The 72089-nt window shown below is 40.6% G+C and overlaps 1 protein-coding gene across 6 annotated transcripts; it reads right to left on the reverse strand.

Moving 5' to 3' along the window:
• Window positions 1–27557: 27557 nt before the first annotated feature.
• LOC147461384 (cytochrome P450 716B1-like) lies at window positions 27558–52704 on the reverse strand. 6 transcript variants are annotated; one of them, XR_015187586.1, is made up of 5 exons: window positions 51572–52703; window positions 50988–51175; window positions 48098–48305; window positions 28784–28927; window positions 28447–28698 (listed from the first exon to the last, which is right to left on the reverse strand). XR_015187586.1 is itself a non-coding variant. In XM_086508952.1 (4 exons), the coding sequence occupies exons 1-3, from the start codon at window positions 52620–52622 to the stop codon at window positions 48132–48134; spliced, it is 1413 nt and encodes a 470-aa protein (XP_086365078.1). In that variant the 5' UTR covers window positions 52623–52703; the 3' UTR covers window positions 27558–27855; window positions 48098–48131. The 6 variants fall into 6 exon arrangements, 5 of the variants coding, with proteins under 5 accessions (XP_086365078.1, XP_086365077.1, XP_086365080.1 ...); XM_086508952.1 differs by lacking the exons at window positions 28447–28698; window positions 28784–28927 and adding an exon at window positions 27558–27855; XM_086508951.1 differs by lacking the exon at window positions 28784–28927.
• Window positions 52705–72089: the final 19385 nt, after the last annotated feature.

Below are 72089 nucleotides of genomic sequence, written 5' to 3' on the forward strand. Positions count from 1 at the left end.
ATAGTCTTTTTCACAGGTATAAATGAGCTTTTTTACTGAACCTGTCTACTATCATCCATCTTTCTGTATTTCCATGGATAGACTTAGGCAATCCAAAGATAAAATCCATATATGCTCTCCCATGGTGAATTAGGGATTGGAAAAGGTCAAAGCAATCCAGGTTGGTTCCCTCTATCAAACTTCATCTTTTGGCATACCACACATTTAGAAACATACTACTGTATGTTTGCTTTCATGGTAGGCCAATAAAAATATGTTTGAGTCCCTATTAGGGTAGATTAAATCCCTCTATGCCCTACATAAGGAGGAGCAGGAGATTCATACATTACTTTCTCATGTAGTGAGCTAGTAACGCATAGTCTATTGCCATAGACAAGATAACCATCTTGTAAAGTAAATGGTTCCTCTTTCTTCCCTAATGCAAGGGCTGAAATCACATCTTTAAAATTGGGATCAATAGCATACTCATCTATCATAGAACATAGATTATTGTGAGTTGCTATGGAAACCGCATTCACTCTTGGCCGTCTTGAGAGTGCATCAGCTACTTGATTATGCTTGCCAACAACGTGAGCAATATGAAAATGAAATTGCAAAAGAAAATTTGCCCACCTCATTTGTTTTTTGGAGAGCTTGGTCTGCATCATGAAGTACTTAAGACTTTGGTGATCCATTCATAGAATGAAAGGAGTCCCCAATAAATAGTGCTTCCATGAGTCTAAGGCATGTAGAATTGCGAGGAGTTCCTTTTCATATATGCCTAGAGCTTTCTCAATAGTGTCAAGCCTTCCACTTTCATAGGCTATGGCGTGCCCTTCTTGGAGAAAAACAACAATCACCACAAGCATCACATTGGACCTTAAATGGCTTGAAGAGATCCGGTAGTGTAAGCAGAGGTTGAGAGAATAAGCTTTTCCTTAAGCTTTTTGAAATCATTGTTCTCCTTGGCAGACCATGTATACCTAACATTTTTCTTTGTTAGGTCATGTAATGGTCCTACAATTTGTGAGAACTTTTCTATGAAGCGTCTGTATTATGCACACATACCTATAAAGTTTCTTAGTTCATGAAGATTCCTTGGTTTAGGCCATACTTTTATTACCTCTAATTTTGATGGATCCATTTGGATGCCATCTTGAGAGATACTGTAACCTAAATACTGAATCTCTTGTAAGAAAAATTCACATTTCTTTTGATTAACATAAAGTTTATTCTCTCTTAGAACTTGAAATATTACTTGGGGGTGTTGCTTATGTTCGTCTAATGAATTAGAGTAGATGATGATATTATCAAAGAACACTCCAGTAAAGGTTCGGTGAGGCTTGAATAGCTTCTCCATCAAGCGGTTGAATGTGGCTGGTGCATTGGTCAAGCCAAAAGGCATGACAATATATTTGTAAAGACCAAAACGTAGTGCAAAATGCGATCTTTACAATGCCTTGATCAACTATCCTTATTTGATGATAGCCACATCTTAGGTCAATCCTACTCAAGTAGGTGGACCCTTGTAGCTTATCAAATAGGTCTTCTACCCGTGGAACGGGAAACCTATTCTTGATAGTGATCCTATTTAGTACTCTATAGTCGACACACATACGATATGTGCCGTCTTTCTTTTGCACTAATAGCACAGGTGAGAAAAATGGAGATGAGCTAGGCCTAACCATGCCCTCTCAATAACTAACTCATGCACTTTCCACATAATATCCTCTTGTTGAGCTTGAGAAACTCTATAAGGAGGTTTATTAGGCGGTGAACATCCTGGAAGAAGTTCAATCGCATGGTCATCATTGCCTCATTTAGGAGGTAGCTCACAAGGGATGTCGTCAATAAAGACACCTTGAAACCCCTTGAGAAAATTGGATATCTATAATTCCTTGTGAGTGTGTATATTTTAATTTGCTAAAACATTAGGTTCATTTTGAGGATCTTTAACAAAAATCATGTACACGAAAATAGAGAGTTTTATTGGCATATTGAAAGCTTGCGTATGTACAATGGGTATGGTGTTACCCATTTGCTTAGCATCTATGTATATATCTTTTTCCCTGAACCTAAAGTAGATTTTCCTTCAGGGAATTTAACATTGGCAGCCATGCGATCAAACCATGGTGCCCCTAGGATTACATCATCACGCTTGAGAGGAGAGATAAAGAAGTCCTCTTTGTCCACATAGCTTTGGACATGGAGCCTCAATTTCCCAATTAAGGGAGTGACTGAAGCTTCATGCCTCCTTGAAAGCACCATGAGCAGGTAGGACATCTCCCATCTCATAGGCTTGGATTCCTAGCTTGGTGGCCAACTCTGTGGATATGAAATTGTGAGTAGAACCAGGGTGAAAGAGAATAAAAGAATCATCTTCTCTTACCTTTCCCCAAGCATGGCATAGAGGAGATCCTTTGTGGTGAGCTTCCTCTTCTTGGATTTCAACGAAGGTAGCTCTAGGAGGCTCATGGAGGGTGTTCTTTTGGGGACAAGAGTGGTACACATGCCCTTGCTCACCACATTTGAAACAACGATTATCCTTGCAATAAGGCTCAAGCTCTTCAAGAGAGAGTTTGTTTTTGCCTTTGTAAACTCCCTTCTCCTTAGCTTTGTTGTTATTGGAATTACCCTTAGGAGAGTTTTGGACATCGTGCTTCCCCTTAGGTTCATTAGAACCCTTGTTTTCAGTTCTTCTCTTTGTCCACATAGCTTTGAACATGGAGCCTCAATTTCCCGATTAAGGGAGTAACTGAAGCTTCTTACCCCTTGAAAGCACCGTCTGCGACAGGTAGGAAATCTTCGATCTCGTAAGCTTGTATGCCTAGCTTGGTGGCCAACTCTGTGGATATGAAATTGTGAGTAGAACCAGGGTCAAAGAGAATAAAAGCATCATGTTCGCTTACCTTTCCCCAAGCATGGCATAGAGGAGATCCTTTGTGGTGAGTTTCCTCCTCTTGGATTTCGACCAAGGTAGCTCTAAGAGGTTCATGGTGGGTGTTCTTTTGGGGACAAGCATGGTACACATGCCCTTGCTTGCTGCACTTGCTCTTCAGGAGAGAGTTTGTTTTTGCCTTTGTAAACTCCCTTCTCCTTAGCTTTGTTGGAATTGCCCTTATGAGACTTTTGGACATTGTCCTTCCCCTTAGGCTCATTGGAACCCTTGTTTTCCGTGGGCTTAGAATTTCTTTTAGCCCCTGTTTGGAAATTGGTTTGAGAAGCCACCATAGTATGGTATATAACCGCCAAGGTGGTGCGGGGCATTTGGGAGTTGACATACTCCACCATTTATTTAGTTAAGCCCGCACAATTGCTTTTGGTCTCCAAAATCCAACTTTTTGAAGACAGTGGCTTTGAGTTGTAAGTTCCAAAAATTTTCTACCTTTGTGAATGGATTTGTAGGGAGAGAGCTTCAAGCTTCGCCATTCAGTGAGTACTTTGTCTTTGGCATGGGTGGCCAAAGATTGTTTCATAATGGAAGCTCTTAAAGCTTTCCATGTTTGTGGAGCTTCACCGTTGGCCCGTAGGCTAGACCACCATTGCCTGGCAGACTTTTGAAAGTTCATAGCTACATGGTGTAGCTTAGAGGACTCCGTGAAGACCTCATCTCCAAACGCCCCATCGAGTTGTTGGATAAAGGCCAAGACTTTGTCCGTAGCACCAAAGGTGCCATCGTAGGTACGGAAAGAGATGCTCTTCCCTACCTGTTTGAACTTCTTGAGCTTGAACGACCTCTTCCACGTGGCATAGGATTTACTATGGCCTCTTATTTTTGATGGTTCAAAAGTTGCACCATCACTTTCTTCAAAAGATGAAGAATTTGAGGAAGATGGAGAAGAGGGTGACCTCTTTCTTGCCTTGATCTTCTTTGTCTACACCATCACTTTCATAAGAGGAAGAGGATGAAGAAGATGGAGAAGAGGGTGTCCTCTTTCTCACCTTTTTCTTCTCTTGGTTTTCATCATCCCTCTTTGAATTATGGTGTGGAGAAGTGTGCGACGGTCTTCTCCGTTTTGGAGGTGATGGAGAGCGTTTAGCCCGCCGTCTTCGTGGATCCATCTCCGCAACGGTGGTAGGAGACTCACTTACTTCTCGTTCCTTCGGTGGAGGCTCTTGAGTTCTCCTTTGAGAAGGAGATGCGTCATCAAGCTGAAAATTTATGAGCCCTTCTTCTTCTTCCCGAATCGGAGAGAGGCCTCTTTTGGGAGTCTCACAAGGCTTCCTAGGTACTCTCTCGTCATGGTGGGGATTTTGGAGAATCCCATGAGCACGAAGCTGCCATTGCACTTCACTTTGGAGAGATGGATTGCCCATGGCTTGTTGAAGCCTAGAAACAAGGTAGTTAACAAGCATAGGGCATCATTAGTAGCCTGCTCATTAGCAAAATCAAAGCTATCAGCATTAATTTCACTCTCCTTTTACCCCTTTATAAAAAGCACTCAAGCTACTGTACCCATGGTTCAAATACCATTAATTGCAAGGAATAGAAGAGAGGGTCGTTCAAGACCAAAACAGCACTGGCTCCTGTCAAGCTTCTAATAGCTCCATAGTGGTTAAGCCGTAGTAGGACTCCACTATTAAGACCATAGCTCTCGACGGTGATGCCCCGTTATCTCCACGAAGGCAGGTGCACTACAATGCTAAAAAATCCCTATTCTACTTACTCAAATGCAATTAATAGTACCAACCATTTATAGCTAGCTTGAGGACCTCCCTTCTTGAGCAAGAAAAGAGAAACTTTGTGCTCTGATACCAATGTAACATTTAATGGCCTAGTAACTTGTGTGTAGCGGAAAATAGCATGAACATAGTGAGAATTTCATTAGAATATATTCCTAATGAGAATAACAAGAGTGCTTGGGTGGAGAGAGCAAAAAAAAAAGTATAACACCTAGCTAGATAGCATGAACAATACTCCAAAAGAGAGAGAAATAAGCTATTGACAACAACTGAGGACCCGATTTATATGGAGGCGGTCCCCTGTCCAAAAGGCTTTGTATTCTGGTTTCTACCATCAAGAGCGACATTTTACAATACAATTCTTTGTGTTCCTTCAATACTAGTTAGTGCAATGAAGATGGAAACTTCAAGCACTAAGCAAAACCCTTATTAAACACAACATCAATTCCCTCATGGTCTCAAACCCAAGACCTCACACACCTTCGAAGATGGTGAGAGCTAGCGGGGTATGAGAGTAGATTGAGAGGAACAAGGAGTAGTCTTACGGGAAATATGTACATCTCCTCACGTAATCACTCATATTAGCATAGCTTAGCTTAGTAATTAGCATGGTAGAGGAAATGAGCATGCATTGAAGCTTAGCTCTTGGTTGGATTTGCATTACAAAGGCAAGATTTGTTGGTGTAGGCCTCCCTTTTTAGAAGTTTGGAGTAGGTGATAAGGGCTCCATTAAAGCTTGAGAAGGAGAGAGAGAGAGAGAGAGAGAGAGAGAGAGAGAGAGAGAGAGAGAGAGAGTCTCTTCTTACTCATTACATAGACTAGTGTGAGTGTGTATGCAATAATGCCGTGCCAAAATCAGCCCCCTCTCTCTCTTGGTCGACCCCTCTTGCTATTTGCTCATGCTTACACCCTATTGGTCCATGCTAGGCTTAGCCAATGAAATTTAAGCAGCATAAGTGATAGCCTTCTGACATGTGTCCCCATTTCCCCTTTTGTGCGAGCTTTAGGTAATTAATTAATGCAACTAAACTCTCATTGGACCCCTTTGTCTCCTGGCCAATAAGAATCAGGCAAGCCTTTGGGCTGTTGAATGCTCGTTGGACCCCTTGGGAGACGATCCAATAGTCTCCTAGAGAGCTTAATTCTTATTGGTTCTTTTATAAAGTGTTTTTAAATTAATTAAAGTAGATTTACTCTAGCGTTATTCTCATTGGTCCACCTCCATGGCCATCCAATAGGATTTGAGTACACCTTGTGGACATCTGGGCTAGGGAGCTGACATGTGTCCCTCTTTTCATTAGTGTAAAGGAGCTTGTGAGTGTGTGTGTGTGTGTGTGTGTGTATGTCTGTGTGTTTGTGTGTGTGTTTCTCTCTTATCTCCTACTTCTAGGGCTCGCCCCCTTCTATGTAGGGATGCATGAATACTTTTTGAGCACACATAAAGCATCCAATTTTCCTAGGCTTTTGACCTTTGGACACAACCTTGAATTTTGGAACCTTAGCATTTTGGAAGTCTTAATGGGCTGAACCTTAGGGTCTTTTAAGCCCATTGTTGCACCTTGCTCTTTTGCAAATGGCCCCCCCTTTGGATCCCTATGTTTCCTCCTTTGGATCCCTACTGTGGCCGGTCTGCCAGCTTAACCAATATCTAGCCTTTTCTCCCCTCGCACTCCCCCATATTAAATGATCAGTTTAACATGAGAAAATAATTTAGGAGAATTAGATATTAGTTATTATGACAAAAGTTTTTCATAAGATCATTTTGAGCGTCTTTATCATTCACAACTCTCAAGGGCATTCCATTTCTTTGTTTTGGATGCTTCCATAAGTACCCATCTTTCAAAAAGTATCCGTAGGCCTTTCTCCGTATTCTTTTGAACTCTTGATCAGTCCACCCTTGTTGTCTTGTCAAAGTGTTTAGATAGTGTCCAATGAGCAACCAGTCACCTTGATATAGATCCTCTGTAAATGACTCAAGTGCATCTGACAGGCAAACATGATCACCCTTGGCATGAGACATACTATAGAACTGTGTGCCTACATCATCACCCTTGACAACCATGTCTTCTTCATTTTTATACCTTGCTCTTGAAAGCATATCCGCAACTAGATTATCTTTCCCTGCAACATGCTTAAATTCTAGATTCAAGGACTTTACGTAGGCAATCCATCTCAACATAGCAATGTCGAAAGTTGAGTAGCTTGTGATCATTCCAAGAAGGGGTATGCATTTCTTCCCATTGAAACTTTTGGCATGGGTATGCATTTCTTCCCATTCAAATTTTGGGTTCTTTTCCAAAATTTGATACATAGGTTCTGCCACATGCGCATAATGTGGAATCCAGATAACATAGAACACACACGAACCCAAGGACCTTTGAGCCTCAGTTACATTAATACATGTCTCTTTCATTTTTTGAATTACATCAATCTTTGCAGGACAAGGCCTTCGACCATATGGCCCGCACATATGTCCCACAATAAGAAATTTGTTCACACCAAACACTGACTTTTGCCCAGACAAGGTAAGGTTCACTTCCAACAATCTTGACAAGTTCTCATCACAATCATTGATATGGTTTTTCCACATACTTGCGGCACCCCCTCGAGTCCAAAGTCACATCTATATCACTTTCATCACATCCTTTGATTGGCACATCATCAAGGAAAGGCATTGTAGTTTGCAGTATGAAGTCATGTAGGACTTTTTTTCATACCATTTATCATATGTGAAACTAAGTTAGTTGCTCCCTGAGGTAAGGTGCACATCCTTACTAGACCCAAAGGTGTCCTCATGGTAGTCAGGTCCCTGATTTCCATTGCTAGTTGGAACTGATCATACCCTGAGTACAAATCCCCCATAGAATATATTGCCCTTCCTGCAAATGCCTCTGCAAATTTTTCTACGATTGCCTTGTACCCACATTTCTAATTGTAACCTTGTTGACAGGTTGCATATCCTGGATAAAGCGTAAAGAACCATTTTTCTTAGGAACTGTGAACCACCTGTTTGAATATAGAGCACAAGAAGGCTCCAAAATATCCATCTTGATCTTTTCATTAAGCAACTCAATGAGTTTTGGCAAATGGGCCTTTGGAACCGGAATAGGCCTCACGTTCCAAGGTACATGAGGGATAGTAAAGATCACCATAGGAGCAACAATGGATGGATCAACACACCCTATCTCATGAGGCTCAAATGCAAAAGATTTTCCGTGTTAGGCAAGCATGTCTTCAAAGCATATCTTTTCAGCTTTTGTCAAGCTGTTCTCACAACCAACCTTTAACTCCTTCAAGGAATCCTACGTGAACTTGTGTCCAATCTTTCTTGGGTCACAAAGGCTAGGTTGAAAATAAGCTTGCTCCATCTTATTTGTGCAGTCTTCTGGTAGAGGTAATGCCACTGGTTTCACGTTCTTTGCCACAGACTTATACTTAGTATCTACTCACACATCAATACCTTGAGAATTTTTGAAATCCTCAATGAATTTGTACATTTCTATTGAGCATACTTTCACAACCTCACTTCCCATATGCAAATTGCAATCCACTAAAGACTCTTAGTTTTGCAGCTGGAAAAAATTATTGTATCCTCTTGCAGAATCGAGTACAAGCACACTTTTGCTATAGTTGACTTTGGAAAAGGCAACAACTTTGAGGTTATTTTGGATTACCATTCATGCATCAACTCAAAATGGTTTAAGATTGGGTCTATGACCATCTCTACTTGCAGCATAAGGGTGTCACAATAAGGGTCAACATGACGGACCATAGTCTCAGAGATATAAACCGAATCCCATTAGAAGACTATGGTGTAACTAATGATTCCAAAACACAATTGGTTGCCTGGTTGATGAAGCCATTTCATTTTTGGAGGTGCCAAGCATTTGAATGTGGAAGCTTAAGGAAAGAGGATTGCATTCTAGAGTGATCAGTAGAGGCTAAATCTTACATTCAAGAATCGTTTCCAGAAGATTTACTTGAACCCTTTGGATGGGAGGAGATATTGGCAACTTTAGATGTGTGTGTGTAAACAAAATAACACCTACAAAGCTTTGTGACAATAATGGCTATGACATAACTCCCTGTTTTACAATAAAAGTATTGAAGGAAGCTAACAAAACTTGTGAGTATGAAAGCTGAACATGTGGGACAAAGAACTTTGTCACAACCCATGATGCAAAAGCACAAACAGAGGAAGCAAAACCACCACAAGACTATTTCATCATTGACATGCCTGCAAAATCGACAAAAGTTATTTCAAAGAAGGTGGATCCAAGTAAAGTGTAATTGAAAGCAGATAAAGAAGCTGTGTCTTCAAGTACATCATCAAATTTTTCAGGGAAAAGCATGGATTTCAAGAGCAAGGCTCCATATTTTTGTCTTCATTGGATGCATATACACTTCACAGCTATTGTCAATGTCAATGTACCGATAGATATGATTCTCTACAATGTGAGCTTGCCAAGCAAATGTTGCTTTGGTTGGGTAAAGTTTGATAGTAACTTACATGGTTTGACAAGGTCGATTCTCTCTGCCGGTTTGACAAGGTTGCTTCTTTTTTGATATTTTTGTGTCAATCAAAGCACTTGCTAGCTATGAGCATTAAAATTATGCTATATCTCACCTTTCATTGGGAATGTGAAGCAAGGCTTCACCCCAGGACATATTACATGATCACTTCCAACGTTTGGAATATGCTCTTCGCATCCAAACACGGGAAACCTTGCGAACCGGTTTGTCGGTTTTTACATCCCATGAGGATGTATATGCTACATACTCTACCTAACTCACGACACACTTGGGTGACAAGGTTAGTCAAATTTCAGGTTATGATTGTTCTTGTCTATGTTTTACTTTTCATTTTGGAAAAGATCTCTCTACTGTGCAAAGCAAAGTGCATGGGCAGACTACATAAGAAGCTACTATACAAAGCAAAGGAAGCCCGAATTTTCTTATGTGCCGGGGTATTATCGACTGACTTGAAATCAATGATAATGGCACACATCTTTGGCATTGTCTGGATATAAGCTCATAGTTTACGCAACGGTGCACTGTGATGTCTCCATGCCAATGTCATCATGCAAGGCATGTATACCAGTGGCTCACATGGTTGAGACTGTCATTGAAGCCAAAGTCTTATCATTCAATTTTTTGATATGTATGCATGGCATACTAGTATGATGGTTATTGCGTACTCTTCCGCTATAACACTCGCCACTTTGTCAAGGATAAGGTACGTAACTACGATCTTAAACAACATTTTTTATGTTATTCACAAGCAAAGTGCCATGTTTAAAGTTACCTTGATACAATCACGATCACACACATAGTCAGTGGGTCCATATGTGATTTACAGTACCTTTCTGTACGAGGGCATGGTACCAGTTAAGATACAGACAAGGTCTACATGGGATCCTATGCAAGGGGCATACAACCCAATTGGATGAAGCCGGCATTTTAGACCGCACCAATGCTCAAAAAAAGCCCAAGTTATGGATTTTTGGGTGTGAAAAAGATCTAGTTGTGCTTAAGACTCCAATTTTAAATCATTAAGAGTGCCACTATGAGTATAGTTTTAGGGTAAGATCCAACTCGTCATTACCAAATCACTTAGTAGGGTTGATGGTCAATTCTGTAACATTTCACCCTTGCATTTTCAAGGAAAGAATTCCACAGACTACCAAGGGGTAGTTGAAAAGTTTCAACTTCCAACGGAATGTCCTACCACGGGACAACCCAAGGGGGGCCACGGACATAGACTAAGGGCGGACTGCTAGTTAAGAAGTTTTTATGCAAGGTTTAACCAAGGGGTTTGACAATGTTGATTGATTTTAACCAAAGGGTCTGGATTGCAAAGGCAACACCCAAGTTTACATATGCAATATTACTTGCATTTCACTAATTTTCAATTAGTGTTCCTAGACCGCAGGCGGGAAATTTGGGCACGCGCCTTTCACTCCAAATAAGTGAACACTATGTTTACGCATTTGTTTTGGTTTTTTTTCTTTTGGTTTGCTTTTCTATGTAGGATGCATAAACTATGTTTGCTCTTTAGAGCAATGACACGGTCATTTAAGATCCAAGCAATTTGGTCTATGATGTCCAAAATAAGTTTTTGCATTATGCAGTTATAGCCCCACTCGTTGGGTTTATTTGGCAGATGTTGTCACATGGGATACGTCATGGTCTAGGGACTTAAGGCGTTTGGTTTAGCCAGTGTGGAGCAAGGCTAATGAGGGTCCCTCTCACTCCCATCGTAGAGTGTTTGCAATTACCTCCACGCACAAGTACATCTGGTACTTGAAGGATGTTTGTTTTCAGACATCTTTATATGAGACATATTCCACATGTGGAGAATATGAGTCTCTGGGACTGACACTGGCGCCCACTATTTCAATTCTGTGTCATGACAAAGTCCCTAGGTGCTAGTCAAATCTGTTTTCCAGACCATTTTTAGCACGACATATCAAGAACAATTTCGGTGGCCAAAAATTGTCGGATACTTAGAATGACTTGTTAAGGTACAAGTGCTAAACAACATTACAAATGGTTGTTTATGCATATAGCACGGTAAATAATTGTAGCTGAAAGTATTTAGTTTCTTTTTGAACTATTTACATTCCTTTTTCATGTGTGCCAGGAGCACCATATTCGCCATACGTATTGGCAAGGATGCTTATGGATATACAGGTTCGGATCTGTTTTTTGCTAAATGCATGCACACTAGGTGTTATGGGCCCTAGTGTTTAACAAAGGATGATTTGGAACGGCATGCATATTCATCAGGTTGTTGCTTATGAAGCATTTTTGGCACTCTATGTGCAATATCTCTATACGATTACTTTTGGGTCTACCAATCACCAATAGAGGTCATGGCTCGGTTTAGATGCTTGTGGATTCTTCAAGTTAACCACGATGGTTATTCAAGGCATTGTTGATTCCTTAGCAATATTGTACAATATTATGCTTCCCATTTACTAGTCATCGAGGAAGATTGTCTGTAAATCGTGGGGGAAATACACCTCAGTACTTTCTGTTATCCAAGGATGATAGGCAGATTACATATCCAAGGAGGATAGGCCGATTACAAAGTCTAATCTTGTGCTGAAGGATACGCACTGTGTGTACGTTAGCACCAAGCAATCCAATTAGTCATCATTTATTGCTCTACTTGGAGATTGCTTACCATACGTTAAAGCATGTTTGCGACTAGGTTTAGCCTCTTCATGTATAATTTAGGTTCTCAAACTTGAACACTAGTTATGGTGGGGTTGTTTACTGATACGAGAAGATAACAAGTCACGAACTTAAACTTGGCTGATGAGTTATGTCAGCAAGTTACTTTCATCGAAAGTGAGAAGAGGTACTCTTTCGAGTACATCTTAGTTGTGAGGACTCATTTAGCATACTCAAGTGAGTTCTAAATTCAGTTTACAAACTATATTGTCAATGAGACGGTTACACCAAGGCGGTTGCAACGGGACAACAATGTGGAAAATCAATATGTTACTCTTGGTTTCATTGAACCTCCTACTGAACCGTGTTCTCATTAAGCAAACAACTGCATCTCTACAGGATTCCCCTGTGGAAAGCATTTGTGCATCATCACTCTTGTTTTTGAGGACAAAAACGCTTCTCCAAGGGGGGAGTAATGTCATGCCAAGGGCAATGCCCGGTGGTCAAGGACCAGGCCCAAGGGGCAAGCTGCAAGTGTGGATAGGGAATGAGGCCCAAGGGACTATTTAATGGGAGGTGTCGTGGCACATATGCTAATTAAGTGTAGTTCACTACTACTCTACCATCATTCACAAGAGACAATCGTTTCCTTGGCATACATTGTGGTCTTGACTGAGTATTACCCCCACCCTTCAGAAATACCTATAGCACGTGCATTCAAGAGGTATTTTTAAAACCCCTCTACACACACACACACACACACACACACTTCATCATGAATCAAAAGACCCCTTTTTCAACTTTCCATTTTTAAATCCCTCTTGTACATGTGATTCTCTCTTTGGTTGATAAAATACCCCTCCGGGTGAGCTCACGTGCTACACTTACATATTTGGAGGTGGACCCCCCGGGGTTACACCATGGGGTGAGATGATCCCCTCTACGTCTTCTTGTGGGTTTTTGTTATTCATTCAGGCTATTTTTGTAGCCTTGTTCTATTCTCCTAATCACCTCCTCAACCACTTGATCAATGCTCGGCTCTATAGGAGTTTGAACATCTAGCTTGGTTGTGGATTTGATCATCATAGAAGAGGCACTACTAGTGGTCTTGTTTGCATCTTCCGTCAACTCTTCGTAGGCCTTGCAATTGTCAATTAGATAAAGAGCTTCTCTAGTGACTTGCTCAAATGTCATGCATGCTTTCAAATGCATGTCCTTTTTGAGAGTCGCCTTCTTCAAGCCCTCAATGAAGAGAAATGATAGTCTCTCATCTTGCTGTAACTCTCATGCGGGACATCTCTCAAGGTATATATTGAAGCGAAGGAAATCTTCCTTGATGCAAATTCTTGCAAGATTTTTTCGATGTGTGGAAATTTGTCTTTGTTCAGTGATTGAAACCACATCAAGGCTATTCCTTCCAATGTCATCCCAAATCCCTCGTACTGAGTGCAAAAATACACAATCTGTTCAGCTCTCAAAAGTTGTTTGAAGAGTGAGACATGAGCATATGGATCCCTTGACTCATTGTTATTTGTCTTGACACATTGGTCCACTTGATATGGTCTTATTTTTTTTCGTTCAATCACCCATCTTACCATTTTGTGGTCTCTTGCAATGATGTCTCTTACTCTCTCTTCTTGTCTTGGAGAAAATCCTAGCGGAACCCTCTCTGATATGTGCTATGGCATCATTTTTGACTCAAAGTAAGTGGAGATTGGAGTGCCCTTGTATGGATATCTTTCTAGTTCCATTGAATCAAAAAGTCTATACTCTTGTCCATACTTATCTGCCATCAAAACTTACACTCCTTGGGCATTTGTTTATGTGAATGTATAGAGGTTCTTATGGAATGTCAACTCTCTAGCATAGGGTTCTACACACTTGTAGAAAGTATGTAGATCTCCGTTTGTGAATCTATACAAACCCTCATGAGAGTAATCCATTAGAACTCTCATGGGTTTGTTGGTTTTGATGAATTTCACATTTGATTCGTTTATCAGAGGATGCCTCTCCTCTAGGTCTTCATCAATTCTCAGTCTCAAAGGAGTTGCAACATTTCTTGCGGTACCCGGAGAGGTCACCTAAGAAAAATGTAACCTATCACGTGAGTTCAACAGAAGGGTATTTAAAGTTCTTGAAACTTATAGAAATATATATACAGAAGGACATTATTTTTTCAAATTTGAAAAAAACTTACAGATTTTAAAAGAAAAAGATCCATTATATTCCTAACAAAATTTACAGATAAGGGGTTTTACAAACATGTCTTGAACGCACGTGATATGGTAGTTTTACACAAAGTGAACCCCCCGAGTCTCCAAATTGAGTAGAATATCCAAGTGGTGGATGATTTTTCATGGTCAAGGATCACACAAAACTCTAAAGATTTCTAGGACAAGTCAACCTTGGCTTAGTACAGCTTATCCCTTTTTTCCCATAGTCTACTCTCTCAACAGTTAGATCTTTGTCACCGTTTGGTCTCTAGAAATTAGTTTTTTGAGGTACCCCTAAAGTTTGGAATTAAGCTATACCTGACTCAATTTGGAGTTGTGTATCAAAAGTTAGAGAAATTTTGGTGACCTGCACTTGAAACAACACTCAAAGTAGTCTCAAGTCTAGGACACAAGAACTTTGGCTTGTTTCTTGGTCTCCAAAAGGTATTTTTAGCTCAAAATTGAGATTTGAGATGTACTCAAGTATATCTATTAGCTCATCAAGTCAGATATCCCCACTATCAAGAGGTACATGAATCGTGATCCATGACTCCTTATCAAATTTTGCTTCTAAATTTTGACAGTAGCTAAACAAGGTTATATGCCGACTCTGAGCCAATTTTCATCAAATTTTGAGGTTGAGAGACATGGATCGTGATCCATGTTCAACCACATTTGGACTTGATCACTTGGCAGCTTGTCACTTACTATATCTACAAGTTAAATATCAAATCTTTTTGAATTTGGACTTGGTTTGATATGTCAAATAGCCAACACTAGGTCTGCACTGTGGTTTTCAATCTGTCACCTGTTATGACCCAAATTTGCTCTTTTTTTTTTTTCAAAACTATACTTGGAGATATGTTCCTTATGTGTGCACTACTGATCAGGAGCATTTCAGGTTAAGCTGTCAACATGGATACATGGATCACGATCCATGTTTGGAGGCTAATTTGACTTTTCTTGGTACCATCAGAATCAACATAATTAGTAGATGCTATGGTATCAAATTCTTTTGGGTTTGGACCTCTGCATTGAAACTTAGGTCAACTCTTGTACTTTCTCAAAGTACTTGGAAGTTTTGGCTTTTGACTTGTGTTTTGATGTCCAAATTCAGTTTTGAAAAGACCGCTAGGCTCCTTATGACCTGCTCTAGCTATGGTGCAAGTTTGGTCTCAATCTGTGACAGAGGGACATGGATCGTGATCCATGTACCCTTGTGGCAGAGTGCACAGAAACATGTGGCACACAACTTGCCCTTGGTCCCCTGATGCTAGCTATATGGTTTTTGTGTGGTTTGGACTTGACTAGGTCAAGCAAAAGTCAATCCCCAAGTGTGTTTTAGCTTTTTTTCAACTTGAACTGTTTTTGGCCTTTTTAAACCAATTTTTGAACTTTTTTAGCAATCCTTCTTTGGAAAATTCTAATCACAAAGGTCTCTACTATAGGCTGGTATAGTTTCTGTCCAAAATTTCACATGGGGGACATGGATCTTTATCCATGTTTTGTCACCTCTAGACTTGGGAATCGGTAAGCAGATAGCTTATGATGTTTGTAGCCTGCTCCCCAAAAACGTTTTGAATTTATATCAATTTTGACCAACCAAAGGTAAAATATTTAGTCTTCTATGATAGTTTTGACAATGTTCTATTTTTGGCTCTTTTAACCACTTTTTCACCTTTTTGCCGATGCTTCTTTTGGGAAAAGTGTTTGTCCATGTCTTATCTACCTAGCCAAATTCCTTCATGGGAGACATGGATTGCCCATGCTCCATCAAATCTGGACACCAAATTTCGCCCGCTGAATACTTGTAGTATCACTAGTCTACTCCACCACTTATTTTTGGATTTGGAAAACTTTTTGTCAGTATAAAGCACGTTGGAGAGGGGAATGGGGGAACACACCTAGCACAAACAAAAGGGCCTCTGTATAGCTGAGGGTATTCACAGCACCCCTATCCTCTCGGAAAACACCTTCAAACACACAACTCACACTAGTAGACCACCGCCTGCTCGATTTCCATTGCTCACACACTCCACAAAACCACCACACGACGCACACATGTTGCCATGGCCTGTTTCCACCCTTACACACACTCACAACAACTCAATCTTACTCTCTCACACAACACACCGTCGGTCCGGGGGGCCACACACTTCCACACAGCCGGCACCAGAGAGAACCGTGAAAGCAGGAGAAAGAGAAGGGGGGAAGGGGAAACCACAGCAAGGCGAGGCAACAATGACTTAATTGCACTCCACAAAACACCTTTACAAACTCACACTTCCATCAACATGGCCATTTACACAAAGAAAATGCAAAGGGCTTGACAGACACACTCCTCTGTCCAAAAGCTCCCCTTTGCAGGCTTCAAAACAGCACAAAACCTAGGCCCAAAAGCCCCTCATGTGATCATTTTTTTGACTTTTATAGGGTGGGGGGTTCAATTTGGGAAATTGTCCTTTGATTGGTCCATATGGCACCCTTTTTTGGTATCTTTTGGGAAGGGGGGCACCGCCTTGCTCTATCTGCTCTCTTTCTCTCTTTTGTACATGGGGGGGGGGGGGGGTCTGGGGGGGCACATTAGCGACGTCGCTATTGCCCTCTAGCCTTCTTATTTCTTTATTTCTTTATCTTTTACCTTCTTTTTATCCTCTTTGGACTTAGCTTTGCACTTCTTGACTAGCTTGACTTTAATCTTCTCTCTCTCCCTATCCAACTTCTCTTTTGTCATTCTGGTTCAGCCTTACCTTGCCCTTGCTTTACTCACTTGGCCTTCCTTCAATTTTTGCTTGCCCGGATAGCCCTTGACTTGGCTTTTCTTTTTTACTTTGCCTGAATGGCCTCTGCCGCCCTTGAACTCCCTTCCTCTCTCTATGTCCAACCTCCGCGGGACCTTCCTCTTACATGAGGGGGGGAGGCAATAGCGATGTCGCTATTGCCCCCTTCCTCCTTCTCAAAATTTCGATGCCCCATGGGATCGTGGGAACTGCCATACCACATCCTCACTGTGAGTAACCACCGAAGCCACACGCGCGGGCGCGCCACTGCGCCGCCCCGCCTTGCCTCCAAAATAGCCGTGTACGCCACCACAGCAACGCCCGTAAGGGCCACTGCCACTATCGCCATAGCAGGAGATCCAACTCCCCACGCTTTCTTGTATTCTAATGAGGCCTCACGGTGCAGCTCAAATAGCCCAAAGTTCGCTGCTCCGCCATCGCATGTGGGGCTTTCCAGCCTGCCACGTGGCAGCCCATGCTTGAACGGCCTTCAAGGCCTCAATTTTCTTTTTTCTTTTTAATTGCATTAGGTACTCTGCAGTTAGCCTATGCACCGGCCTCGGAACCCGTCTGAAAACCACCGTTTTTATCTTCAAATCATCTACCTCTTGCTCCCTTTTGAGATCTCCAAGCCTGTCATCCGAGGCAACAAAACCAAAAAGCATCTGCAAACCGCTCAGTGCCAAATGCTCCCAGCTTCATCTTTCTGTATCTGGCCGACCAAGCATCCGATTGACGCGTCGTTGACTCGTGCTAGCTCCACATGATTTACCCTTCCACCAAAAACCTTGGTGAGGCTCAAAAGACTGCCAGATGGCACATCCTCCAATGCAGTCAAGTGAGCACAGACTCGGCCCCCAGAAAACCTTCAACTGACCATATCTTGCCATCCAGAGCTCCGATTTGCAATCCGAAAAGATAGGCATGCTTCACAACTCGAGCACTACACATGTGTGCACTGACATCAGCCCGGACCACCTGTCCCCAACTGCCTTGTCCGTCGGGGATCTACTACACACTTCAACTTTAAATCGCAATATCTTGAGCACCAGGGCTCTGTTTAACGAGCCGTCTGGACTGGCTTGGAAAGAACACTGAACACCACATTCTAGATCATAAAACCCACTGATCGGGCATAAAAGGCCACCCACCTGCTTGGATCTTTGCAGCATACCTTTGGCCTAAAAAACCACAACAAGCATACACCTCCGCTATCCTTGGGCTACCTAGGACCTTGGTACCTGCCCTAGCCTTCTGCACTGCACTCACATGCTGCCTCTGCCTGGCATTGACCATCTCCTAGCTCGGACCAACTTTAGCTGCACCAACGTCGTTTTGTCTGCTCTACGGTTTTTGACTAGTTTTTTTGTTTTGCACTTACCAACTTTTTCAATTTTTTGCTATTGTACCTTTTGGAAAAGTTGTTCCAAATGGTATGCTCTACCGGTTGGTCAAATTTTAGGTAGGGATGGTCAAGGAGGATATAAATCGCAATCCATGTTTGACCACATCTAAACATGAAATTTGGTCAGCTATATGCCTGCACTCTGTGGATGTCAGCTTTTCACTTATTTTTGGATTTGAATTTTAAAAAGTTAAAAAGGCCAAAGTTTTGTGGTCAATTTCCAAGGTTTTTGTATCTTTAGCCCAAATTCTTGATTTGAGTAATTTTTAAGTGTCAATTTCTCACCAAAGGTGTATATTCAATGATGTGGAACCCCTCTGGACCCAATGGTATCAATTTCTATTCAAAAAGTCATAGAGGGACATAGATCGCGATCCATGTTTTTGTACCAAATTGCATAAAACTTCTGAGATTGACGCTCTGTGGTTTGGTTATCCCCTTTTTGGAATTATTTTTGGGTTAAATCAGCCTTTGAGTTTTGACCATTAAATTTCCAAATTTTTAGAGTTTATGATTGTTTCGGCCAAAATATGGTTTTCACCCATTGTTTCTTCGATCTTTCAGCCCAAATTGGATGGTTGTAGTTTCTACTTATTCTACTCCTAACTACTAAAATGAATCTAGCAAAAAAAACAAACAAAACGACAAAAATAAAGGTCGTAACAGAAAATGGTGCATCACTTTGAAAGTAACGAGGAAATCAAGGAATGAAATGCTTTTGCTATGTCACTCACAACTCTCTTTACCTCTCAAGGATAATCTAGCAAGTCCCCAGCATCTAGACTCTACCATGCACTAAACCCCGTGTCTAGTTGCTTCACTACTAAGGTGTAAACAAAATGGAAGAAAAATATCTCAAAAAGAACTCTCTAAATACGCACTAAATCACTCACCATCTAAGGATGTTTCCCTTGTAATGTAAGGTTGCGGTGTACGCAAGAAGATCGAGGCATGAGGGATTTTTGCTTTCACATATAATTACTGATGATTAGAGATCGTATCCTTCTGCAAGCTACCACTGCAGATTGAGGTTGCCATTGGCCAGCTAACGATGACGGCAACAAGTGGTGTTGGAATCGCTTGTGTCTTTTTGCCACTGCGTGTGCTGGCATCGCTCAGTCAAGTTGCGACAATACCTTGTTAGCATGGAGAGAGTAGTAGCATCTGTCAAAATGTGATGTCGTATGGGAATATTGCAAGCTTCTGTATGTGAAGCCCAACATGTTGTTCTAGGGGCCCACCTCCCACACGTCCAGCATGGCCCATTTCTCACAGAGGCCCAACCATTTATTTTTTTCAAAGCCTGCCAAAAGATTGACTGAGAATGCTCTATCCTTGCTCTTCTCCACCATATTAAAGTCACCTATCAGTAGCCACTCTCCTTCAATAGGGAAATCCTTAAGGTGCATCCACAATTTGGCTCTATCCTTGGCGTTGCAAGGGCCATATACATTTAATATGGTGATAGGTTGAACCACCCAAGTGACTCTCACTCCCAGGACTCTCACATAGAGAGAGCAATGTTTTGAAATTCACCTTGGATCGTACTTACCCTACTCCTAGATTCTCATGCAAAGGGATTGTGGAAAGTGTCCACAAACACTAGTTTTCTTGTTTTTTATGGTTTCCTGAGCACTGATCTTAAGACTTGTCTCGTCTACCAATCATTCTCAAAATCCTACTCTATCTTTACAATCCTACAATCCTAAAGGCACTCGGCAACTACAACTTACCTCCAAGCTACCTCTACACAATGAAAGACGACAATCTTAAGCTATGCGGTTTCTAAAAAGAAAGTTTTATTGTAGGTGAACCTAGAGGAAGTTAATGGACAACTACACAAACACTCGTGTTTTCCGTAGTTTAGGTCTTAATCAAAACTTTACAAAGTTGACTTTTTCTTCACTTTGATCTTTGATGTGCATCCGTACATCTTAGTCTTTAGCAGCTCCTGTTAACTGACGTCGGCTCAGTTAACACCAAGTTTCGCTAAGAATAGGTGCCAAAAGGGATTTGTTAGGAAAAACCCAAAGCTGATGGGCCACACCAAAGGATTCAATTTCAGTTAAAAGCCAAAACAGATCACCTCACAAAAATCGGGCAACATCATGTTTGTAATTGGAACAAATTTTCAAAAAATACAGTTTTAGCCATCTCGCAATGACGGGAGGTTTACGATTGATCAAATATTAGCACGTATCCATGAATTTTAGCCAGTTTAAATACTTTTCCCATCTTCCATATATGCTTTTGAATTGCCATCATTGATATATAGACCCAACTTCCTTCTTATTATTTGATGGCAACAATAAACCAAACCTATTTATTCAAAACTTCTTCAATGCACTAATAAAATTAACAACGTATAGTGCCTTCGTGCGAATGCGTGTGCTAATGGTGGCCAAGCTTAACCAATTGGGAACATGTGAAACCAACTTGCTGGCGAAATCCTCCTATTGGTTTCTCGCTGGGTGCCCTACACGTGAGTTGCAAGCATCGACAATTTTCCACCCTCTTATTCAATTTCATCCCGCTTACATATGCTTGCCACATAATTAAAGGGTAGCGTTATGTTTTATGAAATCAAACCCTACCTTTGGGGTTGCTTCCCTTTGAGGAGTCTTGTAGCCATGTCAAAGACTCGTAAGAGAGATCTTTTGGGATTATTCCTACAACAGTAAAACTTCTAGAATGCTTCTACTTCTTGATGTTTTCTTCTCCTCTCTACTGGAGATAGAGGTTGTCGAGGTTTACTATAAAACTTTTGAACATCATTCAACCATCCTATTACTTCTCATGCTATGTACTCTACAACAATTGTATTATATGAGATTAAAGATCTAAAAAGAAAAATCATCCGACCAAGCTAGCTAACCAAAAACTAATATGTAAGCGCCCATTCAACTTGTGATTCAAGATTCACATTCCAACCATCATTCACCATGTAAATTACACATGCATCTCCATATCATGAAAAAAAAATTCATGATAACTTAGCTCTATTCATGTAGCTCTTTTCCTTCCGATATCCATGCTTCCTTAGCAGGAGTCACGATTCCAAGATCATTTCCAGGGCTCTAATACCATTGCTACAAACGGAGGTGCGGTGTCCCTGCAAAATACCAAGAAGAATGTATTGCACAAGCCATAAAATCAATTAATATGCATACCTTGCAAAACCCGTAGCACATAATTATTGATGTACGTGAACAGAGAGAGAGAGAGAGAGAGAGAGAGAGAGAGAGAGAGAGAGCGGGAGAGAGTGAGAAGACACGTACAAGCGCACCTCCTAGAGCGGAGTGCTACGTTGGCACGGTGAGAGAGAAGAGAGGAGAGGGAGAAGAGTAACACAGACACAGGGTACAATCTTCCCCCGTGCAAGAGTGAGAATTTTCCTCTTGCACGTATTTACTTATAGATTTCTTGAATGCCCAAAATAGTACAAACTAGCCAGCTGGTCATAAATCGCCAAAGATCATAAAGAGCACTTGAATAATAAAATGTACATAAAATATGTATCCGCTCACATAGGCCTAGCTCCATCAAGCCTTTTCCACCTACGAGCTGCAGTAAGTACCAAAATATCAATTCCATTACAAGGAACTACCTAAGAGTATGGTGATCAATGTTGGAGCTGGGCTGGTCACTATTCTGCTCAATTTTGGGAAATACTTTGGGGCGTGCTTTGAGTGTAGCAGGTTTGGAATTTTCCTAAGGATTGTTCCACAAAGGCTAAGGGGAAGACCGATCTTATAGTGCAAGATGCTAAGTTAGGACTCAACAACCAAGTCCCCATGAAGGAAGTAGCGGTTGAAGAGAAGGAGAAACAAATGAAGAGCAACATAGAGTCAGAATTTGGAGGGGGAAAAGAGGTGATAATGTGCGACAGTGTAGTCACTTATCTGCATGAGAAGTCTATGGAAAAGCGGAGCCCTACACTGCAAATCCCTGAAGGCCTAGGGAATGATAACCCGATTGTCTTTCAAGTTGCTACATCTAAACATTAAGCAAAATTTGAACTCTCAAAGGGGCCCTATAAAGAGGTTTGATTTTTTCTATCTTGTCCAAAGTGGGCAACCTAGTGAAGTACATAAACACTTTGTCAAAACCCTATCAACCAACATATCATTGAAAAGATCTTAATAAAATAGGTTCTAAATCCCAAAACCCTGAAAAATTTGGAGTTGATTTGTAGAAGTTATGGCCTTCCCACTGAAGCTCAAATGTGGGGAGAGATTCTTTTTATAAGATAGAGTTGTCACATCAAAAAATGGAATCTTCTAGAATATAATGAAACTGATGGCATGCTATATATCAATGGATAGATCTCGATGAGTACATTCTAAATCTAAAGGTCAAACAAATTTTGATTTCATTTGTAAAAATTTTACCGTGCGCCCATTTTGGACAAGAGAGAGAAAGTCAAAGTTCTTATAGGGCCCCTTTGAGAGTCCAAATTTTCCCTAATGCTTATGATAGTAACCACCTTGTCAACAAAGAAAGTCCCAGGAATTAAGAGGATCGGAAGCGTGAAGGTCATGGCAAGATAATTTGTATCTTTGAAGGATTTTGGAGCCTTTAGAAGAATTTCCTCTACCCACTCCCCCCCCCCCCCCCCCCTCTTTAGTTAAAGGGATGGACCTGTGTCCTCCTACTCCACAATCCCTTCGAGGTGCTTTAGGGGAACGAACGCCTCGTTGTTATAGAGCCTCTTGACTCTCTTGGATACATGGATGCAGAGACGGGGCCAGGTTTGGATGCTAGGGAATTCGTCCCTCTCTCCCAATGATGGAAGTTCTAGCTATCCAATCATGGAACATGAAAGGGTTGAAGACCAGGAAAAAGAATGACCTTTTTTGGGAGGAAGTTAGAAAGGATAAGGATGTTAATTGATGGGCCATCCAAGAACACCATCTGGATGCTTACAGTAAAAGAAAACAGACTTGGAGGAAGAAGCTATTGTTCGATGGAGAGGGAGAGGACAGATACAGTGGTGTCCTCTTTGTCGTGGAAAAGGAACTGGATCCCACTCTGGGTGTAGGTAGTCAATCTGAGCCCTTATTCAATGATAGAATTGTGGGCTCCTTTGAAGTCCGGAGATCTATCAAGCAAAGGTGCCCCTACCCCCGCTGTTTGCCATTTTTTTTGCATCCTCTAATTACGATGCTTGAAGCTGCTCTGCTGCGGAGGGTGAAATTCAAGGTTTAACTTTGCCCGGCAATGACCAGCTCTTGGTCAAGATGTTTGTAGATGACTCCCTACTATTTCTAAAAGCTTGTCCCCAGATTCTTAGGAAGGCGCTAGTAGGAATTATTCAAACATTTTTTGTGGCTTTGGGGTCGAAGTGTACGCATTTGACCCATTAGTCTAGTCAGGGGAGATTGTGTCTCAAGGAAGGATATTTTAACATTTGGGCGCTCCCTTGGGTGTGGACATTACACATAAGAAAATGTTCCAGTGGGTTTTAAAGAAGATCGAGAAAAAAATGAGAAGGTGGGAGTTTGTGTTGCTTCCCTTCCAGAGTTGGGTCAAAGTAATTGGAAGGAGTTTCTGAAACCTATCAAAAGATTCCTATGGAGGAACAACACCAAAGCCTCCACACCATGGAAATGGGCAAAGTGGGAAGTGATCACTCGACCAGTAATCCAAGGTGGCCTCAGGATTCTCAACCCTGTTGTTCATGCTGAGGCCCTTTGTCCCAAATTTGTGGTCTCAAGTACAAATTAAGACCAGTCTTGGGCTATCATGACCAAGGATATGATATACAAGGCAAAATTGTGCTCTAAAGGTGGTCAGTGGAAAGGGATGGAGATGCACGATAAGTTGCTAGCCCCAAGGTGGGCTAGTTTGACACTTGGTGGCATCATACAAGAACTTGTGCGAAAGTGCAACAAAGAAACATGGGTACTAGAATGGGGGGAAATAACCAGACACTTCTAGAACTCCATCTTGCACTGGTCCCCTTGGCTATCTAAAGTTTTTGGTGTAACTCTAAACCCCTACTGGAGAGAAATTACAAGAAGGATAAACAATAAAGGACTCAGCAATTGATCCGCTTCTGGGATGGAGATAACAAACTCAATGACACTGAGAAGCTGCTTGTCAGCAAAGCGGTTGACATCTTGCACAATACTCTGGTACCAATCTGGGAATCAACCTTTGAGTGGAAAGCTTGGAAATGGCCCATGAGTAGCCAATTATGTAAACCTCATTTGTTTGCTTCCTTGAACAAACTTCGGAAGGAAAAATGGTCGGAAGCACGGTAGGTTGACGTCACAAAGAACATTTGGAATCCACAAGTGCCTCATTTTATGAAGGTTTTCTTGTGAATAGTCCTGGGGGGGGCTTTACCGACATGCATCAAGATCTAGGCACGGGGTATCGGGTCCAATAGATGCTCCGCGTGCAGAGTGTCTAGCAAGGCCTTGCCCACCTCTTCATGGAATGCCCAACAATTAGAGGACTCGTAAGGAAGGTGTGCAAATGGATACAGAGAACGTGGAAGATAGGGTTCTTTAAGAAGGATTCATGCCTTGGAGGAAAACACTTTCTAGGTCATGTACTCCTAATATGTACTCAAAATGTCAGATACTATTTCTTTTGCAATATCTTGAAGGTCAGAAACGAACGTGTATTGGATCGCGACCTCTCTATGGCTAGCTTCTCTAAGATTGTACAAGAAAGTAAAGAGATGATACATGTGTTAGGTAAGGGGAAAAACTCAGAGGGTTTGCTTAGAGAAACCCTTGCCATCCACGCAAGCTCTGCTATGTAAAGAGATTTTTGAAGTAACTGGTAGGTATATTTAGCGAGGCTTTGTTGTAACCAAGTGCCCCTCAAGGCTTGGCATGAGCTAGCTTAATGATGATTACAAGTACTAGCCTCCTCTACATTTATATTCAAGTCGATTACATTATTATGAAGTTAGAAGTAGAAAACCTTTTAAGCATCTAAAGTGTAAATCTGAAGGGTATAAAGGTTGTAGGAAATAGGCTCACGACAATGGAAAGTGGAATGAGTTTTTTCTCTAGATAAAAATAGATGACCTTTTTTGCATATGCATATGCGCACATTTAGAGTTTCCACCTTCATCTTTCTTAGAGTTTCTTCTTGCGTGCCATTTTTTTTCGAAATATATTGATAATGTGATGTGACAAAAGGTCTAGGTGTCTAGAGGCTCTGGTTAAGTTGCAATGTGATGAAGGTGAGATGGAGCCATTACAACACATTGGGATGCTAGTTTGCACAAAATGAACAAATCTCAAAAAAGTATAACTATTACAAAAACAAATAATTAGAAAGAAGCTGACAAATGGAAGGTAGTTGCCGCTAGAAGGGTTGAAAAGTGTGAGCATAAATTTTTACAATTTTGAGGAATCGTGCTAATGGAGAAATAAATATATGTGTTAAGTATGGATACATATGTGAAATAGATATGCATGTTATGTATGTATATATCATGGATAATAATAATCACTTGTAATCACTTTCAAGGGAATATCTTCAGGCACGTGGGAGCCTCTTTGGGGGTGGATGTAACTCACAAACAAAGATTTCATTTGGTCCTTGAAAAAGTCAAAACAAAAATGTTCCAGAGCCCTTCGGATTAAAGTGATAAATTCATTTATGCTCCCTTATATTGCCTTCACTAGCCCACTTGTTCGGATGGCTAAGTGTCACTTGAAAGAATTTTTAAAATCAGTAAAAAGATTTTTACCATAAAACATGAAAACCTCCAGATCATGGTAGTGGCCCAAGACTCGACCAGTGGACCAAGGAGATCTCAAAATTCTTAACAGAGTTGCCCATGTTGAGGCCATGTGCACCAAATTTACGATCTCCTTGGCTAAACAAGACCAAGCTTGGGCTATCATGACCAAGGATATGTTAGATGCACATAAACATGGTTCGAAAGGTGGGAAGTGGGAAGGGGTACAGTTTCATGACAAACTTTTAGCCCGAGTGCGGTCTAGCCTTTTAAGCCTAGGTTGCATCTCACAAAAACTGGTGAGGAAGTGCAAAACAGCAAGTGGGGTATTGGAGTGGAGAAAAGAAACTAGGTACTTTAAGAACTCCATCTTGCACTGGTCCCCCTCGCTCACTAAAGTTTTAGGACCACCACAAAGCCCCTATTGGATAGAAACTGCCAGGAAAGTGAATAATAAGGGTCTGAATCAGCTTGTTCACTTTTGAGATGGTAACAGTAAGAGCTAGAAAACCATTGACTTAATGGAAAGCTAGTATCAGCTAAATGGCTATGAAATATTATTAGTCAAGAGAGTGATAAAAGAGCTGGAAAAGGTTGTAATGCCAATCTGTGAATCCGGGTTTGAGTTGAAGGTCTGGAGGTAGCCGGAAGTAGTCTTTTCTGAAAACCCCATTCTAAAGGCATCTATCATGAATTATTGCACAATAATAATTGGTCTAGCCCCCTCAACAAAATATGGAAGAGACAATGGCCAAAAGAATGATGGGAGGAAGTCATGGAGAACATTTGGAAGCCAAAGTGGTCGCAGTTTATGAAGATATTGGTGATGTGGGGTGCTCTACCGATGGGCATAAGGATCTAAGAAAGAGATCGTTGCTCAGGGTGCATGATAAATAGTGAAGATTTGGCCCACCTTTTCATGAAATGCCAGCCGATCAAAGGTCTGGCATGGAAAATCTACAAGTGGATTCAAAGGACATGGTAGATCCGGTTCTTCAACACTGATATGTTCCTTGGTGGCAAGAAGATGGGAAGCCCTGCTCTTCTTATCTGCACTTAAACTATCAGGTACTTCTTCTTTCGCCATATATGGCAGGCAAGGAACTGCCGTGTGTTTGAGGGAGAACTTGATATTGCAAGCTTCTCAAAGATTACAGAAGAAAGCAGAGTGATGATCTACACACTTGGAAGCAAGCAATACTCGGGAGACTGGTCTAGGGCTACCCATGCCATGTTGTCAACCTGCGAGAAGTAAAATCCTAGAACTATAGCTCACCTACTTTGTAAAGTTGGTTATGATTAGCCTCGACGAGAAGTGGTAGACATCCATAATCTTCAGCACCTCAAGGCTCTCGACCTAAGCTTGAGACTAAATTGTAAAGTTTATCTTGTGCTTAATGCAATTCACTCACAAATTGTGAGTTTTGCAAAAAAAAAAAAAAAAAAATTCTAGGATAGTGCCATCTACATCACTTTTCCACGTGGATCAATGTGACTACAAAATCTCCATACATCGTAGAATCTATTTTAGTAATAAGTAAGTCTCCTTATTTCTACAAGTACTACATGTACAAAATCTTTTATGAGTGTTAGGTTTGTACATGAGAAAATAACCAATGGAAATTTGTCTCCTATTTTTTGAATGCCGAATATACATTACAACACGCCGTGCAAAAATCGACGCGGATATTGACAACTCAAAGCTTGATTTAAAAGTAAAAAGCCTTGGAATAAGCGTCAAAATCGTATCGTCGGTATATGCACCAATATTAACCCCGTCGAAATAGGCAATGAAATTTTCATCGATAAATGCATCTCAATAAGCGTCGGTATGTAATTTTGCTATACTGATGCCTATACCAAGGCTTATTCCAGCTTGTATACCAATTCTTGCACCGATGGCAAAACCTACAAAAAAAAAGGCAAAGAGGGCTAGAAATTGATTTTGTATGTACTGCAGCAGTAGAAAACAATCCTCTCTGCCCAAAGGAAGAGTCCACAAGCAACCGCACTCCACCTATAGTTTGACACTAAAGAGCGAGTATATACAGATTTGCAAAAAAAGAACAAAACCACAAAATCAAAAGTTTTATCATGACAAGTTCTCAAAAGCATAACCATAGCATCGACTTGAAAACCGCAAAACCATAAACATAACCCACTTTTTATACCATAACCATAACCTGCTTGTCATTGGCATAAGCATAACAGTCATACCATCATTTCAAAACCATAACCATAACCATAACCTGATTGCTAAACCATAACCATAACCTCTATGCTATACCATAATTATAACTTTTGTGCCATACCATAATTACAAAATCATAACCATATCTCGGTTGTCATACCACAATTATAATTCCAAAACCATAACCATAACCATAACCTCATTGCCAAACCATAACCATACCATCATTGCCTAACCATAACTATAACCTCTGTGCCACACCATAATTGTAAAATTATAACCATAACCTGATTGTCATACCATAATCATAATCATAAACGGAACACAAAACTTAAGCATAAGCGTGAAACTGTACATGTATACAATGAATGAGTATAATTGTATCAAGAAGACCACAACTACAAAAAAAACATATATGGAGGATGTCAGCCTCATGGTAATGCCTCCTAGTCGATGGTCTCTCCCTCCTCCTGCAGAAGCTGGGTCAAAACGGACACCAATCCATGCTTGTACCCATACTTCTCCTCTCGGTGTGTCGGAGGGCACTTCACGGCAACTTCCTACAAAATGTTGGTTTAACCTTTAGATAAATCTTCAAATAACATATACATTTTTGACAATTTAAAGCGTACGTATAATACATACAAACTCATGATGAACTGTGTCATAGCCTCCACTCCCAAGATGTGACACTCCAGCAGACTCCAAACATGCTCTGGATGCATCTCTCTGTTTGCTGAAATCTCTTTGGATTGTCTTGTTTCTCTCGTGCAATCCCCACCAACTCCTCTGCGTCCAATCATGCCAGCTTTGGACTGTCATCCCAGTACCTTTCTCTCACCTTTGACCGACAATGTGACATTGTGGCAATTGCCACACTTAAAATCCAGTCATTCGAGATTGTATCGTACCCCTCTGCCAGCATATACTCTCTGTGAATGGCCTCGACGATGTAATTCTTTCTTTCATCATCTTGATTATCCTAAGTCTCTATCACAGAGTGGCCAAACTGAACTGTATAGAGCTACCGAATCCTTTCTTGCATGGCCTTTCTGACCCTATCCTCCACAACAACCCCATCCCTGCTCTTGTACACCTTGCTAGGATCATGCTTGTCTGATCTCCAAGGTATACACAATGTGTCAATCGGTGAACTATCTACTAAGAAGAGTGGTGGACGCTCTCTCAATGGTGTTTACGCATGGTAGAACCACTACCACAACAATCATCGCCTCTAGAACGACATCTGCCTCGTCTGAAAGATGAACCAGCCGTCAGTGTAGGGGGCCATGGCTAACAAAAAATGGAAGCTGCAACACAACTCAATGAATCTATCCAGTATTGCAGACTAATAAAAAGAGTTTTACAAAAGAGTTCCTGGCAAAAAACAGTAGTCAATCTTGTTGGAATTAGGGTTGCAGAGAAACACACACAAGATGGAGGAACCTCAAGGCACACAATAGAGAGTGTGTTTCTTAGTATGCAATGGAAAGATGGATAGCCCTAGAGTGATGGGCGTATATATAATGCATGGGGGGAAAAACCTTCTAAAGAGGGAAAAAATGCCCCGGCGGTCCTAGTGTGTTCACACACATCACTACCACATGTATATGGTATCAAATCCCCCCTGGAGTGATGCACTCAACGAGAGATGGATGATTAGTCCACAAAGGAGAGAAAGCCCAAAGCTTTGCGGAAAGCTTCAAGCTTCTCACGAGACAATGCCTTTGTGAAAAGATATGCAAGGTTGTCCTGTGTTGGCACATAAGCCAAGCTGATCTCTCCTGTTGAGAGCCTCTCCCTGACATAGTGGTAATGCGCCTCAATGTGCTTTGTGGGAGCATGAAAAACTGGGTTCCTCGCAACTGCCAATGCGCTCTGACTGTCAATGTAGATAATGTTGGTAGTGTCATGTCCAACACCCAAATGATCCATAAGGCGTCTCAGCCATACACACTCAACCGTAGCTGTGAAGACTTCCTTGTACTCAGCCTCACAACTCGAAGTGGCCACAGTAGGTTGCTTCTTGCTCAACCGTGATATACATGAACTGCTAAGCATGAAACAAAACCACTTGTGGACACTCGCGTGTCAAAACAACCAGTCCAATCTAAGTCCGAAAAAGCATGTAAGTCTGGCGGCAATGATCCCCCCTTGGGATAAAACAAGCCAAGATGTAAAGTGCCACTAAGGTAGCGGAAAATCCTCTTGACAGCCTCCCAATGCTTAGACCCTACTAGGCTATGCATAAATCTGTTGATCTGTGAGACTGCAAACTAAATATCTGGCCTCGTGTTGCATACATAAATGAGGTAGCCAACAGCAGTTTGGTAAAGAGTGACATCAGCAGGATCGCCAGCATCATGTAGACTCAACTTCAAACCTGTTTCCATGGGAGTGGCAATAGGTTTGCAATCCTCAAGTCCAAACTTACATAGCAATGTCTCTATGTAACTTTTATGACACAAGGCAATACCACCATCACACTGCTTAAACTGTATACCCAAGTAATGATGCAACAGCCCCAAATCTTTCATCTTGAAAGTAGCATTCAAATCAGCCTTAAATTCAGCAATATGTCTCTCATTTGGTCCAGTGATCAGCAAATCATTGACATAAAGAACCACAATGAGAAGTACATCACCCTCACGCTTTACATACAATGTGTTTTCTGTTGGATTGTTTCGAAAGCCTCGTTTAACCAAATGAGTGTCAGCTTTCTCATACCAAGCACGAGGAGATTGCTTCAACCCATACAAAGCCTTCTTACATCTGCACACTTTGTCCTCTTGTCCTTTTATGACAAAACCGCGAGGCTGCGTTACATAAACTAGCTCAAATATGTCACCATTCAAGAAAGCAGTAACAATATATGATTGATGTACATCCCAACCAAAATGAGCTGCCAATGCACATAGAAAATGCACAGTAGTCATACGACAAGTGGGAGAAAAAGTCTCTTCATAATCTATGTCTTTTTGCTGTGCATAACCCTTTGCAACAAGTCGAGCCTTATGGCGATCGATCTCACCATCTGGCTTGCGTTTCAACTTGTAAACCCACTTCGTACCAATGGACTTTTTGCCAGGAGGCAAATCACATATGTGTCATTTTCTATAAGTGCATCATATTCTGATTGCATGGCAGCCATCCAATTTTTTGAAATTTGTGCTTCATCAAAAAACAGAGGCTCCTCAACATCACGTAAGCTAGACACAGCCAAAGCATAATAATCTGATGCATAAGATGCATGGCGAGAGCCTGAACGAGTATGACTAGACAAAGGTGCATCCAATTTATTGTCATGCAAAGTGTGCACCATCCATTTTGGCATACCTCTAGCCTGCTCATTTTCAGCCCTTTCCTCATCAAGTACATCATGTACATCTGCATCAGTAATAGGCTGATCTGTAACATTTTCAGAAACCCCCATAGGTTGCACATTTTCCTCATTGGAACTTACATTTGTATTTCCACCACTGAAAAGAGGCAACAAAGTGTCATAAATGTCTTGTGAGCTTACATTATTGTCTCTAGTACATGACAGCAAGGGTTGAACAAAATCTTCCACAAACACTACATCCCGTGAAACCAAAATACGCTTTGTTTGCGGATGATATAACCTCTAACCTTTGCTTTCAGCACTGTAACCAACAAAAATACATTTCACAGCCTTATCATCCAATTTTCTGTGCTGTGTTTGTGGCACCAAAGCATATGCCAAACAGCCAAAAACACGCATGTGCTCAATAGAAGGATTTCTAACATGCCATGCTTCATATGGAATAATAGACTGCAAAGCTTTCGTAGGACACCTGTTAAGTACATAAGTGACACACATGATGGCCTCAAGCCAAAAAGAATGCGGCAAAGTTTGACTTTTGACCATACATCATGCCATTTCCGTAAGTGACTTGTTTTTCCTCTCAGCACCACCATTTTGCTGAGGTGTATAAGGCACTGTACGTTGGTGTTTTATCCCACGACTAGCGAGAAATGCATTCAATTCATGAGACATATACTCCCCCCTCGATCGGAACGGAGGGTGCCCATAGTCCATTTCGAGACATTTTCAGCCATAGCCAGAAATTGTTTGAGGCACATAAAAACTTCGGACTTCTCTTTAAGCGGAAATATCCATGCATGCCTGGAGTAATCCTCAATAAAAGTCACGAAGTAAAGGTAATTTCCCGAGGATGGAGTTTGCATGGGCCCACAAACATCACTATGCACAAGTTGCAACCTGCATGTGGCCCGAACTGAACAATCCTTCGGAAACTTAGAATGCTGCATCTTACCCAAAATGCAGCCTTCACAAACATGTTTGATAGGTGCTTCAAGAGGCGGCAAAGAAGCAACCATATCAGATTTCTGCAAATGCAGCAAACTCGCAAAATTCAGATGACCAAAACGTGCATGCCAAAGTTTTGCATCTGAAATAGCCCTTGAATCTACAACAACATTTGCAAAATTTTGTCTACACTTGTCATACAAAGTGAGCTTATACAGCCCACGGCACAAAAGGCTAGATGCAACAATTTCATCACCAAAACTGAGATCATGAACTGTACATCTATCATCCACAAATTTGACTTCAAGTCCAAGTCTAGCAAGTGCGGATATAGACAAGAGATTCTTCTTGATCCCAGGTACATAAAGTGCATCAACAAGTGTGAAGGAACTGCCATTTGCAGCAGTAAGCACAATTTTTCCAACTCTTGAACCGGATAAGAGGCACTGTTGGCACAAGTGACTGAATTCCCATGAGGGACAGACTCAAGAGAGGTGAACAATTCACGATGCAAGGTAATGTGATTTGTAGCACCATTGTCGAAATACCACACATGTGAATCTGCAGCAACTGAAAAGTATGCATCATGGACAACAGGATTGTAAGTGCACTCTGCACTAAAAGCCCATTCTGCATCAACATCAGCAACACAGTCTCCTTTCACAGAAGACTCAACAATGGCTACATTTGTAGTGGAACCAGCATTTGTAGTGGAACCACCCTCTTTCTTCTTAGCCTCTTTGGTCTTCAACTTAGGACACGACTTGATCAAGTGATCATTAGCTTTACAATAATGGCAACGCATCTTCTTTTTGCCCTTATCACCAGAATTGCCAGACGAAGTGCTACCAGCAGAAGCATGGGAACGCAAGTGTTGCCACTCGCAGCAGAACCATAAGAAGTGGCTACATTACTGTTACCACCCTTTCTTTGAGAACCAATAAAAGCCTGTTCAACTGCACGCTGTCTAATCCTGTTTTTTCTGGAAAGGAACTCTTGCAACAACAATGTGCATAATGCATCAAACTTGACAACTTTTGGATTTCCTTGGGTCATAAGTCTCCAAGTACTAGCAAAAGTCTGGTAAGAATCTGGTAAGGCATCAAGAACAGTCTGCACAAGGGAATTGTCTGAAATGACTTCACCTGCAAAAATAAGTTGCTCATTGATATCCTTGACACCAGCAGGGAAAGTGTCCATATCATCTTCCTCATGCATAATCTTCGACTCCAGCTCTTTACGCAGCAAAGAAATTGTAGCCTCATTGCGGCTTGCATAAAGACCTGCTAGAATATCCCAAGCCTGTTTTACAGATGTTGCTGAACGAATGTGAGGAACAATGGTGCGCTTCACAGAACACAATCAATGCATGAGCCTGCGCATCCTTTATATCCCAACGAGCTTGTTTTGCCGTAGGCAAAACAACTCTAATAGCAACAATCCTTGCAGCAAGACCTGCAACATCCTCAACATCGCCTACATCCTTAGAACCAGGACGTACATCAATGCCCTGCACAATGTTCCAGACACCCTTTGACACACGAACATGTTGCATCATATAAGCCCACATAGGGTAGTTGTCCCCATCCAATCTGTCCTCAACAGCAAACATCTTGAACACATCTATGTTGTTGTCAGCCATGGTAAATGTTGCACCTGATGTGAAAACTGCCCAAAAAGTGGAGAAACAGAGCAGGAATAACACGTGCTATATAGCACAAACCGTAGAAGACTATGAGGCACCTGTTATGCAGAAAACCACACTGACAGAAATTTTGCACAAAATGACGAAATAGCCTGTGCAGTACTGCCTGTAGTGGAAACAGAGTCCGAAATGAACCTGAATCAAAAATCCCAAAATTTTTGTCGACCTACGAACGCTTGCCAAAGCTCACTGAAATTAGAGAAAGTGAGCAGGCGTGTGCTGGAGCAGCTAATGCCTAAGCCCGGGAGGACGCAACCTGCTCTGATACCAATTGTTGGAATTAGGGTTGCAGAGAAACGCACACAACTTGGAGAAGATAAAGGAAGCTCAAGGCACACAATAGAGAGTGTGTTTCTTAGTATGAAATGGAAAGATGGACGTATATATAATGCACGGGTGAAAAAACCTCCTAAAGAGGGGAAAAATGCCCCGGCGGTCCTAGTGTGTTCACACACATCACTACCACATGGATATGGTAACAAATCTCTTATCTTCTATGAGAGTTGGTGCACCAAAGATGTCTATCCCAATCTGTACTTCTGCATATTTGTCATCAAAATCCACTTCTTCGTCGCTCTCCGCATCAACTTCAGTATTTGAAAGCTCATCTCTAGGTCCAGGATTCTGGTCACCACTGACCTCCAGCTCAAAATCCAAACTTACATCATCCATCGGACCTGCACTTTGTTCATGAAGCTCTTCAATCTCAACTTCCAATCCTTCCACTTGCTTGCTCCGTGGAGCAACTTGAACAACATAGAGCCAACACGGTTTAGACATATTTTTTTCATCAGTTTCTCTCCATAGTGGATCCAGTGTGAACACAACTTGTTCACAATGCTGTGGAGGTACGAATGTATCCCGCACAACTGTCCACACCCGCCTAGAGTTCACTTGAATCAATTCACTATTATCTTTGGGTAGGGCTGCATTAGCGCCGCTGGTAATAACATTGAACCACTTGACATCAAAGATAAAATTATCAAGCTTTCTAAAGCTAATCTTCAAGATGTCTTGGATGTAGCCAAAGTATTCAAGGTGGCTAGTCTCTGTGTTCTCATCCTTGGCACTACTCCTACTTTCTTGGACGAAGCTTTTCCTATCACCATTGTCGAAGGTCTATCCGTTGCACTCTAAATTGTCTCCCATGCGGCCACAAAGCTCCATATTTGTGATACTACAGCCACAAAAGTGAAAGAAACTTAAAGCTACTAAAGTAATGTGATCATGTGGAGCTCGAAAAGGAAGTTGTGAAAATTATCATGTCAATCGGAACCCCTTGACATCTCCTCTTCCTCTTCAGTAATCAACACTCCATTCCTCTTTGCCTCTGAGATTGTCGCATCTAACCAACACCAAGTTGGAAAGTCGGGCAATTTCTGAAGATGATGTGGAATAGGAAGATTTCTAGTGACACGGTTGTGCTTGAATTGCAAGTGAGCTATCAAGCGTTGTCTCTTTTCCCCTTCATACCTCTCTAGCGAATTTTGTTTGGACAGTCATCCCGTCCTCTCTATACCTGTTTGATCCACAATTGGGACACTCCTCCAAATTTACATACTCATTGCGAAAAAGTATACAATCATTAGGGCATGCATGTAATTTGTGATAATCGAAGCCCAAGTTAGTAAGAAGCTTTTTAGCGGTTGGATGGGTAGGAGGCATGTGATTGCCTTCCAGTAAGATGTTCTCGTTGAGCAACCTCTCGTTACATGAACAAGTCAACCCCTTAATCACATTATTGAACTGTAATTTATACTTTGGCATGCTTAGGATACAAAGTATTTATCTGAAAAGCTCTGTGTGGAAGCGTCAAATCATCCGTAGACAACTGCAAATTAAGCATTGCCAAAGCGGTACGGAGAACAGACATTTTTGCACCATTGTAAAGCGGCATATGTGCAAGAGTTTGCATCATCTTGCCCTGTTTATCGTTGCTATCATGTTGTTGATATGGACGGGATGACTGAGGTTGGGTTCGCAATATTGTCTTGAATGTTGTCGTCTTCTATGTTTTCAATGCTACGATCCATATCAAAGAACGCATATAACATCTGCTCCATCTCTACTTCTTGAAATGTGGAATCAGGTATAATTGGTTGGGTGGACCTAGTCGATGGCTATTCGTTTGAAAATTGTCTTCTCTGGGATGAAGTTGGAGCAATATCTACTTACGGAGGTTGCTCTACTGCCTCCGGACCATGAGATCGATAACGCATGTCTTGTAGTTGCTCTATGGAAAAGAGGCCGTTATTGCGTATGTGTTGGTCGTAGATTTTTTGTTTTTGAAAGATCTGATGCTTGCAATGCGCACAAGGACGTGTCATTCTATCATCCAGACTGTCATAATAATCAATATCTAATTCTCCTAAATGATTTTCTCATATTAAATTGATCATTTAATGTGGGAAAGTGCCAGGGGAGAAAAAGCTAGAATATTGGTTAAGCTAGCAGACCGGCCACAGTAGGGATCAAAAGGAGGGAAAATAGGGATCCAAAGGGGGGGCCATCTACAAAAGAGCCATGTGCAACAATGGGCTAAAAAGACCCTAAGGTTTAGCCCATTAAGACTTCCAAAATGATAAGGTTCCAAAATTCAAAGGTTGTGTCCAAAAGTCAAACCTAGGGGAAATTGGATGCTTTGTGTGTACCAAAAAAGTCTTTCCAATCCCTACATGAGAGGGGGCGAGCCCTTCTTCTAGGGGATGAGAGAGAAAGTCACACACACACACACACAGGCTCCCTTTACACAAAGGGAATTAGGGACACATGTCAGCTCCCTAGCCCAGATGCCCACAAGGTGTGCCCAATTCCTATTGGATGGCCTTGGAGGTGGACCAATGAAATTTAAACTAGAGTAAATCTAGTTTAATTAATTCAAAAACATTTAATAAAAGAAACCAATGAGCATTAAGTCTCCTAGAAGACTATTGGGCAGTCTCCCAAGGGGTCCAATGAGCATTCAGGAGCCCAATGGCTTTCCTGATTCCTATTGGCCAAGAGGCAAAGGGATCCAACGAGAGTTTAGTTTAATTATTTAATTACCTAAAGCTCTCACAAAAGGGGAAAGGGGGACACATGTCAAAAGTCTATCACTTATGCTGCTTAATGGTCATTGGCTTGACTTGGGGAGAGACAATGAGGGCTCAGCAAGAGCAAATAGCAAGAGGGCTCGCCCAAGAGAGAGAGGGGGCTGATTTTTGCAAGGCATTATCACACACACACTCACACATAGTCTATGTGTGAAGCAAAGAAGACTATCTCTTCCCAAGCTTTAATGGAGAGCTCATCACCTACTCCAAGCTTGTGAGATAGAAGCCTACATCAACACTCTCTTGGCATGTGGATGCAAATCCAACCAAGAGCCAAGCTTCAATGCATGCTCATCTCCTCTACCAAGCTAATTACTAAGCTAAGCTATGCTAATATGAGTGATTATGTGAGGAGATGTACATCTTTCTCGTAAGATACTCCTTCCTCTCAATCTACTCTCATACCCTGCTAGCTCTCACCATCTTCGAAGGTGTGTGAGGTATTGGGTCTAAGAACGGGGATAATTCAAGATGTGTTTGCTAAGTGTTTTGCTTAGTGCATGAAGCTTTCATCTTCATTGCACTAGCTAGTCTTGAAGGAACACAAAGAATTGTATTGTACAATGTCTCTCTTGATGGGAGAAACCATAATACAAAGCCTTTTGGAGGGGGGACCGGCTCCATGCACATCCGGTCCTCAACTGTTGTCAATAGCTTAATTTCTCTCTCTTTTGAAAGTATTGTCGATGCTATCTAACTAGGTGTTATGCTTTTTGTTGCTCTCTCCACCCAAGCACTCTTGTAATTCTCATTAGGAATCTATTCTAATGAAATGCCCACTATGTTCATGCTAATTTCCGCTACACATAAGTTATTAGGCCATTAAATGTTACATTGGTATCAGAGCTCAAGGTTTCTCTTTTCTTGCTCAAGAAGGGAGGTCTTCAAGCTAGCTACAAATGGTTGGTATTATTAATTGACTGTGATTAAGTAGAATAGGGATTTTTCAGCCTTGCAGTGCGCCTGCCTTCATGCAGTTAACGGGGCATCGCCGTCGAGAGCTATGGTCTTAATAGTGGAGTCCTATGGGGCTTGCCTACGGCTTAACCACTATTGAGCTATTAGAAGCTTGACAGGAGCCGGTGCTGTTTTGGTGTCGAAAGACAATCTCTTCTATTCCTTGCAATTAATGGTATTCGAGCCGCGGGTATAGTAGCTTGAGTGCTTTTTCTAAAGGGGTAAAGAGGAGTAACAACTAGGGCTTGAAGTGCCAAAGTACATCTAAAAAGTTTACACCTAAAGGTTGTTAGAATGGCTGACAATAGTAAAGAGAGTGAAATTAATGTTGATAACTTTGATTTTGCTCATGAGGAAGCTACTAATGATGCTTCAATGCTTGTTAACTATCTTGTTACTAGACTTCAACAAGCCATGGGCAATCCGTCTCTCCAAAGTGAAGTGCAACGGCAGCTCCGTGCTCACGGGATTCTCCAAGCTCATCACCATGACGAGAGAACACCTAGGAAGCCTCCTTGTGAGACTACCAAAAGAGGTCTCTCTCCGATTCGGGAAGAAGAAGAGAATCCATACAAAGGGCTCAAGAATTTACTTCTTGATGATGCATCTTCTTCCCAAAGGAGAACTCAAGAGCCTCCACCGAAGGAACGAGAAAGAAGCGAGTCTCCCGCCACCTCGATGGAGATGGCTCCACGAAGACGGCGGGTTAAACGCTCTCCATCACCACCAAAGCGGAGAAGACCATCACACTCTTCTCCGCGCCATAATTCAAAGAGGGATGATAAAAAGCAAGAGAAGAAAAAGGCGAGAAAGAGGACACCCTCTTCTCCATCTTCTTCATCCTCTTCCTCTTATGAAATCTATGGTGAAGACGACAAAGATCTAGACAAGAAAAAGGCGAGAAAGAGGTCACCCTCTTCTCCACCTTCTTCAAATTCTTCACCTTCTGAAGAAAGTGATGGTGCAACCTTTGAACCATCAAAAAGAAGAGGCCATAGGAAATCCTATGCCGCATGGAAGAGGTCATCCAAGCTGAAGAAATTCAAAGAGGGAAGGAAGAGCATCTCTTTCCTTACCTATGATGGTACCTTTGGTGCTACGGACAAAGTCTTGGCCTTTATCCAACAATTCGATGCGGCGTTTGGAGATGAGGGCTTCATGGAGCCCTCTAAACTACGCCATGTAGCTATGCACTTTCAAAAGTCTGCCAGACAATGGTGGTCTAGCCTACGAGCCAACGGTGAAGCTCCACGAACATGGAAAACTTTAAGAGCTTCCATTATGAAGCAGTTTTTGGCCACCGATGCCAAAGACAAAGTACTCACCGAATGGTGAATCTTAAAGCTGTCTCCCAATGAATCCATCCACAAATATGTAGACAAGTTTTGGGACCTACAACTCAAAGCCACTGTTTTCAAAAAGTTGGATTTTGGAGAGCAAAAGCAACAATTTTGTGCGGGCTTAACCGAAGAAATGGCAGAGTATGTCAACTCCCAAAGGCCACGTACCATATCGGCGGTAATACACCATACTATGGTGGCCTCTCGAATCAACTTCCAAACAGGGGCTAAAAGAAATAATAAGCCCCCGGAGAACAAGGGTTCCAATGAGCCTAAATGGAAGGACGATGTCCAAAAGTCTCCTAAGGGCAACTCCAACAAAGCTAAAGAGAAGGGAGTTTACAAAGGTAAGAATAAACTCTCTCCTGAAGAGCTTGAGCGTTATCGTAAGGATAACCGGTGTTTCAAGTGCGGCGAACAAGGGCATGCGTACCGTGCTTGTCCCCAAAAGAACAACCGCCAAGATCCTCCTAGAGATTCCTTGGTTGAAATCCAAGAGGAGGAGACTCACCAAACTCACCACAAAGAATCTCCTCTATGCCATGCTTGGGGAAAGGTAAGAGAACATGATGCTTTTATTCTCTTTGACCCTGGTTCTACTCACAATTTTATATCTATAGAGTTGGCCACCAAGCTAGGCATACAATCCTACGAGATGGGAGATGTCCTACCCGCAGACAGTGCCTTCAAGGGGCAAGAAGCTTCAGTCACTCCCTTAATCAGGAAATTGAGGCTTCATGTCCAAGGCTATGTGGACAAAGAGGACTTTTTTATCTCTCCTCTCAAGCATGAGGATGCAATCCTAGGGGCACCATGGTTTGACCGCCTGGCTGCCGATGTTAAATTTCCTGAAAGGAGAATCTCCTTTAAGTTCAGGGAAAAAGTATATAGATGCTAAGGAAATGGGTAACACTATCCCCATTGTACATACACCAGCTTTCAACAAGTCAATAAAGAGCTCTATTTCCGTGTACATGATTTTTGTTAAAGATTCTCAAAATGAACCTAATGCTTTAGCAAAAGAAAATAAAAGCAACCAAAAGGAATTAGAGTTATCCAATTTTCTCAAGGGGTTTCAAGATGTTTTTATTGACGACATCCCTTGTGAGCTACCTCCTAAACGAGGTAATGATGACCATGCAATTGAACTTCTTCCAGGAAGTTCACCGCCTAACAAACCTCCTTATAGAGTTTCTCAAGCTCAACAAGAGGAGATTATGCGGCAAGTGCATGAGTTAGTTGAGAAGGGTATGGTTAGGCCAAGCTCATCTCCATTTTGCTCACCTGTGCTATTAGTGCAGAAGAAAGACGGCACATATCGTATGTGTGATGACTATAGAGCACTAAATAGGATCACTATCAAAAATAGGTTTCCCGTTCCACGGGTAGAAGACCTATTTGATAAGCTACAAGGATCGACCTACTTCAGTAGGATTGACCTAAAAAGTGGCTATCATCAAATAAGGATAGTTGATCAAGACATTGTAAAGACCGCATTTCGCACCACATTTGGTCTTTGCGAATACATTGTCATGCCTTTTGGCTTGACCAATGCACCAGCCACATTCAACCGCTTGATGGAGAAGCTGTTCAGAACTCATCGAACCTTCACTGGAGTGTTCTTTGATGATATTATCATCTACTCTAATTCATTGGAGGAACACAAGCAACACCTCCAGGTAATATTTCAAGTTTTGAGAGAGAATAAACTTTATGTTAATCGAAAGAAAAGTGAATTTTTCTTGCAAGAGATTCAGTATTTAGGTCATATTATCTCTCAAGATGGCATCCAAATGGATCCATCAAAGTTAGAGGTAATAAAAGGATGGCCTAAACCAAGGAATCTTCATGAACTAAGAAGCTTTATAGGTATGTGTGCATACTATAGACGCTTCATAGAAAAGTTCTCACAAATTGCGGGACCATTACATGACCTAACAAAGAAAAGCGTTAAGTATACATGGTCTGTTAAGGAGAAAAATGCTTTCGAAAAGCTTAAAGAAAATCTTATCTCTCAACCTGTCCTTACACTACCGGATCTCTCAAAACCATTTGAGGTCCAATGTGATGCTTGTGGTGATTGCCTTGGAGCTGTTTTGCTCCAAGAAGGGCACGCCATAGGCTATGAGAGTCGAAGGCTCGACCCTGTTGAGCAAGCTCTAGGCATATACGAAAAGGAACTCCTTGCAGTTCTACATGCCTTAGACTCATGGAAGCACTATTTATTGGGGACTCCTTTCATTCTGCGAACGGATCACCATAGTCTTAAGTACTTCATGACACAGACCAAGCTCTCCGACAAACAAATGAGGTGGGAAAATTTCCTTTCACAATTTCATTTTCATATTGCTCACATTGCTGGCAAGCATAATCAAGTAGATGATGCACTCTCAAGACGGCCGAGAGTGAATGCGGTTTCCATAGCAACTCACAATGATCTATCTTCAATGATAGATGAGTACGCTATTGATCCCGATTTTAGAGATGTGATTTCAACCCTTGCATTAGGGAAGAAAGAAGAACCATTTACCTTACAAGATGGTTAGCTTCTCTATGGCAATAGACTATGCGTTACTAACTCACTACGTGAGAAAGTAATGTATGAATCTCATGCTCCACCTTATGCGGGGCATAGAGGGATTCAGTCTACCTTAAAGGGAATTGAAACATATTTCTATTGGCCTACCATGAAAGTGAACATACAAGAGTATGTTTCTAAATGTGTGGTATGCCAAAAGACAAAATTTGATAGAGGGAAGCAGCTTGGATTGCTTCAACCCTTGCCAACCCCTAATTCACCATGGGAGAGCATATCCATGGACTTTATCTTTGGATTGCCTAAGTCTATCCATGGGAATACGGGAATATGGACGATAGTAGACAGGTTCAGTAAACAAGCTCATTTTTTAGCTGTCAAAAAGACTATCAACGCCCATCAAATGGCAACCCTCTTCATTTCACAAATCTTCAAGTACCATGGCTTGCCAATGTCCATAGTGTCGGATAGAGATCCTAGAATGACCAATAATTCTTGGAAGGGTCTCTTTGAGAATTTAGGGACAAGGCTAAACTTCTCTTCGGCCTATCATCCACAAACGTATGGCCAAAGTGAAATAGCTAACCTAACCATTCTCGATCTTCTAAAAGCCTATGTAACGGAAGTAGATCAAAGATCCCAATGGGAGAAGTACTTACCCTTAGTGGAGTATGCTTACAATAACACTGTACATACTTCCACGGGAAAAGCACCTTTCGAGGTAATTGAGGGAAGATCAAAAAGTCCTTTGCTACTTAAAGTACATGGGAAGATCTTCACTGCAGATGAGTATAGCCGAGACCTACAAGAATCTTTTCAAAAGATTAAGGATGCTATCTCTATCTCACAGCAAAGGCAAAAGGCTATTGCTGACAAGCACAAAAGAGCCCAAGCCTTTAAAGAAAACGATTGGGTCTTGTTAAAGTTTCCCAAGGCTCGATTAAGGCACACGACAGGCAAGAATCCTACGGGCCACCAAAAGTACTATGCTAAACTAGCAAAAAGGTACTATGGTCCCTTCCAGATTCTTAGGCCAATCAACGAGATGGCCTATCAACTCAAGTTGCCCAATCATTGGCTCATACACAATGCTTTCCATGTGAGCCTATTAAAGCCTTACAAAGGAGAGCTACCTCATGAACCAACTATTGAAGACCCACCGGAGATCGAGGACCAAGAGGAGGTGCTGCAGCCCGAGTGCATTCTCCAACATGAAGACAAGGTATTAAGAGGCGGTAAGACTATCCGACGATATCTTATTAAGTTTAAGAATTATCCTTTTGAAGATGCTAGATGGATGCAAGGCATACAATTAAATGATAACATAAACCTTGTCAATGCTTACAATGGTTCCCAAGAGTAAGCAAATGTACAAAATGTTAAAAATGAACAAAGTTTTTGTCTTATAAGACTCTCTTTTTCTTTATTTATGCACAAAAATGAAGTAGTATGCATGCTTAGATCAAGTTTGCGGAGACGACATCTCCCAAACACCAAGTAGAGCTTGTCACTCTACTATGGAAGACTGATAGGACTAATGTGCAGACATGCTTGCGGCAACCTCAGGCTCTCAAGCGCCAAATGGACTAGTCATCCATTGTAGAATGATATCACAGGGTAACATAGGGATCCTCTACCCACTAAGAAAAGGACTCATGAACATGCTTTATCTTCTCTACACCATAGTCGAGGACGACTATGATTTCAAGAGAGAGGTAATGTCATAATAATCAATATGTAATTCTCCTAAATGATTTTCTCATATTAAACTGATCATTTAATGTGGGAAAGTGCCAGGGGAGAAAAAGCTAGAATATTGGTTAAGCTAGCAGACCGGCCATAGTAGGGATCCAAAGGAGGGAAAATAGGGATCCAAAGGGGGTGCCATCTGCAAAAGATCCATGTGCAACAATGGGCTAAAAAGACCCTAAGGTTCAGCCCATTAAGACTTCCAAAATGCTAAGGTTCCAAAATTCAAAGTTTGTGTCCAAAGATCAAACCTAAGGGAAATTGGATGCTTTGTGTGTACCAAAAAAGTCTTTGCAATCCCTACATGGGAGGGGGCGAGCCCTTCTTCTAGGGGATGAGAGAGAAATTCACACACACAGACACACACACACACACACACACACACACACACACAGGCTCCCTTTACACAAAGGGAATTAGGGACACATGTCAGCTCCCTAGCCCAGATGCCCACAAGGTGTGCCCAATTCCTATTGGATGGGCTTGGAGGTGGACCAATGAAATTTAAACTAGAGTAAATCTAGTTTAATTAATTTAAAAACATTTAATAAAAGAAACCAATGAGAATTAAGTCTCCTAGAAGACTATTGGGCAGTCTCCCAAGGGGTCCAATGAGCATTCAGGAGCCCAATGGCTTTCCTGATTCCTATTGGCCAGAAGGCAAAGGGATCCAATGAGAGTTTAGTTTAATTATTTAATTACCTAAAGCTCTCACAAAAGGGGAAAGGGGGACACATGTCAAAAGGCTATCACTTATGCTGCTTAATGGTCATTGGCTTGACTTGGGGAGAGCCAATGAGGGCTCAGCAAGAGCAAATAGCAAGAGGGCTCGCCCAAGAGAGAGAGAGGGGGCTGATTTTTGCAAGGCATTATCACACACACACTCACACAAAGTCTATGTGTGAAGCAAAGAAGACTATCTCTTCCCAAGCTTTAATGGAGAGCTCATCACCTACTCCAAGCTTGTGAGATAGAAGCCTACATCAACACTCTCTTGGCATGTGGATGCAAATCCAACCAAGAGCCAAGCTTCAATGCATGCTCATCTCCTCTACCAAGCTAATTACTAAGCTAAGCTATGCTAATATGAGTGATTATGTGAGGAGATGTACATCTTTCTCGTAAGATACTCCTTCTTCCTCTCAATCTACTCTCATACCCTGCTAGCTCTCACCATCTTCGAAGGTGTGTGAGGTCTTGGGTCTGAGAACGGGCATAATTCAAGTTGTGTTTGCTAAGTGTTTTGCTTAGTGCATGAAGCTTTCATCTTCATTGCACTAGCTAGTCTTGAAGGAACACAAAGAATTGTATTGTACAATGTCTCTCTTGATGGGAGAAACCATAATACAAAGCCTTTTGGAGGGGGGACCGGCTCCATGCAAATCCGGTCCTCAAATGTTGTCATTAGCTTAATTTCTCTCTCTTTTGAAAGTATTGTCGATGCTCTCTAACTAGGTGTTATGCTTTTTGTTGCTCTCTCCACCCAAGCACTCTTGTAATTCTGATTAGGAATCTATTCTAATGAAATGCCCACTATGTTCATGCTTATTTCCGCTACACACAAGTTATTAGGCCATTAAATGTTACAGCATGGATCGCGATCCATGTTCCTAAAACACTCAAAAATTGATGCAATCAGCCTAAATAGATCGCCCTAAGGTCTCTAAAGCCTCTCCTAGAGTCAAAACGATAAAAAATATGTATATAAACGCTTAAATCATCTGTTTTGGGCCTAAATGGATTCGTCTGAATCCTAAACAAAATCATTAGCAATTACACTTGAATGGAAGAGTGAGTAAGAGGAACACAATGCATTAAACAAAATTGAATTTGGATTACGTAGCCACAATGGCGAAGATTACAAGTTTGAGCAGAGTAGGTGCTCTTTGTGCGTATAACAATAGTCAATTATCTTCAATAAGATAATGTTCCCTTTCATACTGACCTTAGTGTGTTTTAAACCTAGGGGTTTCTAAAGTGTTTGGCGGCCAATTCTCATGGATCTTTACATACATCATCATAAAAATTACATCTTTGGCTCTGACTCAACATACATAATTGTCAACAGACTTTTACAAAGTTTGATGTATTAAACATCAGAATAATAATGTGACCACATCAAAACTTTGGGCGGTTGACCCAATGGGTGCCTTGGCTAGGCGGGCACATGTGTGCTGTTATCACCTCCAAACACTCCCCCCTTCCTAGCTTGTGTCGTCCCTTCACGCGACCATTTGTAAGCTGAGCTTTGATTGCGAAAAAGTATACAATCATTAGGGCATGCATGTAATTTGTGATAATCGAAGCCCAAGTTAGTAAGAAGCTTTTTAGCGGTTGGATGGGTAGGAGGCATGTGATTGCCTTCCAGCAAGATGTTCTCGTTGAGCAACCTGTCGTTACATGAACAAGTCAACCCCTTAATCACATTATTGAACCCCTTAGTACACAAGTCATTTTTGAAGTTCGTTTGCGATTTTTCTACTATTTGCTGCTAGCTCTCACAACCTCACATTCTCTAGCCATGCCCAATGTCTCCACACCTCAGTCTAGAGGTGCACGAAGATGAGGACTAGAGGGTAATAATCTCGTCTTTATTGGTCAATGACTATATATTAGGATTTTTGAAGTCTGCATGCGCCTTTGAAGTCCGATTGTGTTATTTTACTTTGTTTATCAAAGTCTATTTGCGTTTTTGAAGTACACAAGTCAATTGTCGCAGATTTTTGTGCTTTCGAATTCTGTTTGCGGTTTTTCTACTATTTGCCAATCTCTAACAACCTTACATTCGCTAGCCATGCCCGATCTCCGCACACCTCGGTCTAGAGGTGCACGGAGATAAGAACCACAAGGTAATAATCTTGTCTTTATTGTTCAATGACTATATATTAGAGTCACTGAAGTCTGTGTGCGCTATTGAAGTCCGATTGCGTTATTTCACTCCGTTTGTCAAAGTCTGTTTGTGTTTTTTAAGTACACAAGTCATTTATGTAGACTATTGCGTTTCCGAAGTCTGTTTGCGTTTCTTCTACTATTTGCCGCTAGCTCTAACAAACTCACATTATCTAGCCATGACCAATCTCCGCACACCTCGACCTAGAGATGCATGGAGATCAGGACCACATGGTAATAATCTCGTCTTGATTGGTCAATGACTATATATTAGGGTTTTTGAAGTCTCCGTGCACTATTGAAGTCTGATTGCGTTATTTTACTTTGTTTGTCAAAGTTCGTTTGCGTTTTTGAATTACACAAGTCATTTTTGAAGATTTTTGCATTTTCAAACTCCGTTTGCAGTTTTTTTACTATTTGTCGCTAGCTCTAACAACCTCACATTCTCTAGCCATGACATAAGTCTATTTTTGAAATCTTTTTGTGTTTTTGTATTCTAGTGTGTGCTATTGAAGTCCAATTGAGTTAGTTTACTTCGTTTATCGAAGTTGTTTTGTGGCTAACACTGAGCGGCTAACACTAAGCGGCTAGCCCTAAGCATGTAGCCTAAATACGGAGTAGTCCTTCCTAAAGCGACTAAATACCTAATCGGTTACCTATAAGTGGCAAACCCTAATAAACCGTTTGAATACCGATTAAACCTACACGTTTAGCCCTCAGTCACCAAGTGACTAAATAACAAAACTAGCCGAGCTGCGTGTAAGACTAAGCGGGCTCAGCTAAATGATTCAATACATAAACACCTACACGCTCTAATTAAGCACCTAACCTTCACTGATCTAACTGCGGATCAGTCCTAAGTGATAAAACCTCTTATTACTTAAACGGTTAGTGTTAAATGACTAAACCTAATTAAACAAATAGCCTACGATAAGTCACAATTACAAAAATAACAATATAATTTTCAAAAAAAATAATTTATTTACACAAAAACAATAAAACTAATTATACAAGAATATAATCAAAATAAATATTTCTTTTGATGATAAAATATAGTTATCTTCCTTGGTTAATGATGATTCTTAATTAATATTACTTATAAAATAGCATTTATTTTTTAAAAATTAAAATGTATGTGTTTGTGTCATATAGATAGTGTGTTTATATTGTATTTTATTTACTTACGTGCATGTTTATGTGAATGTGTGTGTGTGTGTGTGTGTGTGTGTGTGTGTGTATGCAACAAAAAAGAATATTAGAGCACTCACATGCGACCTATTTGAACAAGAAAGAGTTGAAAAAATGTTCTCAAACCTTAAAAAATGCACACACATGCGCTATGTTACATACACATACACTAAAGTGCACAAACCTACAAGGAAACTTGAAAAGAATCTCACCTTGTTGATGGGGAGTAGTCCACGAGTGAAAATCTCACCTCCGGCAAGTTGTGAGGCAGCAGATCTGCAGCAAGTGAGGAAAAGGAGAGCAAGAGAAGAAGAGAAGAAAGGAAGAAAATACGGAGGAAAGACCACTTGTTCTGTTTGTTGTAGGGTCCACCGATACAGGTGCCGGTATACGCGTTGGTATGAGCACTAGTATGCGTGTCTGTATAGTCATCAATATGAGCGTCAAAAATTTAAAAATTTATTTTAAAAAAAAAACTTGATCTCCCTCTTGATATACCTACACATATACCGTGCCCGCCATTGACGCCGGTAATTTGACGTCGAAATTTAAGCGAGCTCTTGTAGTGATAAGAAAAAACATTTTGGAGAAAGTCGTCAACCAATCCAATTTACCTTAATAAAAATAGATTACGAGTCTAATGAATTTTTAAAAGTATTAATGTAATGGGAGACATGGCTCTTAATGAAAATAGGTCTCAAAGTCTTGGTATGATAGAACACATGGGCTTGATGCTCATCTTGCCTTTGTCCGTTCCTTGAGATGTTTTCTCAATCTTCTAGCTCATTCATAAGGAGCGGCCTTTTGCCTCACGAGATACCACAACTGGGTATCCCTTGGTGAATGTGGGCATAGGAAAGCAATGGTATTTTTCATTGAGTTCTAAAGAAGTCCACTTGATCTTGCCCATGATGAGGTGATGAATATAAAGTGACATGGTCATTCTTGCAAAGTCTCCTCCTTTGCAAGAGTGTGGGCCTATTCCAAATGCCACATAGGAGAAGGGTGGTGGCCCTTCCTTTTGCACCCTATCTAGCTCAAACCTTGATGGATCAAATTTGCTTGAATCTTTGAAATAATCATCATTTTCATGTGTAGAGAATGTAGGAAATGCAATCTGCCAACAAGACCCATTTTCTCTTAGTTGGGGCAAATGTGCTTAAGAAACCTTCCTCTCTCTCTCTCTCTCTCCCTCTCCCCCCACACACCCATTCACAAACAAACACCACTTCAGAGGACCTACCTTGAAAAATTGAAGTCTTCCACATGAGTTCAAAATAAGTTACTGCTTTTCAAAATTCTCTAAAGAGTTATAGCGTTACATTTACACAAGGGTTTTAAATGAATTTTGAAGAAAACATAAAAAGGGGTCATTTTATACCCTCATAGGATGTAACTTGTAAGTGTAGCGGTGTTTCTAGTGGTCAATCCAGTTCTCAAGCCAATCGATGATGCACACATCAAAATTTTGGCCATTAACCATCATGATTAGTGAACTTTTACACAAAATTAAAAAGAATACAATTCGTTCATTCACCACTTGAAATTCCAATGCAATTGATCAAGCATGCACATGCAGCCAAAAAAACCATCAAACAATTCATGCAATATAATATCATTCAATTTACTTTTCCATTGCTTCCATTTCGCACTTGTTTATGCATATCGGAATGCATCCATGCTCAAGAATCCCACTTTCAATTCAAATTGTCCAGTTTGCACTCAATCAAGCAATGCACATACTAAAAACTTCATGCATAAGTTGTTTTATGGCTCAATCGGCAGTGCAATTAGGCATAATCTCAATGCCACGCAAACATACATTGATGAAATTTGGACAATAGAATGGGCATCTATAAGTACCATTAAACAAAAAATCATCAAATCAAAGCGGCTTTTAGCATGGGTAAACACACTTAATTTTGCCCCTTTTTTTAACATAATTGCATTATCATTAACTAGAAATGCCAAGTATACACATGAAAAATATCTCAATTACAATCAAAACCTTGATTCCTTCAATATATCCATACACACAAAATTAGGTGCACACCCACCAATACCCTTTGATGTATTCGATTTTATATAGATCAAACCCTTCTCTCTCTCTCTCTCTCTCTCTCTCTCTTAAACACACATACACACACAAGAAGGTATTGTTTGATATTTATACATGCATCGCTTTATAAGACTACTTTTTAACCCACCTAAACTAGCGGTCTTAGACTCAACTACTAAAAAGGACCCTTTTTCAACATTTATATTGAGTTCTCCAAGAAAACTAAGTAGATAATTGTAATTTATGTAAGAAGCCTTGCTAGTAAGATTTATGACTAAAAAGCTCAAATTTTGACCTTGAAAATTAGGGTCCAACAACATTATAGCCTAGACTTTTCATTTTCAACCACAAATTTGCACATTGAAGGTCATAAATGGGACCATGCGAGCATTGCTCATAGAGGACACACTATAATTCGCCTATGCCTTATGAAACATCCCTATATGTGCTGTGTGTGTGTGTGTGTGAGAGAGAGAGAGAGAGAGGGGTAGGTCCCCTATTGGGAGGCATGGCCTTCTCAATCCTCTACCTCTAACTAATCTCCTCAGACATCTTTTCGTGATTTCCACTAATGGACCATTTTTTTATTTCATTCTAGTCGATACCCCCTACTCGCAAATGATTTACATTTTACGAAGGGCCCCACTTAAATAATAAGATAAATGGTGCACATTGCACCTAATCATTTTGAAACAAAATAAAATAAAAAAGAAGTAAAAGAAATAGATATATTAAAAATTAAGACAAGAGGATATTTTAATGCTTTCGCATTATAATAAAAGATAGATTTAATAAGCATAGAAAATAATAAAACAATTTAATGAAGTGATTTTTTCTTGAAATCCTTAAATGGGAGGATCGTTTATCAATACCTCACATAATGTTCGAGAAAGTCTCTTTGATCTAAGCGGTGAGTTTCCTGCTTACATCGATGCAAACTCAAAATACCGGTAGAAACTTTCAAATTTGCAAGATGTTCAAACTATTTTCTAGTATATTTTATGGGGTGATATGTTCTAGTTTATAAATTGTAAGAGTTGTACCTTCCATCCCTTAGGAATTATGTATCCGTTGTAGCTTAGTTCCTTTTGTGCTTCTTTCATGCTACCAACGCTAGGAGGCCTTAAACGTAGTGTTTCTTGAAGGAAAGCCCATGTGTACTTCATGTTGGTAACGTCCATCCAATTGAGAGCCTCACCTGGTTTCTTTTTTGATGCAATGGCTTCATGCTCTGAGAGAAGGAATTGTGAAGTGGATTAGAGGTTAGTACCTTCACAAGAAGTTTTGGACAGATTAATCTCACAATAATTCTCACATTGTGACTTACCTCAACATCATGAGCTTATGAGAGGGAGGCACCGCATACTTAGCTAGGTACGATTGGGGGCAGGGGACCTCCGGCCCGGTGGGGGCACCGGTGGTCCCGTGCCCCCAATCGTACCTAGCTAGGTATGGGGTGCCTCTCGAGCAGAAGCTCATGATGTTATGCATTGAATGAAAAAGACTCCATTTTCCTACATGAGAAAATTTGTAAATCTTCTTGCTAGCTTGAGGACAACGGCCATACTCGTAACAGACGAATTACTGCTTGAGGAAGGGCGAAAGTTGAACAATCGAGCTGCATTACCTTGTACGAGGCGGTTGTGGCAGGAGGGGTTTTGCTCGAGAAACTTGAGGGCAAAAGTGAGGGCCGCAGTGGAGGTGTCATGGCCTGCAAAGAGCAGAAAGAGGGTAACGTCGCGAAGTTCCTCGGAGGTGAGGGCGTTCCCGTTTTCATCGCGGGCCAGAATCATCTGCGATAGTACGTCCTCGTATAATAGGCCGTTAGAATGCTGCTCTTGCTGCAGCTGCCTCCGCCTCTGCTGGATGAGCACGTCAATCTGACCCCGGAGCACGTCGCGGGCTCGCCTTGCCTTGTTGAAGGTGGTGCCCGGCACATCCAGCGGGACTGCCAGCAAGCCAGCAATCCATGCCCGGAAAGGTGCCTCCATTCGACTGAGCAGACTCTCGTCTTCCGCTCCAGCCAGCAAGCTGCAGGCTAAGCGGAAGACGTGCACCTTCACGATGCCCGCTATGGACAGCTGCGCCTCATCCGGCCAGCTTGCCTCAAAATGCTGCCGCGTCATGCGATCTGCCCTGCCCATCACTTTCTGCAGGGCCGCTGGCCCCAGACACGCACTCATGATCTGCCTCTGCCTCCTATGCTGCGCGCCGTGCACCGCTGACGGCACATGCTTTCCCAGCAGCTCCAGAGTGGACGCCGGCCACGAGTTCAGCAAATCCCGCCTGCCCTCTGCACTTGCCAAAAAGCGACTGGCCTCCACCCCCTGCACCACCACCGTGGAATTCAGAAACAAGCTCGTCTTAAATGTCGGCGAGCGGAATCTGGCCGTCCGCTCATTCACAAACCCGCCCGCCCCGCCAGTTTGTCGAAGGGATGAGATGAAATGCAGGGTTTCCTCTATGAGCAGGAAGCCCAGCGAGCCTGGAGGCAGCTCCTTGCGCCGCAAGAGTACTGGGGCGAGGTGAATTTTCATCCATGCGAACACATGCAGTGCCATGGGCCTCAATAGGAGCAAAGCTAGCGCGCAGGCAAGAGCACTAACAGCGGCATTCTGAAGGCTCCCTGTTTGGGTATACACGGAAGCTGTCATTGAGCTCAGAGCATTCAAGCCCATGGCCGCATTGGCCGGCTTTCAGGCTCGGGCGCTCAATGATACCCTGCAGCCTGTAGCCTTATACCCTGTAGGATAGCCTGTAGGCAGGCAAATAGTCACTCAACCAACATCACAGGACGACTATGTCTTTGTCTGTCCGTTTCACTTTGTCTGGCTGGCACTATCTTACACTACGGTAAATGGTAAATGGACTAGTAGGAGGCCACCCTCGTCCATAAGTGACACTGGCCCTTGTCGAGGGATCTACGGTGGATGTTCAATCCACCGTCCATCCCAATTTTTGCATGGCAAAAAAGTTATGTCCCCAGCCTCCTTGCCTCGGTTTTGACCTCACAACCTCCCGCTGGACACCCGTGCTCTCTATCCACCCGTCTGTTGCGTTTGCTTGTGATGCATGCAAGTCCAGTGATATAAACCCCCCTCCCCCCCGCCCTTGCTGCGTGGATTCGACGGCCTGAAGTCCCCCTTCCGCCTTGCCGATCACATTCCTCACCGCCAATCCCTCGAGTGACACCTCGTGTCACTTATAAACGAGGGGAGGCCACCTAAGAAAAAACTCTTAATTTTGGGGAGGATTTTTTATATCTTATATGTGATACCAAGATTGATATTTTTGTGGCATATTTTTAATTTTTGTCTCTTTTTGGGGAAAGGTTCATCCACCTTTTTGGGGGCGTCCACTTATTGGCCCCTTTAGGTGCGTGTCACATTGGGACAGGGAAGGGGTGGCCATCTTGAGGTGGCAGCCAGTGATTTGCGGACGAAAAAGCGAAACTTGGCCTCTTGACCTTGTTAGAGGGACGGCCTTACCTCCTCAGCCAACTTCTCCAAGGAGCGGCCATCTGCCAAAAGCGCACGCAGAAAGACGTTTCACGGGCTTCGAGCTTTGGCAGTCAGCGTGAGTTACGGAGGCCATTCCACTTGCGCTACTACAATTCGCTGCAAGCTCACCGGCAGTTTTTATCAAATTGGCTAGTGTGACAGCGCCGTGGCCTGGGGCACACAAAGAGGGGATGGGGCGGGCGCCCCAGTGTGACATGGGCCTTACTCTATACCCTATTACCTTTTCTTAAGAATACCCCTTTCCCTTCGATCCGTTGGGGCTCCAACTCCAAGCGTGAGGCCTTTGGCGCCCCGGGGCTTACCAAAAACATGTTCCCTAACCTTAAAATTAAGGGCACACTTAAAACTCTTCCAGTTTTTAGGCCAAAATTTGAAGCATTTGCGGATAATTACATTAAAACTTGTCTAATTTTGTAAGTTTTCTTCAAGGGCGCAAGCTCAAAATCTAGCCAAGATTTTGCAATTTGAGCCATTTAAGAATACACTATACCACAATTTTTGGCGAACACTCCCCAATGAAACAATGTAACACAATAAGTGCCCTCAATTTTTTCTGGAATTTCATAATACCCAGGTCTCGTATAGTACAAATACAGCTCTCTCGGACCTCTTCACCTCATCCACAAGATTATGACCCTTGATTCATAAGCTTTAAATCAAAGCTTAATTTTTAAGCACAATTTTCTTTTTGGCATGTTAAAACATGCCTTTTTACTTATAAAAAAGGTAGAGAGAATTGTATAAGGAGAGTATAACTTTATGTAAGAAAGGCATCAAAGCCTCTAGACCACTACAAGGGCGCTTTGTAAGTAGGGACACTGGCAAGAGCGTCGCACACTGCGATGCTCTTAGCTACACTTACAAACATGAGGTGTCGTATAAGCAATGGTGTCACTTACACGACGCTAAAAACTTTTTAAAAAACCCAAATTTATTGTGGGAGCCATTTTCATTCCCGCGGCATGTGAAACTGAGCAAAGTTCTCTAGCGACCCCCACTCCATCGCACTTTCGCTCTTTAGTGGTCCCCACCCCATCTCTCCTTTGCCAAGTACACACACACACACAAAGAGAGAGAGAGAGAGAGAGAGAGAGAGAGAGAGAGAGAGAGAGAGAGAGAGCAAAAGGTTACAACCATGTGTGACTCTAGTACAATGTCAAGGGAACGTAAAGATAAAAATAAATTAGGGTACCTAGAGTGGGCAGGTATGCAAGCCTAACATGTATCCTCATCATCATCAGTGTCCTCATCACATAATACATCAGCTCAAAACATATGGGGAGTGGGTACATGAGGGCTAATGAGGTGCAGAACAGGGGAAATAGACGAATGAGTCTAGTAATTTCCACTTGTTTAAGAGACAATGATAGTACATCAAGGGAGTATTGGAAGGGAGGCAAGCTGTCCAAGCTGAAGCCACGTATCTGAAACCATGATGACATATGTGCATACCAGCATGATGTGTCCCCCTGTAAAGCTAATTGTTTGGAGGACTCAAGGGCCAATCTGGTATATCTATCTTTGGTAGTATCCTGTATAAAGGAGACTAATCTGGTAAGCACATCTATCTCCATAGAGGGGACTGCTAACTCCGCTCAAAAGATCTCGTGTGGCATGGAGGCCTTGGCTCTAGTCAGTTGAGAGATCATACATACCATAGGCCTCTCTAGACCTCTCCACCCATCCTCACCCACAGGGGGTCCCCAAACCTGAACCCCATAGAGCATAGCTAAAGCTACCAAGGTATCAAAGAGCCAAAGCTTCGTTCGAGGTTATTTGGAACTAAACCTGTGAGAACACATCCTCTCCAATCCTCCCAAGGCCGTATACGCTCTAGTCAGTCTAGTCTTTATTGCTCTCTTCAAAGAAAACTTTGGCCCAATGAAGACTACCCGAAGATAAGTGTATGCATATGTGTACTCCAGAGTCTCTTGGCCATAAGTGAATGTAGGTGGTGATCTCTTGATCACTGCGGTGTGGTGTTAAATACCATAACCTTGGTTTTACCAAGGTTTACAGGCAATCCACTATTCATCGCAAAGCTATGTAATGCATCCAAATGTCATCGCATACCTCCGGTGATTTCGAGATTAGCACAATATCATCAACATATAACAACAATGGAATCCATGTCCCTGCGAACTAGGAACCTCTGTCACCCTTTGTGTCAATGTAATAAAAAACCTCATCTATATGCATACCAAAAGAAGTAGGAGATAATGGACAACCTTGTTTCACTCCAATAGTGGAGTGAACTAAATTAGATATCCTCTCTGGAGTGCTTACATGTCTCACCACTAATCTGTACAGATCCATGATCCCCCAAATAACCTCAATGGGTACTTCCATCTCCTGTAGTCTACCCATCAATTTGGCTCTAGGCACCATGTCAAATGCTTTGTAGAAATCCACAAAGCTACAGTAAATCCATCTCCCATGTGCCCTACGCTCCTCAATGATGGCTCTGAGTGTCAGAATATGGTCAAGAGTGGAGAAGCCTCTCATAATGATTGGCATGTCTCGCTGCCCGTATGCCCTCACTCTCTGTCATTTGCTCAACTACTACTCAAGGATAGATGCATACAACCGTGTCAATGTGTGTCCAATCATAATAGTAAGGTAGTTTCTTGGCTTCGTAGGATCACCTACCTTGAAGATAGGCACAAAAGTAGATAGCCTCCAAGTCTCAAGCAAAACCTCACACATGACACGATTGAATAGAACTACAAGAACCTTTGCCAGCATTTCTCCAGTATGTATAAAGTGCTCAATCTACAAGACCATCATGATCATAGGCCCTCCTGGTCCTCATCCTATCAATGGCCGTCTTTACCATCTCAATGGTAAAGAAGGTACTCATAGATGGGCATGGTTCACAAGGATCTTGAAGGGATGTCTTTCTAGGAACCGTATATGCCATGCCTCTCCTAAGTCTCTACTCAAGAACAACTGGTATAAGTCTCATTCCATTTGATCTAGAAATGTTCCCTTCTGAAGGCTACCAGATACTGTGTGCGATTGATCCCTCTAAAGCTATGCTCTCGTCTCTCTACACTTCTTGTCATACCAGCTGTTCTGAGGCATGGTCCCAAAATGGTGTCTCTCTAATTAGGCTGAGTGTGTGGGTAAGCCTCTATTGTTGCATCATGCAATGTCTTAGTTAGTAAAGTGGTGATGTCCTCCAATGAGAGTCCTGGTCTGATTGTTGTACATAGACGACTATAGATCACCTCTGTACAAACACAGTCAATATCTGGTGTAAATGTGTAGTGGATATGCAATGTCCTCCCGGGCCTGACACCTGGGTTGTAATATACTAAAAGGAGATAGAAAGTGTCAAGAGAGCATGATCCATTGCTACACTCACTGGTCTTGGTCCTACTGGGAAATCCTAAATGTAGGGGGGAGAGAGAGAGAGAGAGAGAGAGAGCATTTGGGAAAATTTTGACTCTCAAAGGGTCCCTATAAGAAGGTTTGACTTTGCCTCTCTTGTCCGAAGTGGGCAAACTCAGTGAAGTACATAAACGCTTTGTCAAAACCCTATCAACCAACATGTTATTGAAAAGATCTTAGAAAGAAGGTTCTAAATCTCCAAACATCGACAAATTTAGAGTTGATTTGTAGAAGTTATGGCCTCGCCATTGAAGCTGAAATGTGGGGAAGGATTCCATTTCTAAGACGGAGTTGTCACATCAAAAAATAGAATCTTCTAGAATATAAGGAGTCTGATGGCATGCTATATATCAATGGATAGATCTCGATGAGTACATTCTAAATCCAAAAGGTCCAACAAGTTTTGATTTCACTTGTAAAACTTTTACCATGCGCCCGTTCTGGACGAGAGGGATAAAATCAAAGTGCTTAGGGTCCATTTGAGAGTCCAAAATTTCCACACACACACACACATAGATGCAAAAGGCCAAAATGATGTCTGAGACCAAACTGATATAATCTTGGTGGATCTAATCCAATGTCTATTAAAAAAATAAAGTAAAGTAACGCGAAAGAGTAAAATCATCATCATCAATACCCGAGGATGCCCGACATCGGACCTTGTCCAAGAAAGTACTACATCGGTCTCGCTGAAGAGCTTTGTCAATGTCTGCCTCTGTGAATATTTGTACTGGGCATCTCCCATGTCGTGCTAGAATAGTCTTGATCCTCTGATGGAGGCTCCGTCGATGTTGTGGTCGCCCTCATAGACTGGGCGTCTAGCTCTCTTGAGCTCAATGGCTCTATCAACTAATATACCGCTGGTATAAGTGCGCCATGAAGTCTGCTGTGAAGCAAGCTCATCTGGCTATTGAGTCCTTGCTCTAAAGAAGTCAATAATCTCCCTCTCTGAATGTCTCCCATTGTCTAATCTCCTCAAGAGACTCTCCTTGTGTCTGCATGGCTCTAGCAAAAAGAACCGGAGGCATCTCTGATCCTGATATCTCATGACACTAGCCAATGGTTCAAACCCCTCGTTGAATAGACAGTGAAAAGCAGCGGACAATGACAGATGTAATGTAGCTTTGTCTCTAGATCTATATAGCACAACTGGCATATCTTAGCCTCTACTGGTACTCTCCTAAATCTGCCATAGGAACACTATCTATTGAGTCTTGTTTTGACTATTCAAGAGCTTATGGACCATGCTAGAGTCGAATGCAAATTTATGGAAGAAATGGAACCCTAATTTTGGTGTAGGTTTCGAGACGGAAACCATGTCAATTTCTGAGCCTGACTAATTTCAAGAATGCTTTCTCAGCTTGAATTAGCAGTTTTTTGAATTTTGTTTGAGAAGTTGTTTGGTGATCGTGTTTGGAATTTGTTTGAAATGGATGGTGTCTATTTTAAACCTATCTTGGTGCCGATTTCAATTGTTTGACTCTGGTTTTAATACTGATTTCAATGCTTGGTGATTTACTCCCATGCGGAGTAGTGAAAAATGATGTTTTCGTACTGTCTAAACCTCAAAACGATGCAAACGAGATGTTGAGATGGATCCAACGGTGCATCAAAACAGCCCAGAGGTGCCTCTTCATGAGGACTTACCGCGACAACTTTTCATTTATGCAATGAAAAGCAAACACCATATCCGCAATGGTGTGGGGGGGCTGTGAGAGGGTTGGTTGAGATCCCATCATGTGTCATTCTCCTCTTCTCTCTCTCTTTCTTTCTCTACACATCTCTACCAGTCTCTCTCTTCACGGAAAGCAAAAGGAACTATCATTCATGTTAAAAGCAATCATTGAAGCAAGCAAAGAAGTAAAGATTTGTGGAAGCGTAAAGCCTCTCTCTTTTTCTTTGATAAGCAACAAAATGTCTTTAAAGAAGCTCTGTGGATTGTTTTACCTTTGATTGAAACCTAAAATTTTCAAACAAATCATTTCGATGGCTCCCACCTCACGTCGTGTGGGGCTATTACTGACACTGAAGAGCATGTTACGAACTGTCGGTGTCTGAGGGAGGAGATAGCAAAGGACATCATAGAGTACAAGATGCTCCGTGACAAGGAGTTGGAGGCAACCATACGCGGACTACAAGAGGGGCTCTTCTCGAGACCCTTTAGTAAGAGAAGCACATAGGTTGAATCTCTTCTTATCTAAATTATGTATATATATATATTGTGCACCTAAGTAGATCATTTTGTCTCACCAAAACATGATACACTCGTGATAATAGCAGGGCCCCTCTTCCGGAGCCAGCTACCAGTGCTCAGCCGCCACTACAGACTACTGAGCGCATCAATCGGACGGCAAGGTTACACAACAAGACTAGGACACATGGTATTAGTTCGGTATTTAATTATAGAAGTATAATATTTTTGTAAACATTGATCTAGTTATCTTTTTGTTAATTTATGCATGTAGTGTCCCTTATGAACGAGTCCGATGGCGTACCTCTATGCCCTTGGGACTTTCACCAATCCCGATGCGACGTCGACACCGACACTCATTTGATCGGGATCGCATCTGTCACACCCTCGGCAAGACCCAATTCTGGCCACCAGGGACCTTTTTGGATGTGTGTCGACTGGTACAATGTCACCTACTACATTGACGTGGACGGATAGGTTGTGCTCCATCAGAGGCGAGACATCCTTTTTTGCTAGCGCATAGGGCAACTGCTAGAGTTGTACATGCTTGACTCCACATACTTTGGCCATACATACCTATGTGCTGTTTTAAATGTTTTATAAGTATTCATGTGTTCTAATCGATCTTCTTGTAATGCAAAGATCAGATAGATATTGACAAAAAGTTTTTGATTGCTTAGCTACAGCGCGAGTTTGGAGAGGGATGGGACCAAAAAAAAGTCGGGCATCGCATGGCCAAGCTATTACGACACAGACTGGACAATGCACAGCTAGTAATTACTTAGAGAGAGAGAGAGAGAGAGAGAGAGAGAGCAAGAGAGAAATGAAATGTTATAATAAACGTCTTCAAAAGGCCAAAATGACCTATGAGACCAAACTGATACAATCTTGGAGGATTAATACAATGTTTAGGTACAAAAATAATAATACAATGTTTGGGTACAAAGAATAGAAATGAAGTAAAGTGAAAACCTAAAACCATCATCATCATCCTCATCAATTCCCAAGGATGCTTGCCATTGGATGTTGTCCAAGAAAGTATTGCATTGGTCGTTGAAGAGTTTCGTCAATGTCTGCCTCTATAAATAGTTGTATTGGGATTGCTTACAAGATTGACTAGTCTTCCTCAAGGAGCGAGTGTAGGCTTAGGATTATGTTTATGGCTAAGTACAATTACGCATTAATCCTCTCACTCTCTAATGATTTTTTTTCAAGGACGAAGAGGTCCCTTTTTATTGGTGAAGGGAACCCCCAAGGGTTACACAAGAAAGAGAGGATCTAATGTGAACAAGAGCTGGCAAAGTTTGAAATGGGTTGTCCTTGCATGATGTGGGCAGATTGGGGTCCACCATTGTGAGCATATCTACTTAAATGTGGCTCAAAATAAAAAAATAAAAATTGGGACAAAAATTTCAGCTCATGAGATACGATCCCCAATTTATATACTTTTTTCAACTCAAATGGGAACCATGTGTAAAAAAATCATCAAAATAGGGTATCTTTATGGTAGCAAAAGTCTTCTTGTGGTCCCCTTAGCCTAGAATTTCATTTAATTTCAATGGACAAGTCATGCAATATGAAAGCATGACATTGCTTCTTGACAAAGTTTTGTAAGTATCATGGTAGGATCTAGCTAGAGTGTGAGGTGATAATGACATAGTAGAAAGAAAGAACCAATGATTTTTCCCCGGGTTAAAGAGGCATAGCTATCGATATCTTTACCCATAATACTTTCTAATGGTAAAGTAAAGGTAGATTATCTTTAAGATAAATACTAGGATGAAATAAGAAGCTTAATATTATATTTATACATGCAAATGTACATTATGGTAAATATACTCATGCATCTAAAAAGTCACAAAATAAATCTTCTAGCATTCGTTCCCACGATGTATGTGCCATAACACGACAATGATGCAATGCAATTTTAGCTTCATTGTGACTTGCATAAAGACCATCCAGAATATCTCAAGCCTATTTTGCAGTTTTTACTGAACAAATGTGAGGAGAAAAAGTGTGCTTCACACACAATGTGATCAATGCATGAGCCTATGCATCTTTTACATCCCAACAAGTTTGCTCAACCATAGGAAAAATAGCTCTGGCAGCAACAACCCTACCACCAATACCTGCAACATCTTCAACATTTCCTACATCCTCAGAACCAAGACGTACATCAATGCCCTGCACAATATTCCAGATACCCTTTGACACAAGGACATGTTGTATTATGTAATCCCACATAGGGTAATTGTCCCCATCCAATCTATCCTCATCAGGAAACATCGAGAACACATCTGTGTTGTTGTTAGCCATGGCAAATGCTGCAACTGTTGTTAAAACTAACAAAAAAGAGGAGAAACAAAGTAAAAGCAAAACGTGCTATATAGCACAAACCGTAGAAGATTGTAAGAGACATGTTATGTAAAAAATGACACTAACAAAAATTCTAGACAAAATGACAAAATAGCATGCGCAGTACTGTTTGTAGTAGAAACAAAGGCTGAAATGAGCCCAAAATATTTGTGGACCTGTGGACGCTCACCAAAGCTCACAAAAATTGAAGAAAGTAAGGAGGCGTGTGTTGGAGCTGCTGGCAACTAAGACCAAGAGGACACAACCTTCTCTGATACCAATTGTTGGAATTAGGGTTGCAGGAAAATACACACATCTTGGAGAAGACAAAGGAAGCTCAAGGCACACAACAGAGAGTGTAATACTTAGTGTGCAATGGAAAGATAAGAGGGAGAAGAGATCTCAATTGTTACACCTGTGGGAGGTACGCAGATTTTTCAATGCAATGTCAAAAAAATGTGAAGGTGGAGGTGGCCAAAGAGAAGATGGTTAAATCAGTATCAGTGCACGTGATCCCTAGGAGCTCTAGTGTCATCATAAATGAACTACTAGAGGAACCAGTAAGTAAATTAAAGCAGAGTGAAGAAAGAAAAGATTAAGAGAAGCAAAGGGCTGTGTGGAAGGCCGAGGGAAAAGCTAAAGAAGTGGATAAATGGTAGGAGCAGAGGTTTTGGCTACTCAAATCACTAAGGACCGGGAGAGAAGGAAGCTAGAGAAACTAGAATTCTCAGAGGTCACAACCATTCACAACATTTCACCCGTGACTTCGGGGAAAAATCTCCTAGTGAGAGAAGAAATGTCCCGACGGTCCTAAGTGTGCTCACACGCATCACTACCACATGTATATGGTAACATGTCGTTCTCAAGATCGGTCATGATCTTCATCGCTTTTAAGATTTGATTATGGATTGATTATGGGCCATTCGGTCCACTTTAGGTATATATCTGTGGGTATCATCCGTTTTGGACATCATCCATTCTCGACCTTTCCATTAAAATGTCTAGTTTGTGTTCTTTGGCATAGCAAATGATCTTCGAGTAAGAATCACTGTGTTGAAGGTATATATTTTTATTGAGATGCTTACTATACGTAGATTTCAACTAATCACCACATGAGGGACAAGCTTTATAACCTTTGATTGAGCACCCTACATAAAATGAAATGAAAAGTATTTTCATGTATTACTTAAACACAAACCATTACCGGCACAAAATTTGCACCCGAGAAAGTCATATATAGTCCATGATAAAATTTCTCAAACTCTAAATCTCCTCTCATTTTTTGGTTTTGACATATCAAGCATGGTTGTGCCTCTCCACAACTCTTCGAGATCGTCAATCAAAGGTGCCAAGTATACGTTAATGTTTTTAAGTTGAGGTTTTTCAAGAATTATGAGAGACAAAAGTAAATACTTTTTTTTTAAAGCAAATAAAGGGTGCAAGATTGTAGTTTACTAGAACTACTGGCAAAGTAGACCATTTACTTAAGCGTATGGAGAATGGATTCACACCATCTAAGCAATGCCCATCTTAATGTATTGTGGCTCTACTTCAAACTCATGCCATTTTGTATTGATATGTTTAGAAGCAAGGCATTCCAAGGGAGTTCTCATAATCCCATCCATACTTGCATTCTTTTCTCCAAAATATGTGTTGTATACGGGGTGCCAACTGAAAATGTCAAAGCACCTTACGAGGGATTCGTCTGCTCATATCTTTATAACAAGATGTGTTACATTTTGGACATACCTTTTCATTTTTGTATTCATCTCTATACAAAACACAATCGTTGGGACATGCATGTATGGTGTTGTAATCAGATCCAAGCTTGCTCCGACAACTTTTTCACTTTATCTCTTGATGTATAAAAGGTTTCCACCTTTCTAGAAGCGAGAAAATGAACCTTAAGCTTTATCTAAGAATTCTAGCACTAGAAATTGATAAATTACTATGTCATTAGTAGATAAAATTAGTAATTTTGGAATCTTAAGCACGACAAACCTATAGCTAAGAATTTTTAGAATTGAATTCAGGTGAAAATCGACCTTGCTATGGCCTCCGAAAGTTTTCACAGCTACTTTAATTTGATAAAATAACTAAAAGGTTTAAGTAATCATTGAAGAAAAATATTTTTTAAAAGATTTTCTATAACCTCCCATATATTTTTCCAGATATTTATCGTTTAAGTAGTAAATGGGCTTGAAAATTAGTAGATTGGAATTTTTAAGCAGACAGGTGCTGTGAAGGATTGTCATCGACCTACTCAAGACAGATTTAGCAACATGGGGTGCTAGGGGTGCTGAGGGGATGCCTTGGGGTGCAAGGAAATACCAAATGCAGGCCTTGGGTGCTAAAATCCTATAAATAGACCCCTTAGGCTTCACAAATTCACTCAGACTCGGAGACCTCGCCAAATCTCTCTAGCATAGAGAGACTCTGTCCAAAAATCACTAGAGCAGCAAAACTCTAGTTGATTAACAAAGGTAATTAATGCTAATCCTTGTTAATTAGTAGAAACATACTAATCTGTATTTAATTTTTTGAATTAATCCAATTAATTAAGAAGATTAAATCTCTCTCTATTATAAAATATACTCTTAATGCTAATATGCTATTATTATTTAAATTATGTTAGGATTATTAATTTAATGAATTATTAATCCTTATTAAAGCTGAAATTAATCAATTTTGACCTTATTTAAGGGAAATTATATCATTTAAGCTTAGATAATTATAAGATAATTATCAAAGATTATTTATACTATTAAAAAGTTGAGAAAATTACGTCCTTATGTTTTGATTAGTTTTTGTATTGAATTAGGTACAAAATTGTTTCTTTTAACCTTAAAACTAAATGGAAGCTTAACAAACAAGCTTAATAAATCAAAAGTTAATTATCAAAGATAGAAAATATTATTAGAACATAGAATAATTATATCATGATCAAAAAACTAGTCTAGCTATTTAGTTAAGCTTAAATTTTTTAGTTGTAGTCGTAAATCAAAGAAGCATATTAGTTAACTAACTTAGATAATTACATGGTAATTATCAAAGATAGAAGACACCATTAGCAAGCCAATATATTTATCTCATAAACAAAAAATTACTTTAGCTATTTAATTAAGCCAAAATTGTTTAATTTTAGCCGTAAATTGAAAGGAGAAAATTAGATAATTAGCTTAGACAATTACATCGTACCTATCAAAGATAGAGAACATCATTTTTAATTCAAGATAATTAGCTCATAGATCAAAAATTACTTTAGATTTTTAATTAAGCTAAAATTGATTGATTTTAGTTATAAATTAAAAGGGGAATTAGTTAATTAGCTTAGATAATTACATGGTAATTATCAAAGATAAAAACACCATTATCAAGTTGAAATATTTAGGTCATATACAAAAAAATATTTTGGCTAATTAATTATGCAATAATTGTTTGATTTTAGTCATCAATCAAAGAGAGAAACTAGTTAATTAGCTTAGACAATTACATGGTAATTATCAAAGATATACAACGCCATTAGAAAGTTAAGATAATTTTCTCATAGTCAAAAACTTAGTTTGTCTAATTAATTAGGTCATAACTGTCTAATTTTAGTTATAAATCAAAGAGGGAAATTTAGTTAATTAAGTGAGATAACTACATGGTAATTATCAAAGATATAAAAAATCATTACCAACTTAATATAATTAGCTCATAATTACTTAATTAGTTTAATTAAATTATCTTATCCTACAAACCTTATTTTTGACTGAATTTTAATAAAGATAATTAGTAAGCATGATCAAAAGTTTATGAGATATTATCAAAGGTATATCTAAGTGTAAATAACTCATAATAGCTAGTTCATAATTATTTGATTTGATAACGTATTTATCTTAGCCCAAATACTTTAATTTTGGTTAAAAATCAAATATGATATATAGTATATCCCTTTAAAAGTTTTTGGAAAAATTACTAGAGGTGTAATATATTATTAGAGAGTTGAAATAATTATATCTTTATAAGATAACTACTATAATAAATATCAAGTCAAAAGTAAGCCATTTTTGGACATAATAAGAGGAAAAGTAGAAAAAATCTTCAAAACATTATGAGATAAATAATGGAGCTTAGAAATACTTAAAAGAATCTAGAATAACAATATCTTACATATATAAACAATCAAGAATTTACTAAGTCAAAAATATTATCAATTGTGACTACAAATTGCCAAAGCTTTTTTGTGAAAAGAGAATAGTAAGTAAATCACTAGGGTAAAATCAAGTTTGGTAGATGTCCTTTTATAAGGATAAGAATTCATGGCTCTCAAGAGGACCCAAGCAAACCAACAAATTGAGGAAGATGCTAGATTCCAAAGAGGTTCAGGGCCTCCCATGATCACGAGGCTGGACCCAGAAGTAGGCCAACAGACGAGAGCGTTCGGGCCCCAGAGCTTCAGTAGATACCCGACTAGTCACTGGTGGGTCTTCATTGTATATTTTTTTATAAGTAGTCAAATTCTTTGTAATAACATTGCATCAGTTTAAGAGTGGAAAGGTAAGTAGAAATTATTGAACAGGCCAAAATGGAAGGGTATCTTACAATAAACATCATACATTTTCTTGATAAATTGAAAAAGAAATATGTTTGGTTAGTCTAATTGAATTAGGAAAGATATGATTGATCATCCTTAATATAACTTGTCTCAAGACACCTCCGACTCCGTATATTTTGATGAATAATGATGGCTATAAGGCCATTGAAAACTCGATTACCCCCATGAACGATGAGTCTCTACTTTGTCATGTCTTGATGTTTCTACATAAGTTAGGATACCGTTTTCTTATCCTAGGGGAGCTGCCCGATTGTATGGACCACTGGTTTGGTGTATGGGCATCCCAATCTTTTGGTGATATATTCACCCCAAATTATCAATAAGGAATGGGTGTCATTTTTCACTCTTAGGTGGTCTTGAGACAAGAATAGTACGGGTCATGGAGATCTATTCCCTGGATTTTTTCTTACTTAGAGACTGTGACTTTTATTAGACCTAGAGACATGTCAATGACCCCTTCCTGACCTTCGTGTGGGCGCGTTGGGAACCTCTTAATGTAGGAAGGACATTCTCTGAGGGTAATAACTTTTGAGATAGTAGGCTGCAATATTTTCAGCAAACACCACATACAAGTAAAGTATTAAAACATTCAAAAATAATACAATAAACATTGACAACAGAGAAGACATTTACTTTAATAGTGCCAAAATGGATGCATTACTCCAAACATAATGATTTTGGAGGTTCAAAGTAAGCAAACTCGTGCTTAATCATGATAAATTTGCACCTTCATAGATCTGCTCAAGCGCTTCCACTCTAAGAAAAATTTGGTTACTACATGCTTAAGTTTCTTCATACCAATTGTGAATAAAATTATCCATGCCATCATTATATTTGTCAAAATGAGAACCATATAGTTTCTTTAATCTCTCATAGTTGTTTGGATCACTCTTAAAAAGGAATTTCATGCACTCAATTGACATACATGAGATGCCATGAAAAGGTAGATACACATCATTTTCAACATCATACTCTGGAACCTATCACATAGACACAATTATAAGCATTCTATTTACAAAAATCAGACTTCATATTTTGTAAACCTACTTAGAATTTATGAAATAAACAAATTGATTAAGCAAAAAACCAACTAGTATCAAATATAGACATATAAAGTTCAAAATTTTCATACATAATCCACAAGTGCACATCTCGTGCATAAACTTTTACATATTCAATCTAGAGGTGGAGGTGCTCTTTCTGGCCTACAAAATCCATAACTCACTAATATTTCATCACCAACACATAATGATCTAATGGCATTTGCAAGAATGTATCTTAGAACATCTCTGCTTATGTATTCCGGTTCATGCCCATTTTTGCATTCTACAAATGTGCAATTGGCTCTTGCATTCCTTCCTTGACTACTATTTCTACATGGGTAATGCCTCTATCAGAGAGGGATGCTCCATTGAGACAAAAACCATAATTGTTCATGCTATGGATGTAGTGCGCCAACTGATGCCAAGGGCCCCATCCATTTATGGGTCCACAAAAGCACATAAGGGTCACCTCTAAATATGGTGAGACTTGTAGATTTTGTGCAATGAATAGGCCATGTCCTCCATTCAGAAGGTTAGACGGAGCTATCATGTAACAAGCACCCCAAAAGATAAAAACCTCTCCATCTCTAGGAAAAGATCCTCCATGCCATCCCCCATAGTTTCTGTGATTATACGTCTGCAGTAAAGACAATAGACAACTAGGCAATGCATAATCACCAGGAGTTGTCGCAAGACATCCATTTGCAATTCTTGGATATGCATGCATGACCATGTCATGTGTGAGAATGCCAAGCAGCTTGATCATAGATGGTATCCTCATCCTCAACTAGAGATGCATGTCCCTACATGTGAAATATAATTTATATTATTGACACAATTAGCTATAATAATTTAAATAAATATAAACTAGAAAAAAGAATACTAACCATACGTTGATCTCGGTGTGTGAGCGTTGGTGCATGAGCATAAACACCCTAATCCACCTTATGTGATGTAAGCCGCAACATCTATTGCACCATCATGGAATCTGTTTCTCTGCCTAATTAACTGAAGGCACTCTCTTTGAAGGCTCTTCATGTGCCAGGTATGAGAGTAGTCTCCATGGCTATAGTATGGAGGCAATGGAGTACGAGAGGAATTTGAATCTATATATATAAAAAAAAGCTAAATGTAATTTGACTAAAGTACTAGTGTGTGTGTATGTATGTATATACATACATACATACATACATATATACATACATATATATATATATATATATATATATATATATATATATATATATATATATATATATATATATATATATATATATATATATATATATATATATACATATATACATACATACATACAAGTATATATACTCTATGTACATACATATATTTTTACATACAAACATACATTGTTTCCTCTTATTGTGAACACAAACATGTAGTATGCTATGGTCCCTAAAAATAAGAGACTTTCAGGATGCCATGACGAGTCATGCACCCACTTTCTACGGGAGATGTGATTACGTGTAGCATTCCTGCAACAAAAAGTATGTCAATTTATAATTTGAATTTCTAATTAAATTACTTATGTATTCACCTATAATGTAACTTTAATATCATTATATTTTTAATGCATGCAATGTAGGAGGCAGCCCATGCTAGAGTGGCGAGCGGCCACACGACCCACTTGGGTTGGGTCGCATGGGCAAGGATGGTTTTATAGCCACTTTTGTAAGTCTATATTTGTATATTTTCATAGCATAGTTTTCAGGATGATGTGAATAAGAACAACATTTTTTCAAAACCAAAGATTACAGTCAGCCTCAAACGCCATTAGAGATTGAGACTGCGACATACCAAGGATACAAAGCCTTGCAGCACATCCTTCCACCAGCACGCCCTTTTGTGAGTAATATTTGTAACTTTGAGTTATTCATTTTAAGTTTAAATTCTTTTTAAATAATTTCTTATTTGTCAATTGATTTAGTTTAACTTTATGAATGCAAGAGACTCATGGCAAGAGAGGTCTCGAGCTTGTTTGCGAGAGAGGAGGAGGAGGGTAGGAGGATAGATGAGGAGCGTACATGCGATGCAACGTCTTCACACACTAGGGGACAAGAGGATCATTTGCATGAGTCCAACACTGATACATAGCCAAAGCAGCATTTAGATAGATGATTATGTCTAGGTATTGACATTGTATAGATACATACATTGATGATCTATATATTCAGTCTGCTTCAGTCAGTTCTATCTACTTGCAGTATAGTACTGTTAAGTTTATTCATTAACATTCAACTTGTCTCAATTGTTTTTGTTTATACTGTCAAGTTATTTCATTCATTTTTAATTTATTTCAATAGTTTTTGTGTAATCGCATATTATCAAGGAAGAAAAGACCATACCGTGTACTTTTCACTTCAAATCTTGTTGTTGTTGAGAGAGAGAGAGAGAGACAGAGAGAGAGAGAGAAGAGTAAGAAGAAGAACAAAATTTGAACGTCGTAGGAAACTATCCCATGAGACCTTAAAGATCTTTCCAACAAGATCCTTGTGTGTGTGTGTGTGTGTGTGTGTGTGTGTGTGTGTGTGTGTGTGTGAGAGAGAGAGAGAGAGAGAGAGAGAGAGAGAGAGAGAGAAATCCTTGTGTGTGTGAGAGGGAGAGAGAGAGACTTTGTAATTAAGCACATATATGGTTGGGCTCCCAAGAGCCCAACAAATACGTGCCAAAGAAAAAAACGGAATAGCGTTGGTTAAGCGATGTATTTAGCAGTACATTGCTTAAACAATGCCAAAAAATGGTTAGTATTTGTATCGCATAAGCAATGGTGAGCGGCGTATAAGTGATGAAATTTTGTGCCCCTAATACGATGCTTTTGCATTGCTATAAGCGTCACTTATGCGACAGTTCTATAGCGTCGTCGACAGCGACACAGTTTTAGTTGCTTATGCAACACAAAAAAGCATCCCTAGTGACAAAGTGTGCTAGTAGTGGACATGAACCCAAGCCTAAGAAGTAGGCTGACATTATAAAACATGCACTAGAAAACATAATAGAGAAGGTAAACTCAACATGACAAGAGTGAGACCGTAGACTTTAGAATGTGTAGCTATCGTGCAGTCAAGTCTGTTGGCTCTCGCACAGTCTAGCATGAGGAGGGATGTCGCTTCCCTAGTCCGTCACCTCTCCTTTATGACTATAGAGAAATATTGGCCTCCTCACCCTACACATAGGCTGTATGATTGCTTGAGTAAGTCACGTTTTTATTTATCCTTACAAAGTATTTACACTCAAATTTAATTAAACATTTACTATGTTCAACCTAATTGCACATGCATATGAGTTACAATGATCTTCACTCAAAGTGAATGTGATGCACAGATAAGTGTTGATACTAGTAACTGATTGGGGTACCTTCCATGCAAGTGGAGCTATCAAAAACCTATCTTAGGCCCTCCTTTCATGATGGAGCATCAATTAGTGCATGGGATGCTCGTATCCATCTTCCACGCTACTGCCTTATTCTCTTTGTTTCACATTCTCTTCATTTGGTATTTGACTAATCCACCCTCTCATTCACCAAGTTCTCTTGCATGAGTGGGACAACAAGATAGTGCACTCAACTCAGAGCGCAAGGTTCCTTACAATATGGTAGGTTGGCACATCCAAAAGATTTCTAGACCTACCTAGAAATCTTGCATCGGATTATCCCCATGGGGCCCCAAGTCTACCTCCCTCAGAAATTCAGGTTCACAAGGAAGACCTACGAAGTGTTGGGAATAGCCAACAAAACTCTATTAGATGTAAGACCTCTATCACATTTCCTACTGGCCAAATAGGGAAGCTAAAAGTTGACCTTGAGTCTCGTGTAGTAGTGGGTCTAGTGCAGCCCCATGGCCTCTTGCTGAATTCCTCAAGGAGTGAATTAGAATTAATTGGCATAGTAGGGGCATTGAACTAGAAACCATCTAGTCCTCATGTAAAGACCATTAGCCATTTATGTTTAAAAACCTACCATGGGTCTTGTGTAGCCCTACTCCTTGAATTCCTCAAGGAGTGGATTAAAATTAATTGGAGTAGTAGGGACGCTAAACTAGAAACGATATATTCCTCATCTAAAAACCATAATCCTTTCCTCTCTAGAAGCCCTTGCATGGATTTCAATATTCATAGCATAAGACAATGGATGCTTAGTATCTCCCCACTATCCCTAAGTGGTCTAAGTCCTTCAACCCAAAGGTGACAGCCTCGGTCAATTGCCCTGGATAATTCATTGGGAAAAATATGAACCCTGAAAGGGCCTTGTAAGAGAAACCAGTCAGATTTCAGTCAACAATAGGACATAAAAGGGAGGCACGAGTAGCCTATATCTACATCCCTTAAAACTATATCACGTAACATATCTATGGAAAGAGATCTGCAATGCGATCCAAATGCACTATTGTTTGACAAATTTAAGTTAAAATGCTCAAGTTATGGCCATTCAAAAAAATGCAAACAATTGGTGGGATTGTGGCCACACGCCCATTCTCATTGGTGTATAGAGTATATTCCAGAAGCATCTTTGACCCTAAAGGGCCCTTTTGGTGTTCATATTTTTCCGAGTGTAGAGCTTAGTAGCTAGCCATTCCACTACAATAACCACCTCAAGTTGATAGTTGAAACTCTCAATAAAGTATTGGATTCTAAACCTAGAAGGGAATCCCTCTTGACATCGAGTTTTTTTTTGTCAAAATTAGCCTATCTGAATAGATGAAGGGTTTTAAGTTCTTTGAATCAGCCTATGTTACTTATTAGGAAAATTATGGACCCTACCTTGCTCATACAAGAATCCCTATTTTCAAGGGATTAAAGCTAATCTTATGAAGGGTTAAGGGGACAAGGACATTCATGAAGCATATTTTTAAGAAGCTTCCTTAGTGTTTTTTTAAGGCCCCTCTAGAATGCTGATCTAAGAAGTTTTTTTCTCTCACTCCCTTTTTGAAAGTGAAGGGGGCAAGTGTGGTGTGGCATAAACTACTCAGACCCTCCTTTCCCTTTCCAATGCCACTCCTTTCTCTTTCCAATGTTGCAACATAAATAAC

Source organism: Adiantum capillus-veneris, chromosome 3 (assembly GCF_014529385.1).
Source record: "Adiantum capillus-veneris isolate H3 chromosome 3, ASM1452938v2, whole genome shotgun sequence".
NCBI lineage: Eukaryota > Viridiplantae > Streptophyta > Polypodiopsida > Polypodiales > Pteridaceae > Adiantum > Adiantum capillus-veneris.

Bases quoted from the DNA above. Each gene is read 5' to 3' on its own strand.
- LOC147461384 (XM_086508950.1), bottom strand. From the start codon at position 52,622: ATGGGCTTGAATGCTCTGAGCTCAATGACAGCTTCCGTGTATACCCAA. The intron at 51,176-51,571 runs GTAATGCAGCTC...TCCTTCTCTCAG, and splicing joins CCACAACCGCCTCGTACAAG to AGCATGAAGCCATTGCATCA. The intron at 49,003-50,987 runs GTACAACTCTTA...TCTTGTTGGCAG, and splicing joins TAATTCCTAAGGGATGGAAG to ATTGCATTTCCTACATTCTC.